The 69,730-nt window shown below is 49.1% G+C and overlaps 6 protein-coding genes across 8 annotated transcripts; 3 read left to right on the forward strand and 3 right to left on the reverse strand.

The window, feature by feature from the left end:
• Positions 1-6,118: 6,118 nt before the first annotated feature.
• Positions 6,119-8,265, reverse strand: LOC133347908 (CDKN2AIP N-terminal-like protein). The gene is made up of 3 exons (XM_061560647.1): positions 7,897-8,265; positions 6,533-6,635; positions 6,119-6,384 (listed from the first exon to the last, which is right to left on the reverse strand). The coding sequence occupies exons 1-3, from the start codon at positions 8,118-8,120 to the stop codon at positions 6,376-6,378; spliced, it is 336 nt and encodes a 111-aa protein (XP_061416631.1). The 5' UTR covers positions 8,121-8,265; the 3' UTR covers positions 6,119-6,375.
• Positions 8,266-9,075: 810 nt separating this feature from the next.
• LOC133347907 (H(+)/Cl(-) exchange transporter 4-like) lies at positions 9,076-28,548 on the reverse strand. Of its 2 annotated transcripts, none has more exons than XM_061560645.1 (16): positions 28,395-28,548; positions 26,715-26,873; positions 22,633-22,757; positions 20,600-20,699; positions 19,475-19,662; positions 18,930-19,052; positions 17,875-18,081; positions 17,668-17,748; positions 16,304-16,576; positions 15,258-15,545; positions 14,436-14,622; positions 13,659-13,843; positions 12,985-13,086; positions 12,598-12,709; positions 11,740-11,992; positions 9,076-10,651 (listed from the first exon to the last, which is right to left on the reverse strand). In XM_061560645.1, exons 2-16 carry the CDS (start codon positions 26,857-26,859, stop codon positions 10,561-10,563), a joined length of 2,460 nt encoding a protein of 819 aa, XP_061416629.1. In that variant the 5' UTR covers positions 26,860-26,873; positions 28,395-28,548; the 3' UTR covers positions 9,076-10,560. The 2 variants fall into 2 exon arrangements, with proteins under 2 accessions (XP_061416629.1, XP_061416630.1); XM_061560646.1 differs by having other exon boundaries at positions 24,505-26,873; positions 28,395-28,535.
• Positions 28,549-31,449: 2,901 nt separating this feature from the next.
• LOC133347909 (high mobility group protein B2-like) lies at positions 31,450-36,297 on the reverse strand. The gene is made up of 5 exons (XM_061560648.1): positions 36,114-36,297; positions 33,651-33,809; positions 33,199-33,356; positions 32,448-32,622; positions 31,450-31,991 (listed from the first exon to the last, which is right to left on the reverse strand). Exons 2-5 carry the CDS (start codon positions 33,798-33,800, stop codon positions 31,797-31,799), a joined length of 678 nt encoding a protein of 225 aa, XP_061416632.1. The 5' UTR covers positions 33,801-33,809; positions 36,114-36,297; the 3' UTR covers positions 31,450-31,796.
• Positions 36,298-41,942: 5,645 nt separating this feature from the next.
• LOC133347910 (uncharacterized) lies at positions 41,943-46,644 on the forward strand. The gene is made up of 2 exons (XM_061560649.1): positions 41,943-42,129; positions 43,315-46,644. The coding sequence occupies exon 2, from the start codon at positions 43,315-43,317 to the stop codon at positions 46,639-46,641; it is 3,327 nt and encodes a 1,108-aa protein (XP_061416633.1). The 5' UTR covers positions 41,943-42,129; the 3' UTR covers positions 46,642-46,644.
• A 100-nt stretch (positions 46,645-46,744) lies between these two features.
• On the forward strand, positions 46,745-54,067 carry LOC133347912 (ankyrin repeat domain-containing protein SOWAHA-like). Of its 2 annotated transcripts, none has more exons than XM_061560651.1 (6): positions 46,745-47,653; positions 48,303-48,383; positions 48,964-49,107; positions 49,815-50,038; positions 50,439-50,536; positions 51,156-54,067. In XM_061560651.1, the coding sequence occupies exons 1-6, from the start codon at positions 46,745-46,747 to the stop codon at positions 51,350-51,352; spliced, it is 1,653 nt and encodes a 550-aa protein (XP_061416635.1). In that variant the 3' UTR covers positions 51,353-54,067. The 2 variants fall into 2 exon arrangements, with proteins under 2 accessions (XP_061416635.1, XP_061416634.1); XM_061560650.1 differs by having other exon boundaries at positions 48,300-48,383; positions 51,156-54,066.
• Positions 54,068-59,625: 5,558 nt separating this feature from the next.
• LOC133347913 (Krueppel-like factor 5) lies at positions 59,626-68,513 on the forward strand. Its single transcript, XM_061560652.1, has 5 exons — positions 59,626-59,984; positions 63,074-63,435; positions 64,876-65,090; positions 65,703-65,762; positions 66,615-68,513. Exons 1-5 carry the CDS (start codon positions 59,928-59,930, stop codon positions 66,791-66,793), a joined length of 873 nt encoding a protein of 290 aa, XP_061416636.1. The 5' UTR covers positions 59,626-59,927; the 3' UTR covers positions 66,794-68,513.
• Positions 68,514-69,730: the final 1,217 nt, after the last annotated feature.

Raw genomic sequence — 69,730 nt, forward strand, 5'->3', positions numbered from 1 at the left:
GGTGTGTGTGTGGGTGGGGGAGGGAGTGTTTAACACAGGTGTGTGGGTGGGTGGGGGAGGGAGTGTTTCACACAAGTGTGAGTGTAGGTGGGTGGGGAAGGGAGTGTGTGAGGAGTGTTTCACACAGGTGTGAGTGTAGTGTGTGAGAGGGAGTGTTTCACACAGGTGTGAGTGTGGGTGGGTGTGAGAGGGAGTGTTTAACACAGGTGTGTGGGTGGGTGAGGGAGGGAGTGTTTCACACAGGTATGAGTGTAGGTGGGTGGGGGAGGGAGTGTGTGAGAGGGAGTGTTTCACACAGATGTGAGTGTGGGTGGGTGTGAGAGGGAGTGTTTCACACAGGTGTGTGGGTGTGGGTGGGGGAGGGAGTGTTTCACGCAGGTGTGTGGGTGTGGGTTGGGGAGGGAGTGCTTCATACAGGTGTGAGTGTAGGTGGGTGGGGGAGGGAGTGTTTCACACAGGTGTGTGGGTGGGGGAGGGAGTGTTTCACACAGGTGTGTGGGTGGGGGAGTGTTTTATACAGGTGTGTGGGTGGGGGGAGTGTTTCCCAGGTGTATGAGTGTGGGTGGGTGTGAGAGGGAGTGTTTCACACAGGTGTGAGTGTAGGTGGGTGAGGGAGTGTTTCACACAGGTGTGTGGGTGGGGGAGGGAGTGTTTCACACGGATGTGGGTGTCAGAGGGAACGGTGGTGTAGTGGTTAGTGCGCTGCGCTATGAACCTGGCGACCCGTGTTCGATTCCCGCTCACGGCCAACACCAGTGACGATTATATAAACAGGTCCCGGGCCTCCCCTAGGTCGACTCATTCTCAAATGAGTACCTGGTGCGGTGTATAAACATCGCCACTGGGGAGACAAAGGCGGTCGGGCGTGGTGCTCGCCACCCACCCCCTCGCGTGCCGTTCCGGCCATCATATGTGCTCGCTAACAGCACTTGCCCCTCCCTACAGTATGTTAAAAACTGCCTAAAATAAAAAATGTTTCACTCCGGATGACCGCTGCAATGTATGATCTCTGTTTTGATTTAGTGTGATCTTAAAGGTGTATTGAAAATGTTTGATACTCCGACTGATACCCCTGCTGTTGTGGCTGCCGGGTTTGGTGGTACATGTTGTTTATGTCGTTTATTGTGAAGATTCGGTCATGGTTCCTATGATCACTGTTACATTGCTTTTATGGCTTTATTTAGGTGATTTCGAAAAGTTTTTTGGTTTGACCATGTTTGTTTGTTGTAGTACGGAGTAAGACTGATGGCCTTAATCTAAGTTGTCTTGTGGTTGTTGTTGTTTGACTTGCATCCCACTGGGATTTTTGCACACAGCGTTGGTGTACGGTGCTTTTTGTGGAATATTTTGCTGTCTTTTCTTGGATTTTCTGTTTGCACAGTCACATAGTCACTTTAAGATATTTTTGTTTCATGTTTTTGTTTGTTGCGGTTGCATCCGATTCCAAGAGCCGAATGGCTCACAGGGCTATACCTAATAAATGAAACTGAAATGAAAGGTTATATGGGGGTTCTGTCTTGTTTCACACACGCGTGTGGGTATAAGAGAGAGTGTTTCACACACACACGCGTGTGAGATGGAGTGTTTCACACATGTATGGATGTGTGAGAGAGTGTTGCACACGTGTGTGGGTGTGAGAAGGAGTGTTTCACACACGTGTGTGCGTGTGAGAGAGAATGTTTCACACAGGTGTGGGTGGGAGAAGGAGTGTTTCACACGTGTGTGGGTGTGAGAGGGAGTGTTTCACACAGGTGTGTGGGTGGAGAGTGTTTCACACAGGTGTGTGGGTGCGAGGAGTGTTTCACACGTGTGTGGGTGTGAGAGGGAGTGTTTCACACAGGTGTTTGTGGGTGTGAGGATTGTTTCACACAGGTATACGTGGGTGGGTGTGAGTGTTTCACACAGTTGTGAGAGGGAGTGTTTCACAGAGGTGTGGGTGTGATAAGGAGTGTTTCACACATGTGGGTGTGAGAGGGAGTGTTTACAGATACAATGGGAGGTTGATCGATGCCCGGGTACGGTCAAGGGATGGCTCCCTATTGCTCAACCATGTTATGTATGCCGATGATCTGGTGATTGCTGCTCACTCAGAGGAGGAGTTGGAGGCGCTGCTGCTGAACCTGGAACTTGCCACTAAGAGGTGGGGCTTTACCATCAGCCCCACCAAAACTAAGCACCTTGTCCTGGGTATTTTGTACCACCGGGCACTCCACTCCCACAACTCCCAATCGGTGATGGGGCAGTAGTGGAGAGTGGAGAGTTTCCCATACCTGGGCAGTGTGCTCATGACCGGCTCCGATTTAACAGCAGAGGTCTCACTCCGAATCAGTCGAGCGGCAATATATTTTCATCGGTTGCGTAACGCTGTGTGGAAGCTACCTGGTCTGTCGCTCCGCACGAAGCTTCAGGTCTTCTCGGCCAGTCATTCCCTCCCTTCTCTACACTTGCGAAACGTGGGCCCCCCGAATGGAGCATCTTCGCCGGTTAGAAACATTTAGGTTGGCCAGCCTACGATCCATCCTGGGTTTAACCAGGCTGGATTGTGAGGAGCTCACAAATCCTTGAAAGATCTGGGCAAAGCTCCTCCGGCAGGCAAGGCTGCGTTGGCTGGGTCATGTAGCCCGCATGCCCAGCCACCGCATGCCCAAACAGCTTTTGTTCGGCCAGATCGAGGGGGCTAAACGGGCGCGGTACGGGCTAGAGAAGAGGTGGAGTGATGTAGTACAGGAGGATGTGGAGCTGAGTGGACTTGCCGATGACTGGTACCAACGGTGTCAAGATCGGCCTCTGTGGAGCAGGCTCGTGAAGGACGCTACTGGGCAGTTGGAGGCAGTTGTCCTCCAACAACGGAGGGCGGAGGAGCGACGCTGACAACAACGAGCAGAGTGCCGGGTGGCTAAAGCACAGCAAGTTGGCACAATAGGGGGCACAGGTGGTGCATCAGCCAGTCATCTTGGTTATCTCAGTCAGTCGACCCGTGGCACCTGCTGGGTCTGCCGTGACCTCCTGCCAGCGGGCGTTCGACACTTCACGTGGCCTCAACGTGCACCTAGCCTGGCACAAGCATCGTGACGTCACCGCCACTTAGTGGCGAATAGCGGTTGTTTCACACAGGTGTTTATGGGTGTGAGGGATTGTTTCACACATGTGGGTGTTTCACACGTGTGAGAGGGAGTGTTTCACACAGGTGTGTATGAGGAAGTGTTTTAATACAGGTGAGTTGGATTTACGAGGGAGTGTTTCACAGAGTTGTGAATGGGTGTGCGCAGGAGTGTTTCACACAGGTATGAGTGGCTGGGTGAGGGAGTGTTTCACACTGGTGTGGGAGGGTATGAGTAGAAGTGCTTCACACTGGCGTGTTGATCTTACACGACTCGTGTGAGCCATGGCCAGAAATCAGCCGGGTTGCCGGATTCATAGCTCAGCGCGTTACCATTGCATCACCATTACACCTGCAGAGAACCATATCTATATATATAAAATCGCAAATCTGTCTGTGTGTGTGTCTGTGTGGCCGGACCATACGCAGTTTCATTGGACGGCGGTTGCCCCTGGCAACGGGTAGCGACGCATTCGCTGCGGGGTGGACGCCATTTTTAATTCCCGTTAAAAATATGCGCACGCATTAACACGCGACTCTAAGGTAAATTCATCAAAGTTTCACGTCCTCTTCACTCCCCCCCCCCCCCACCACAATGTGTGCAATTACTATTATAGGGTCGGTAGATAATAAAATTATAGCGATTAGACAGTATTATTGTAGCGCGGGGGGGGGGGGGGATACCGGACCCAGTACCCAGCCTCAGCTGGTTGGGCAATCTAGGCGAGGCCGGAGGCTCTGCACGGTACTAGGCCTCGACACCCACCACGCGACTCTGAGGTAAATTCATCAAAGTTTCACGTCCTCTTCACTCCCCCCCCCCCCCACCCCAATGTGTGCAATTACTATTATAGGGTCAGTAGATAATAAAATTATAGCGATTAGACAGTATTATTGTAGCGCGGGGGGGGAATGGCACCCGTACCCAGCCTCAGCCGGGTGGGCAATTTAGGCGAGGCCGGAGGCTCTGCACAGTACTAGGCCTCGACACCCCACCACACTATAGGCCGTACATATTACTGCACAGCGGCCGAGGACATCGTGGCTGGGGGGGGTAGCAGCCCATCTGTGTATATATGTAAGGTTATTAAGAAATATATTTTTCACCCGGGCAACGCCGGGTACTTATGCTAGTCGTCTATAAGCATGCATGTTGTGCATGTTTAGCTCTGCTTTGGATATAATTGTTTGGTCATCAGTTGTATGGTCAACATATATTTGGAAGCCACCGAAGCTATGCACTTAAAAATCTAGACCTGTAACGAATTTCTTTACAGCTGCCTTGTTTAGTTTGTCCTTCCCTCGCACCTCCAGATTCGTACGGTTGGCGACGTACGGCGCGAAAGAAGTTAAACATACATATGTATCAAGTACCATTGTGTTATGACTTCGAGATGCTGATGTTGCTAATTTCCATGGCCATTCTGTTTGCCACCACCTGGATAATTACCTCAAAGCAATGCTCGCGAGAACGTCTGAAGCGATGTCTGGTTATTGATTTACCATCACTCAATTTGCTTGCAATTCACAAGAGGTAGCATTGACCGCATCTGTTCAGGGTAGTTACAGTCCAGGTCCTTTATAGTATCAGGTATTACAACATTTCTGGATCTCCAGACCACTGCCAATAATTTATACAGGGTTGTCCAAAGTCAGGGCACAGGGTTTGAATTTATTTTAACACTGGTATTAAAACATTTGAATTGTTCAATATTTAAGTTTGATCACTTTTAAAATATTTTTCTTACTTTTCAGATGACATTTTAAATGAAATTGAGAAAAAAACAGAATTGATGAACGTTCAAAGATTACACTTGTAATCTTAAATGTCCAAAATTCATTTCAAGAGAATTGATGCATGCATTGTTCATGGAAGTCAGTTTTAAATGTTGTTAAATAAATGAAATAACCCCGATTTGTTAAAATAATTGTGCTGATTTGTGGGCCACTCTGTAGTCAGACCATCCTGCAATAATATTTTTTCTAAGTTAAAACTGCCTGTTAGTAACCAATGCCAGCAATCAGCAGCTTCAGTCACTTGCCAGCTGCATTGCCATAAAACATCCAAATGGTTGTGCAATGGGTAGTAAAATACAGTACAGGTAAAAGTTGTGAAAATAATCCTAGAATAGTTTCTGTAAGTTCCACAACCATATCCTTGTGGACCACTGATTGGGAACAATTGTTCAATATGCATCAAATACACATTCATATTAACTCTGCCTTTGCCATTATCCATGGTCAATCCACTGCTGGATAAAGCCCTCAATCTGTCATCTCTCATGAACTTGCAATGTCATAATCCACCCCAACACAAGCCGACTGTATCACTCCATCTCAGCATTATCCTCACAGATGCGTTCCATCCCTTGGCTGCTACTGTCATTATTCTAAACTATCGTCCATCACGACTTCGAGCAACGTGTCCTGCCCATCCAACTTATAGCATTTTTATTTAACAATATGAATCTTTTGTAATCTGCATATGATCTCCAAAAACGTCTTATAACAGATATAACGTTTTGGGCAATGGCTGTGAATCAGTTTCTCACGTCTTGACCTGAAAAGTTGGAAAAATGCTCTAAAGAAGGCCCATTGCTTGAAACGTCAGCTTACTGTATAAGTATTGTTCAAGGCAGTGTTGCCGAATGTGGCGAGTTTTTTTATATTGCACACCACTGTAGCACAAACCCTTATCTTATTGTTTTTGAGCAATGGCTGCCTTGTTTGAAATCTGTGACCGACTTGACACATCCAGCAGCTCTCTATTTTTAACTACAGTGAGTACTCTTCCTAAAGGGGATGCCAAAAAAGGGCTATTTATGTACACACACTCGGCTACCATTAACACCCCGCTAGCAGCGAAGGGGTGGAAACCCAAATGCATGACCTCGGCAGCCCTTGGCAACACCATCGGATGTCAACATTGGGAATGAAATAAATTATATAAGACTTCATGTGTGTGCGGGTGAATATCAAGGTGAAGGCACTCAGTAAGTTTTGTGTAAAACAACTAACAAAATGCAAAACATTTTTATTGCCATTCAACTTCGAAAATGGGAATGTATGTTATCTTATAAATAGACAAAAAAAAGAATAGGGCAATGAAACATCAAAAAGTACATTTAATTACAAAAGGCATACACAACACTCCATTTTATATGCAACCTCGTGTTGAAACTTGAATCCACAGAGCTCAAGTTCACGTGTGTAATGATCGTGCACAGCAACATCTTAGCAGGAGGTGATTGTGGATCACTCGACGCATGAGTTCTTCATTTTTTCTGGAAAAAAAACACAGAAAACAGTTTATGATTCTTGTTAAGTGATAACAACAGTCTTAACTCTGGGGGTGGTCACCGCTTCATACAACGGTCGCACCCCCAACCCCCCAAGTGGCCCTGCGTGCTGCACTCCCTGCTCCGGGCCTACCTGCTTGGCCATGATTTCATCCCTGGTGGTGAAGATGGGGGCATCCTCCACGTGCACGCCGGCCGCCATCTCACCAACGCGCGCCATCAGCTCCGCGCTGTACCTGCACCCATCAACAACCACCACCATGACAAAACATCAACAGCAGCATCATCATACAGTAACTACATTACATTGTTTTGCTTATGAGTTTACAACTCTGTGCGGATACAAACCCAGCCCCAATATCAACCCTTAAATAATCCAAGATGTGTACATAATATTTAATTGTAGAAACAAGACAAAGCTCTGACCATTTCCAGCTGTAATAATACATATAAAGCTTTGACCACAAGAGTATGTGATTAAAACTCGACAGCCACATTTTATCTCTGACTTTTTGCAAAACTTTAGAATTGGCATACATGTTATACTGTATGTCCGTATTTAAAATGTCTAAATCGTTATTAGAATATTTATTTATCTTAAAATAATCCAATGAGCAATACAACTTTGCCAAATATCTCCAAATATAATCAAGTACATATACAGAGAGAGTCCAGTGGCCGGTTGAGCCTTTAAATTGTCATCACCATCACCATAATGTGAAACTGGTGTTTTATGCAAGCCGCCACACAACACACGCTCACCATCGGCTGTTGGTTAAGTGATGTACAGCAGCGCCACTCACAGCTCATTGCCGTCTCATCACAACCACTTATTCACGTCCTTCCTCCCGTGGCTCAATCCTCGTCAGTCCCCTCGTTACCCAGCACCACGAGTGCCGGATTCTCCCAGTAGCACAAGTAGCGACATATGTAGCTACGGGCCCCGCACTTTCAAGGGCCCCGCGCTAAATGCGTTCAAGCTATCAATTCCGGATTCTGCACTTGCTCTGTTGCTATAGTACTATACTGCCTTCAACTTTTATGAATGACTGGGTGTTTAAGGTTATCGATTTGCGTATTATCTGGCTGCTAGCAAATTATACAACTACTTTACTGTGCAAATTAATGTATGTGTTTTAATGTGTTTTGTTTATTTAGGAGCCCCTTTATAACACACGCTACAGGCCCCGCGCTAGCTTAATCCGGCACCGAGCGCCACGGCTTCCTGACCCCAGCCAGCAGCAGGCCACCGCGATCACGCCGCGCACAACGCAGCCCTTGGACCAACATTAGGCCGCCGCCACCAACCACCCTTGCCCAAGAGGAAGACAAAGACGAGCGTGGCGGGATATAATCTGGCAGCGGACCTAGCTCAGACATTGAGCGTCCATCTCCAAAAACTCTCTTGAGATGGCACGAAGCGAGCAGCACAAACACCACCCCGTGTCCTATAATATGCCGTGTGTCCCGTCACCCCAGATCCTGAGGCCATCGCACCTGCATCCCATGAAGACGTTGTTTGCCCAGACCATCGAGAGGGACACGAGGTGGTCGAGCTCCTCTGCCGGGAAGGCGTCCGCGTGCCTCGACAAGAACTCGCGCCTCGCCCGCCACTGCTTGTCCGTCTCGGCGGCGCCGCGCAGCGACTCCAGGTCGGGTCGTGCGGCGCCGGTCGAAGCCTGGCGCTTCTCCCGCAGCATCGTCTCCAGCGACTCCTCCATGTCGGGCTTGGTGGGTGGCGATGTCGATGGATGTCGATGACCTCCCCCGCTCGCTACCCTATCTCGGGCCTCCGGCGCCTAAAGTGAACTCGCAGGCGACGCCATCTTACTACGCCCGGACAGCGGGCGCCGACGATTGGCTGCGAGCGCGCACCACGTGGTGCGCAACGGACGCGCGTGATTGGCCGCATGCTGTGGGCCCTGCGCGCCGCGAGGTTCACGGACCAACAGCGACACCTGCTGGGTGGAATCTGACATCGTTGTTGAATATGAATCCTTGCAGTCACGAAAGCTTCAAATCTAGAATCGTTGTTGTCTGCACACTCCCGTCTCGGGCTGCGAGGTCATATCGCGTTTTGGGGGATGACAGGCAAACATCCTTCCGGGTTTTTTAAAAATTGTATTACGGAACTTATATACTGTGGATAGACTCGCCCCTAGGCACATCAATGGAGATGATTTCCACCCCTGCCTTAGTTCTGTAAAAATAACTATCACCGTGTCAATGTCCTTTTGGGCAGGACATTCATACATTTTAAGTTTCAATCATTCGTGTCAAGTCTGCCTATTATCTTCATGACAAAAAACATTTCACCAGGTAAGGCCCACTGAGCGATGTAGTTCTTTTTCAGAAGCTACCAGGCCACGAATCATTGCCCAATTAAGTGGATTGTGGAAAGTCACAGCAGCCAATACTCTACCAATGTTTCTAAATGTGGAGGGGAAACCAGAGGACCCGGAGAAAAATCCACGCGACCACTGGGAAAACATACAAGTTCTAGATGTCAGGTTCGAGATGAAACCAACGACCTGCATACGGTGCTAATTGGCACCCTAATTAGCACGGTTGGCTACGTATGGTGTAAAATAAGCTTAACATATATACATTTGTTCATAGGTAGGTAGTTTTGCCACGGAAAAGCATTAAGAGAAACACACAAGTGATCGAAACATCAGCAATTCAGGTTTCAATTTTAATGTTTGACAAAACAATGCCATGGTCAGCCTAGACGTGTCCTTAGAAGCACCTCTCAGAAGCGACAACCAGGGTGTGAACGTTTATCTCATTTGTGTGGCGGCCCACATGAATGTCTGAAAGAAGTGTGCGCATGTGCACAGTGAGTTTCACTGTTATGAGTCCCCAGGGATGTGAAAATATTTAGCTATAGAGTGCATCCTTTTGTAGTGGGAATCTGCAGGAACTTTGTGTTTGTCCCTGGAGAACATGGGATTCCCATGAGGACAGTCACAGATGTAGCGGTGTGCACCAACATTCTGCACAAGGCTTCATTTCACGGCAACAATTCCTCTAGGCACCTCTACAGGCACTAGACAAATGTATCCAACCACTCTCCACGTACCATCATTAGATCATTTAATTCCTAAACAAGGATGAGAAGGCCGTAGTGTCATTCTTTGTCTAAGCATTAACTTTATTTTTTCTACTTATACCTACTACTCCCAACGTTCTCCACTGGTCTTTTAAATAATATCAATTAAGCCTTGGTCCCACAGCAGTTCATCCATACTATGCTAGGTTAACCGTACAATACTTAGATTTTATCCATTGCTTCATCGTTTTCAAGCACAAAGGATGGTATATTGTAAGGCAATGCCTTCAATACGTTGTTTCTTATGTTTTCAATGTAATGATAACCCCCCCTATGTGCCACCACTCAGTTGGGTCTAGGCGACGCAATCAAGCCAACTCAAAATCGTAACCTCAATGGGTTAAGTAATTAATTGATTCGCTCCATACGCTTAAGTCAGACAGCCACATGGCAGGAGAAATTTTAAAACGGCAATTAAAATAACAAGTGAAATGCGTCTCTGTATTAGGCATCATGTTTCCGCTTGCTATGCTCCTTCGGAGCCGAGGCAGCCAACTCCAGGGAACTGGGATGCAAAGACACGGCCTCCAAGAAAAACTACAATTTCGACAAAAATCACGCCCTTCACAAATGCTGCACGATCAGAACACGCGAGGTTAAATTAAACGCCGGCATAAATAAACCCGCGGGGAGATTCCCGGCTTGCACTTTTGTACGTAGAAAACACGCACCACGCACACTCACGGCTACTCTCGTCACCATCAGCATTGCACTCGCCATCGGCATTAACAAAGCATACATAAACGTATGCCAAATATAGACATCTAAAAACATCATCACTCCCATCATTAGTCCATCAGTCATATCCCACCATGGCTACTCACAATCAATCATAGCTAACAATGTAAGTAATGCCTGGTATGGCTAGACAGAATTGGTAATATCTAGTCATTTACCAATTATTATTCACAGCTTGGCATGGCCATAAACCACTCAACATTGTCAGTGATAGTTAATAATTGTATTAGTCACAGCAGATTGTGACTAGTCACGGGCTAATGACAGTGAGCAATACAAGTAATGGCTGGTCCCAGCTCAATTGCCAGGCGCTAGTCAAAGAGGCGAGAGGGCGGGTCAATATTGGAAGCGTGCGCCTGGTGGCGCAGGAGGTCCTTCTTCGTGATGATGCCCAGAAGCCGCCTGCAGAATTGCACCGACACATCACAATCACCACGAGCCATAGCTGGAATTAATCATGTTATCACAATGTCATGATTGCCACTTCATTACCATTTCACAAGCAATCATTAATCCCAACTATTGTAGAGTCTACACAACAAAGGCTCATTCCTAACAGCGTGCTTCAGCCTCACAATAATAATATCCAGGCTCCTACCTTGGCTCCTCCCACCCTCAACCAGTATATATACAAGGACTGTTTTCTTGGAATTTCTCTTACTTGATACAGCTATCGTGCTGTGACGGTTCCACCTGAAAACGGAGGTTTGTGTTGCCTCCGAAACGTCGTGATTTTTATTTTATTTTTACATTACTTTTATTAATTTAAAAAATTTTACCTACTTGACTTTACCGAAAAAACCTAAGAATATGAATCCTTGCAATCTAGAATTAAATTGTAGAGTCTGTTCGTAAGGTTGTGTGTTTGCTTTGTGGGTGTGTTGCACGTGTGAGGAGGTGTACGTGGTTAGCAAACTGTATTCTGACCCCAATGTCATTGTGCACAATTTACAGCCCTTGACAAGTATGCCAAGGGATGTGTGTACCTGCCATTAGTTTATCTCAGGGTCAACTTAGCTTGAGTGCCTTATGCATTGTGTGGAAGCCAACCGTGGTGCTACCTCCACCACCACTGTACATGATGTGCTGGCCACAGTAACTACTCTCTGATAGCACTTTACAGCCCCCTTGTCAATTACTGCTGGATGAGGGCCTACCCATGCCATGACGGTCGTGGGGGTTATTTGACCACGCTTCTCCATGCTGGTAGGTGTAGGTTTGTGAAGGTGAAGGTGATGAGGTGTGGAATCATATAAGTATAGTACTGTGGATTTGCTTGGCTGCTCTCTGCTGACCACCACGTGGCCCCTTAGACACCTACAACAACGTGGTTTTGTATGGTCGTCGTCCATCCAAGCTCAATCTAGGTTCAACCATGCAGAGCTTCTTAGACCCGACAAGATTGGATATATTCCGGATGATTTTAGTCAGTGGCGAATGAGGATATGTGTTTTATTTGTTTTGTGTGCGAATGTCAGTGTATCCCTCACCCGTGGTGAGTGATGAGACACTGCCGGAGGCCCATCTTGCGGAAGATGTCTATGACAATCTCCATCGGTGTCTGGTCAGTCAGCGTGAACGGGCTGACGTCCAGAATGGAGCGCAGGCACAGGGTTTCTCCCGTGACGCCATCACCACCAGACCCCTCGGCCACCTCGGTGCTCTCAGAGCCAGACCTCCCACTCCCTCCGAAGCTCACCATGCAGTTATCGGACAATCCGGGCTGCTTCTTGCGCGCAGACTCTGCACACGAGTAAGGATTTTTATTCATTGGCCACCTAAATGCCTCCAACATGTCAAAGCGCCTTCCGTCACACCTCATCGCAAACCTTCCACTGCTCTGCGGCAGTTTGGCCAAGGGGACACCCAATGGCAACTGTCCCTATGTATCACAAGGTGTACACAGCACCGGCCTGCAAATGTGCATAGTCTGCCAGTAGCTTAATAGCATAGAAACTCCCTTTGTGGAGTACGATTATTCAGGTTTCAGTTTGAAAAAAAGGATACATCACGCTGTAAACTTGTAAAATGAAGGGAAATGGTTAACACTAAAGTTTTAATGCAATGACAGCAAATTGTGAATGTTACTGTTATAAAGTACAAGGCTGCAATAGTAATTTAAGATGCTAGAGATGTGTTAACTATTATTGTATTGTTGCCATACCGCTTACAAGTCACTGTCAACCTCTTGTGAAGTTCCCCAAGGGTCATGAATTATTCACAATGTGGTTACAGCAAAAGCCTATAAATAAATCAAACACATTCGAACCATGTGGCTCACAGGCAATCAGGACGTTTGCGGGTTAATATATGCAGAGGTATGTGATTGTTTCCATGGAGCCTCTCACCGATGGCGATCATGATGTCGCAGCGCAGCACCATGCCAACCAAACGTGGCGACTGGGTGCCCGTCATCACGGGAAACGCCGTGTGCCGACACCTCGTCACCACCTCCTCCACCTCGTAACAAAACCACAAGAGCACGTCGCCACTTAATATTCAATAAATCCTATTGCTACCTCTGCAATGTGAATACACAGCATCACCGCTCACCTTCAGTTTGCCCAATCACATCTTAACCAATTACGCAGACCACACCATTGAGGGTGGCCAGATCATCTCGTAAAATCTTGGAAGGCAAGCAGCTGCGAGCCGCACCCTAAGGGCCGTGAGGGTAAGGGTCAGGCCATCAGGGCCACGCTGTAAGGGCCATGCGACCAACGGCAGTGCGGTACCTCGCGGAGGGTCATGCCCTCGGAGCGCAGCGTCACCAGGGTGGCTGAGTCTCCACGCGGACGCATAACGTCACGTGCCCAGCAGGGAGCCCCCGCTGACTCCTGGGGACAAAGACGGGGGAACACAACACAGGGTATTAACTTGATATTCGTCAACATGACATACACAGATATGGCCAGTATTGTACTCTGGCTCATGGTGATTGTTGTGCGGCATGCCAATATCTATGCCAGCACTTCCCACACAATAGCCTATAAAAACTGTAATTTGTCACTAAGTGGCAGTGACGGCACGAGTACTTTGGCAGGAGTGATTGGAAGACATGGGCCAGATAAGCTGAACAATAATGGTCGTCAGACTGCTAGATTTTTTCGCGGTACATGGGCATGTAATTACCAACACACTGCCCATAATTAGTGCCACCACACAACATCTTGGGTGCATGCATGCCGGGTCCAAGCAACAACATCTGCTGGATTACGTAGTGGAAGAACAGCGAATGTGAACCCGTGTCCTTGACACCAGGACCTGCCCTGGAGCTGATTTGACCATTGATCCCCCAGATTGTCATACATAAGATACACCTGCCCTACCTATATGCACACAAGTAATTTTACGTCACGGTTCTCATTGGTTCAGTGTAGCTGCGCTGCATCCCCTGAACAGCACGTGCTTTGGCATCCAGGAAGGGGTATCCGTTGAGGCGGATGTGGGCGCCGTAGATGCCCTCACGTCCAAACGCGTCGCCCACCCACTTGCTGGTCATGACAGCCGCCATGAGGGGCACGATGTACTCCAGCCCACCCGTCAGCTCAAACATGATCACCACCAGTGACACGGTCATGCGCGTCACGCCTCCTGCGCGTCCAAAGAGGAACACAAAGCGTGAGATGCCACCATCGCGACCGGCGATCCAGCCGTGGCACCATCTTTATGGTTTGGGGCAGAGATGAGGGAACCTTTTCCTTAAGAAATAAAATAAACTTAACTCAAACTTACTGAGGGAAAATTAGGACTTTATCAGGCACATAACTTCTATTTATTCAATAACAAAATAATGGGGGCTCATCTTTACTGCACTCATGCGATGTTAGTTAACCATGTGCGCACACGCACAACAACACACAGTGCAGTTTTCATGATGACAACATCGACTTGAATCCGCATGTTGACCGAGTAAAAAGACGCGCTTGCAATGAAAAAAGTGACCGAGTATGATAAAAATGATAAATACCGTCCCCTCTCATACCCAATTAGCGCAGCCAAGATGCTCGCACAGAGGTATTAAATGTTGTTTGCGGGTCGTCAATAGCTGATGGGTTTCACGTGCTTGTGAGCCAAATGAAACAAAGACATCAGCGGTATCCGTATTGGGCCCACGAGCAATAGGCTCCGTCCCCCGCCCCTAGGTTAGGATGCGGCTGTGCGGCTGTGCGGCGGTTGTGGTTACCCAGGCAGGCAGCGGCGCCCACCATGGCGTAGAGTCCGGGCGTGATACAGTCGGCCCCCGCGTGGCACCAGCCGCGGAAGAAGATCCAGTCGCGGTGCTGCACGGCCAGCTGCTCCACGCACACTCCCAGCAGCCGGCCGGCCACTGCGCCCACCGCCATGCTCGGGATGAACAAGCCAGACGGCACCTGTGACACGACGCCCAACGCCCACCACTCGGTGATCACCGCTCCAAGACTCGCCTCTCTCCATAGCTGGGGCGTGACACTCCTTACTGGACATCGGTGAAAAAGAGCTGCATGGCTCATCGGATTCCTTCAGCATAAATATTCTGATTCTTATTCGGCTATTCGATTGTCATGACTGGAGATCACGTAATTTATTTCAAGAATACAAAACGTGGTGGTTGTTTCATTTTCAATATTTATTTTGCACTATCTAGTTTAATGCATTAGCGTTAAGGTAATGTCAGCATATTTAAGTGCGTAAATTAATAGATTTTCACTTGTACAATGTTATACATAAATTGATCTTAATTGATTATAAGTGTCGCTGCGATCCATATAGCCTCCTTGGATTGGATTAAATAAAATCAGCATTCCACCTGCCATACGAAGGTAAAAGCATTGATTAACAACAAAGTGATGGATGTAGGTGGGAACACAAGGAAAAACATTGACAATGAGGATGTAGAGTGGGAGGTAGACAGCAGAAAAGGGATGTAAAGGAGATACCAAATTGAGGGACGATGGAGGTTGGTAAAGGAAGAGATTAGGATGAAGGCGGCAGGATGGGGTTGACATGACAAGAGTCGTGACGGGACCTTCATGCCAAAGGTGAGAACGGTGAGCGGGATCTTGGTGGCGAGTGCCATGGCGAGCTGCCACAGCGCCGTATAGACGTCGGGGCCGGCGGGCCGGTCCGGGACATCGTCCCCGCCGGCGCCCGGTTCCACTGAATCATTGGAAGCCAGTGACACATAGTCGCAGAGCGGCGACGACTTGAGTGGCCCACAATCGGTGAACAGCTCCGAGATGAGCTGGCTGGTGTTCATGCGCGTGTAGGGGTTGGGGTAGGAGATGATGGCCGTCACCGCCGTTACCACCAACACCTGGGCAGCACCGCCACGAAGAAATCACAACGCCGCTTAGAACCTCCGCTACAATTGCAAATGCTGCAACTGAGTTCCATTATGTAAGACACTGTATATGTACTTTTTATTTACATACATGTGTGACGGGATTTTTTGGACATTTTTTTTGATGAGTGTTTAAACACAATTTACAGTTTACCCTCTTTGCAGGAAGTTTTTGGCAACAGTTTCGTGTAAATCATTTTTGTTTTTGCTCATTAGTTTGTACATCCGCACCCTGCAATGTCCTGTAGCTAACTCCACTGCTGAAGGTCTTGGAGATGTGGTCATCCTTGTCCAAGTGTGAATCAGGAGCAACCGTGCTGCATCAAAGTTTGAAAAACCATGTCCTTCTACGAGTAAAAGTATGCCATGGGTCACATCTCTTGCCAGGCAGCTCAAGAAACTCAAGATTTACAATCAGGGCTCCAGATAAATTGCTTACCAGCAACTTTATGTGTCGAAATTATATAGATTGCACTTGAAGGACTGGTTACAATCGCTTATTCTTTGACGATTTTAAGTAATATTCTTCTAGACTGGAGCTTTATTACTGGCACCTCGGGAGAAGTCGATTGTTTAGAGTCACCGTCAGGTGAGCAATCAGGGTTGGTGCCGTAGGTTACGTGCTGAAGTCAGCGCGAGGTATGAACTCGGTGTCAGGAGTCAACATTTTTCGGGTCAAGCGATGACATCGAGAGCATTGGGGTCGGTCGGGGACGAGGGTCGGCGATTACCTCGGCGACAGGATAGCGGCCCAGGCCCGTGGTCTTGCGGCGCCGGCACCAGGCGATGTTGAGTTTGATGAAGGCTGCGCCCCAGAGGCCCCCGAACACGCCGAGCGCAATGAAAGGCACCAGCTCGAACAGGTACCACGGCGTGTGGTATTCCACGTAGAACAGGACCAGGCGGCTGTTCCCAAACGGGTTGATGGCTCGCAGCACGAAGGCTGCCACCAGCGCCGCGAAGAACGAACGCCACAGCGTTTTCATGGGGAAGTAGTAGCTCACCTGGGGACGAGTTAGAACGGCGGTCCACTCATTACAGATTCACCACGTGAACCTTGTCTCAAGACGCACTGCTTTGGCCATGATGTTATATTGACGTCATCGTGGCCAAAGCCGTTGATGCCACCACGCTACCTCAAATGCTTTCTACCCTCTGCCATATCCCACAGTTGCTGCACAGTTGACACGTCACCTCCAAGATCTACCCTAACCATATCTGACCATCAGGTATTCTGTATTCGCTGCGGTCACCAGACTCGTGGAGACTGTAAGTGTGGATACCACCTTGTGGAGACCACTCCTATGGCTCAGTTACAGCAGTTCTTCAACAGTGTGATTCTGGCTTATTGGTTCTTATATAGTAAAAGTATACGTCTGTGTACATGCATAAGTGTAGTCGTTTACAACTGAAGAATAAACGTGGGAACTTATTATTTACGCTCTGTGATCACATGCATATACAGTAAAACCTTAGATTGCGAGCATAATACGTTCCAGAAACGTGTTTGTAATCCAAAGCACTCGTGTATCAAAGCGAATTTCCCCATAAGAAATAATGGAAACTCAGATGATTCGTTCCACAACCCAAAAATATTCATATAAAAATGATTAATACAAAATACCTTTTTATATTTGTATTATTTCAATTTAATATAAAGTAATCAAATTTATTAATTAAATTTAATCATGGCTGGTGTGAGGGAAACGAGAGAGAGGAGAGGAGGGTTATTGTGTAGGACGACTTTCACTGTCACTAACGGATTCACTGCTATCTGTTGGCTCACTGGAATCTTTTTCTTTATGTGCGACTTTAACAATGAACCTATCCAATGACACTTGCTTTTGCCTCCTTTTGAGGATTTCGCGGTAATGTGACATTGCATTGTCGTTAAACAGATTCATCGTTCGCACTGCTACAGCCTTACTACCCGTATTGCAAGACCTCGCTCGTTTATCAAGTTAAAATTTATTTTAAAAATTTGCTCATCTTGCAAAACACTCGCAGACCAAGTTACTCACAATCCAAGGTTATACTTTATATGTTTGTATGGATTTGTGTTGACACACATTCTCATCTGCGTGAGTGCTGTTACCTCCTCCAAGCTGAAGAGGACTCCTCCAATTGGAGCCCCAAATGCCACCGACACCCCGGCTGCAGATGCCGCAGACAGCACCTGAAGCGAGGAGAAGAAAATCACCAACAAGGACGCCGTCACCCAATGGCCCCTGTAATCCTCGCGTGCTGGCATCCACATGTTGCCGGCTCCCGCTCGCCTCACCCGATCTCTGTCCCTCCTCACCTCTCTCTTCTTGGCCTCGTTGGTGCGGTACTTGGGGAACAGGTAGCTAAAGATGTTTCCGCAGCAGCAGGCGACGTGCACCAGGGGACCCTCCTTTCCCAGGTTTAAGCCCGAGGACACCGCCAACACCAGCGTCACCGTCTTCACCAGCAGCGTCCACTTTCCCAGGTACCCGCGGATGATGAAGCCACTCAAGATCGTCTTAATCTGTGACGGCGTAATGCACGTGCGCAATTACGGACATTCGTGGGATACGCTGTGGGTGGCAGAGGGCCGTGCAGCAAAAATCCGTTGTTGGACTGTACTTCAATGCTCCCCGCCTTCACTGACCCCCACTGACCAGCGTGGTAAAGTGGGGTCAAAATAACTTCCACGGCCAGTATAGCATGCGGACGCCCTCATCTAGCAGGAGAAAGACAAAAAGGCTGTACACGTATATGAGCAAGCAGATGGATAGGAGATTATAATCAATATAATGTAGTTTATGTATTTAGAAATGAATCAATCAGTTCCAATACCCCTTTTTCAAGAGGGTCCTGCATTGATATATTTAACCAAGTCCATCGATAAATATTTTGAATGTGAGAGGAAACCAAAGTATCCTAAGGCAACCCACACATACAAGGGGGTAACGCTTAACTCACAACTCATTTCCTGTACTACTTCCTGCTGACAGCCCACTTGGTTTGGGATTCTTACAAAGTATGTAATGTTCCAACCCCTGCCTTAAAGCGATGATAAAGAATTACGTATGACCACCCCTGGATCAGATTTAGCCAGAAGCAGGAAACAATGAACTCACGACTGCAAACATGCACAGGAGTGCCGAGTGTATGGGCAGACATGGTAAAGCTTGATTGGATCAGAGTGTGTAAAACTGAGTGTGCAAAAGTGGAGTGTGAGCACAAGGAAGAAAGTACAAGTGAGTGCACAGCAGAGTATACAGGGACGAGAGTGTGCAGAAGAGAGTACACATTAATGAGTGCACACTAGAGTACACAGGGCTGCGAGTGAGTGGGAGATAGAGAGAGAGAGCTTGCAGGGAGAGCTCTTGCCTCAGGGATGCCAGAGCCGCAGGCGTAGGGGGCGAACTCCCGCACGAGCGTCACGGCTAAGCCTGCAAAGGCCAGAGCCACCAGCGTGAACATGATGTAGTTGAGGATGTAGGAGCCAGGCCCCTGTGGGAAAAACATGAAAAACATAAATTCCTCATCCCCGTACTCTCATCACCTTGTCACCCCACCATCTTCCCACATCAGTACCTTACCATTAATTTATTTCACAACCTTATCAACAAACTACCTCACCACAGGCGGCAGGATGGCACAGAGGTAACAGTTGTGCCGCACGGCAAGAGACCCGAGTTCGATTTTTCCCAACGCCTTTCTGTGTGCAGTCAGTATGTTCTTCTCGTGTTCTGAATGGATTTTATATGGCTCCCTCCCAGAGCTAAAACACACAATGTAATATGGTGCTTACCAAACATTCCAATGGAAGTCCCTCCTGAAAAAGAATCTACACTCAGTGTGGATTTTCTGGGTAAGCAGGTCATTGTTATCATAACTCATCACCCCGGCATTATTCCCCGACTCCTACTCACGTCGGGCTGGCCGATGACGAAGTCGGCCCAGTTCTTCCAGAGCGGGCAGGTGTACCGGTCTTCGAACGTCGTCTCATTGGAGCCCCAGCAGCACTGCTCGCGGTTGAGCCACAGGCCCGTGAGGCACACCCCCTCCTTCAGGTCCGACATCCAGTCGGCTGCGATGTCGATCAGACCCGCAATCGCACCTACACAGTGGTGACAACGCGTGAAATATCAGCGCGGACAGAGCCACACGGATACATACGCCCCCCACCCACTCCCTTCCAGTAGCTAATTCTTTAGTAAGGATTAACTACTGTAAGTTCAATAATGGCTCTCTGCCAGAATTGACAATACGAAGGTTGTGAATTTCAAATCCAAGTCACGGGGCTGACTTGGTCCGTGATCCCACTGGGGTCGATGAAACGAGTACCACTTGTGAGCACTCAGCCACCAGTGTTTTATGGTCCCTGCAATTAAAATTAAACATTTCCAGCATGGGCTCAGAACATCCAATTAAGACGAGTGCCACCCCCAACAACGATTTGGACACGGAGACACGACATCAATTCTAACCAAGCGTTATTCAAAGTTTATTCGAATTTTCCACGTTAAAATTTGACCATAACTAAATAAAACGGAATGTGTCCATTTTTGTTAGATCTCACAAGCTAAGCATCTTAGCACTTGGCTCAATGGCCACAGTGTACAGCAGGTTGTTTATAGGCTGCGTGGCTATATGGTGATCAGTAAAGAACAGTGCTGCCGTATCCATCATTGCACTGTACTTCTATGCTCCCATGTCTACACTCCCCATCTTCACAAAACTGCACCTCGTTTTTTGGTGAAGTAATGCTAAATAACCACCATGACCCGCATGGCGCGAGAAATTCCTCATTAGTTTATTTCTTTACAACTTTGTGTTAAATTTGTTCTTCCCCCGCACCTCCGTATTAGCACTGTTGACTACGTATGGTGCGAAAGAAGTTCTACATATGTACATTCAGCATTGGTTTGACAAAAGGACCGTATCATGTATTACATTTCATTTTACTAATGCTCCAATAATCTTAACACAGACGTGCACAGAAGCCCAGCCGTGTGTGTGTGTGCGTGTGTGCATGCAGGAGCCGCCCACCGTACCAGCGGCGAGCCCCGTGAGCGTCACCACAAGCCACCCCGACCAGGAGTCCAGCACCCACTTCACGTAGTCCCACCGCGAGTCCTTCTTCTTGCTCGAGATCTGCCCCGCAAACCGCAGCGGCGAGCCAGTGCACCACACACCATCACGACACGCACACCACACCCCCGATAGCGATCAATTTACCTCAATCTCGCAAAAACACACTTTATTGGGCGTAGGTGTAGAATATTTATTTTAATAAATTATTAAGTGTGGCTCAGAAATATATTACTAAGAAGTATATGATGCATTCAATAATTCTCAATGATGATAACATTTCTAACACTTTGTTTAACATTCTGGTAACATAATGCTAGTCTACTACATAATAGTATTTACATGAGTGGCTAAAATGAATAATCTATATGTGGTTAATCATTGGCTCAGATAAATTGTATATAACTTAGAATGAATTTGTAATGGTTAATATATAGTTAAAATCTGATTGTCCCTGGGATGTCATGAACCTGTTTAATAAGCTGGCTCTGGTGACATGGTTTTCTGACTTCCTGAAAAAATTTCAGATAATTTTTCTTCAACTTATCAGTGAGCTAAAATAATATCAGGAGGCACGTTAAACGCTTGTACACATGACAATTTCATTTGCTTGGCTGTGTCGGTTAGTGGAGGGTCTGGTGATAGAAATTTGGCCAGATAATTGCGTGGTCATAACCCAAAAACGATTTATGAATCACATGATTTGGCGTACGTGTTAATACATCTAAAACATTATGCAATATTGTTAACTGTATCCTGCAACTTACTTGCTGCTTTTAGTATTACATTACGAACACAATTTAGTAACAAAAATAACCAAACAGCGCACGAATGTGTCTGAAGGCAAGTTTTTATTTTTTTTCACGAAGTATGGTCAGATGCACACTCATGTGCATCAGGGGAAAAGCACACAGTATTATATTGACTGTCAAATAAATGGGCTTCTGAATGATACATCCACAGAATTATGGCCAATGGGCATGACAAGTGATGGAAAGGCAGCCAAATGAGAGAACGCATATGTGAGAATGGCCACCATGGAAACAGAGCGATAAGATAAGATAATGCGCAGTCGATGATCTGCGGTATCACAGAACATCGGGATGGCATCATCACCGGGAGACCTTCTTCCAGCACAACAAAGGTAAAGGATGACGATCTGATGATGAAAACCTTCTGTCTCGTTTAGACACCTTGCGCTCACTATTACTTGTGTAGTGGGTATAAATGGAGAGCGAGGCGTCTCTGGAGGCAACATGTTTATTACAACAATGTACCCTAACACAAAGGGGTAGGAGCTGCCCCTTCCACCAGGTAACCTAGAGAGGTAATCTCTCCGGGCTAACTAGTCCAAACACAACTGGGGAAGGCTGTCAAGCCTGGACCCGACTCGAGTCCGGGTCTTGTCTTCAGCTTCTTCTTCAGGAGGACGTCTTCATGTCTTCAGGTGAGCAACAATCAGCAGACCCGTTCAGGGGTCCGGCTTATATCCTCGGTCCGGGGGCTTCCTCCGCCCCAAGGCACGCCTCCCTTCTCGAACCTTCCCGAGACATCTGGAACCAGTCCCGGGGTCCCCCAGCCCACTCTTTGGGGGCCCCACCCCCGGTACCTCCGGCCACTCGCCCTCCATGGTGGTTCCGGAGTGCCATGGCCCCCTGTCACCCCCTACGCCGCTCCAGGCGCTCTCGCCCCCTAACCTTCAGGGCTGGCCCTACACACGGAGTGCAATGTCGCACAACTGCCGTGCTGTGGGTGGTGTAAGCAGCGTATCCCCCGCTTCACACACAGGTCGGTCTTACGTGTCATGCAGTGGCATCCTCCGATGCCACTACACTTGTGCGTGACCTTGTGCGTTTCCCGTGACCTGTCAGGAGGCAAGCCTTCGACAATTCACACAACCTCAAAGTGCACCTAGCCTGGCACAAGTGTCACGGTGACACCACCGGCCCCCGTCAGTCGCGAATGACGCTTGTTTGGTGATGTCGTGCAAGCGTGCCTTGCGGTGGCGGTGGCGGTCGCGGGCCTTCTCGCGGACCCAATCGATCGTGTGGAAGTCTCCGTAGAGACCGAGGCCAGGTGGAGGGGGATCATCCGAGGGATCTGTCCGGCCATTCCACATCCCTGGTCGCACAAACACAAACATGTATGAGGCATTACCGGTGGCACGGTGTTTTGCACACCACGCTCTCAACCCCGGCAATCTGAGTTGGATTCCTGGCCACAGCTAGCATCGGTAGCGAGTGATACCTGAACTAGTCCTGGGAGCCTTCCCACCACCAACCCGCACTGACCAGCGTGGTGGTGAAGTAGAGTCAAACAATATCCCATGACCGATTGCCAAATATATGTACAAAACCCGGTACACATGCAGGTATGTATACATATACATGCAGGCATACGAGATCATGTATGGAAGTATATCGAGGCATGTACGCAGGAACAGGCAGGTAGATGTAAGTACATAGGATGCAAATACCCACGTTTAACGGTACAAATCGATTGTCTTGCACCAACGAATGAACACAAACACGTACACAGAGCGATGTACACGCATGGTTTCACAAGAGCATACATACGCATTACAAACTGCAGCAGTTCACTATCTGCGTACACACATGGTACAGGAATACAAACATGGCAGTGTTCATATGTTGATGTGGTGTTGCGCACAGGAATGTGCGCTGATGAACATTATTCAGTGCAGTATTTATGTTTGTCTAAATCACAATAGAGGGGGGCGTAGTCATAACTCGGCGACATTTACAATTTTTACCAGAAAAAAAAATCCATGCAAAATACTCTACGCTGTTGTGCACACACACACACGTACGTTGTCACATTATGTACGTTCAAGATTAAATAAATACGTTGTGGCAGGTTCGTTACATTTACGCTGTACACTATCTGTAAACGTAATTGAGTAAATGTAAGCATTTACCAAATTGACAGGACATCCAAGGCAGATGACACGCATGATGGACGATCTAAAGGGGTTATGTGAATGTACTGTACACACGTTAACGTGCGTAAACGGATACACAGACACTCACAGAACACACGAGAGGGTGACGGAAACAAAAAAAACAGACGTGCGCACAGATAACAGACGCCGAGACGCAACATACGGAAACGCATGTGCACAGAAACGTACACGCGGTACAAAACGAACACAAATAGATAAACCAGATGCACAAAAACCCAGATGAGCAACAAAGACAAAGATGTCCCGTGTAGCCATCCGAGACTCGGGGCAAGTGCTGTCAAGGGAGCAGCTGAAAAAAAGGCCGGCATGACGCACAAGGGAATCGTGTAACCAGCACCACGCCCGGCCGCCTTCGTCTCCCTAGTGCTGATGTTTACAGACTGCATCTCATTTAAGGCTGGGTCGACCCAGGGGAGGCCCACGACCGGTAGAGATAAGCATATATATACACAGAGGCTAAACATGAGCAGGTGTAGCGGGGGCGGTACGGACACACGGAGGTCACGTACAGACACGGACAAAATAGTCCACAATGAAGGGGTGAGTACTGTTAGAGAGCACCTATTAAGGCCGAAATCGCAACGGGTGATCGCCTCACCAGCACCACCCACGGCCGCCTTTATCTCTCCAATGACGATGCACGCACATTGCGCAACACGCATTCCATGTTAACACCGAGTCGACCCAGAGGCGGCACAGATCAGCAATGATGCGACAACCACTTGCCGGAAATCCAACCCGAGTTGCACCACAACCGGTTCACCACGACTCATTAAGCGCAGTACGCTACCCACTACGCAGCTGCCCCCCCATCTCCAGCAATACGACCGTGTGACACGAGGCGGATACAGACACGCACACGCAGGGCCACACGCAGGGACACACCGTGCATCCTCACGGGCCCCAGGGGCAAGGCCTCCCCGTCCCCGTACAGCCGCGGGCCCTCGTCCTCGACACCCGGGCTCCCCGAGGAGGACGCCATGCCCGCCGTGCCACGCCGCGTTACCCCGCGGTTTCTCGCTCGCTCTCTCTCCTTGCCTCTCCCTCGATCCCTACTCCCCCCCCACTCTCTCTCTGAAGCTCTCTTCCAATGATCAGGGCTGGTGATGTCATAGAGCAGCACCCAAGACCACCCCCCACCTCCCAGTCTGAGTGATCGGAGCTCTGCCCCCTGTGTAGAAGGACTGTACGCGCTCTGGTTTTGTTCCAGTTACAGCCGCTTTGTGATTCGGGGACCGCGACTGCATTCCTATTCTCGCCAGCGGCAAAGCTGCGATAGCGTTGAGGCGGTGCGACCACGGCAGGAACGACGTCGGGTCGAAGAGGCCCATACGCGTGGAACACTTAAGAAGTTGGACGGGGTTGGGTAGGGGTAGCATTTAATTTCTTCCACCAGGGCCCATGCCAACCACACGACCACACCAATGCTGCCCCACATGTGCCCACTGACTCAAGGCCATCTGTACGAGTCCCTCTCGATCAAGGCGAGCGTCACCAATGCCTCTGCATTGCCACATTGATCTTGCGCATGCAATTCGGAAGTGTCGCCGTTTGTCAAATGCACTGCTGGCTGAAGGCTTCTGCAGCCAGTTACACAAAGCAAGAGTACGCAATGTACCTGTATATCGATATGATTGGAAGTGATACAAATCAGTTTGTTTTTTAATGGAGCTAAGTCTCCCTTGATATGTACAGTAAATTAAGAGAAAATAAACAGGTTACTGATCCTATTTATGCTCACCTATGCCATAGGAAAATTGAATTGTTGGCACCGATTCAGGGATGTACACAGCTGAGTAGCCAAGTGGGAAACCACTTTGAATTGTGAATTATGCACAATTATTGACCATCACAATTTGAAAATGCTCATTTAAGATAACCATTTTAAAGATGTACAGCAGCCACCACATGGGACTAATGCAACTGAGCTTCCCAAGACAGGTAAAGGTGTCGTGCACTGGAGTGGAAATAGCCAACATGTGAATTCTGAAAAGATTACTTTCCCACATACTTCATTTGGACAAAAAACTTTACACAGAGAACACTTCGACATTTAAACGTGTCGGTTGCCATTTCTTTCATTGGCGCAACAATTGCAACGCATAATTGTAACACACCAGGTGTAGAAATGGTTCACATGTACATGGTGTACATGCACACAGACCAACATAGGAAACACACAAACACAGACAGCATATTTGTATAAGAAGAAGAAAAATTCCTAAATTAAATCCGGACCTCCGATGAGCACAGTTGGCTACGTACAGGTGGGAAAGAAGTCAAATATACATAGGTTGTGGAAATAGGGAATACAACGTAACATTCTGTATTCACACAGTTTAGCAGATGTTGCACAATGTTAAGGCAGTTTCTGATCAAGAAGGACGACAGTAATAATGTTGGTGGCAGTGGTTATGTGCACACACAGTTCAAACTTTCGTGGTTGGTAAAGAATGGTCTCTGTAGTGCAGAATGGCAATGGTGATGCCGATGGTAATATCGTACTGGAGATGCAGGCCATCATGATGATGGCAACATGACGCTCATGATGTAGGGACAACATATAAAACATAATAAACTGATGATTCGCGTGATAGCCAATTGCAATTGTTATTAAGCTGTACGATCATTATTTATATTCGTTTCAGCCCTTTGTTAATTCACTGCTGGATGAAGGGTTCCCTACATCATGTCAGTTATGGGGGGTTGTTGTATGGACGTAATTCACCACGTTGGTCAATGCTGGATCGTGTCGTGGGGATCCAAGAACAGTTCAGATAGCACTCGTCACTGATGTTAGCCATGACCAGGAATAGACCACTGTAACCAGGTCCATAGCGCACTACGTTAACAACTGCGCCACTGCTACTCCCTCGAGCTATACAATAGGGGAGGGCTATTACAACAATAGAGGGCTGATCAGGACGCAGGAAAATGAGTTTTGCATATTCCATAGAGGCAGGGGGAGAACAAGACCTACTACATAGAGGGATGAGATGAAAATCAATGTCAGCGATGAGCGGTGTGTGACACTGGTGATGTCAGCATTGACACTAGAGGTGACGAGATGCTGCCGGTGAAATAGTGAAGCCCACGCTGCATGCTGAGCAGTCGGTCGTCCTCGGTGGCACTGCCATCCTCGTCTCCACCTCCTTCCTCATCCTCCGTCTCCTCGTCGCCATGAAGCAGTGACAGCGCGATGTAGGGGGGCCGCGTTCCCCGGGAGGGTGCCGATGCCATCCCACTCCCCCTGCCTGATGCGGGTACAAATTGGGGTAATAAAAACGAGTATCGCTTAGTCCTGTTAAAAAAGTAGGTTTCACGGAAGACGTTGTTTGGTCGGACGAGGGCGGTGAGTGCGGAAACATTCTCTCGGACTTTCCAGCGCATTACATTAACACTGCTAGGTGGGAAAACAGGTTTAGCAAGAGCCCAACTGTAGTAGCGCATTACACTTTGCACCCTGCGTGACAATTAGCGATTAAACCAAATACACGTGTCAGCTGAACTTGAAACCCCTGGGTGAGGACTGTGATTTTTATCTCTCCCACAAATCTAGAGAAGCGTTATCAATGGCTTTTGGCTACATGTATTATTACCTATCGGGTGAAGGTAACAAATCGACGCATTTCATGAGAACCTGCTGTAAGCGAGCACCTATTAAAGTCAGCACAACACAGCAAGGGATGGTGGCCAATATCATGCCCGACTTCTTTTATCTCTCCAGTGATGGTGTTCCTGTCGAGCACCTGATACTCATTTAAGGCCGAGTGGACTTAGGGGAGGCAAAGGTTTGGTTTATATTCCATTTGCCACCGACAGTGCTTTGGAATCGAAATTTTGTAGCCGGCCGTGTTCGTAGTTCAGTGAGCAAACCACTAAGTACAAAGACAAAGATCCCCCGTATAGCCTGAACAGACTGTTGGGGGGAAATGTTGTTGGCAATCACCTATTAAGGGATGCACGGCGCACGCAGGGGTTGTATGGCCAGTTGTGTTGATGTTTACACACCGCACCAGGTACCCAATAACGAGCAGACCATGGGCAGGTCCAAGACTCGCCAATGATGCGAGCAGTGGTCGAAAAAAGATGCGTTAACCACTGCACCACCGCTCCCCGTCACATACAAAATGACTGATATTACAGTCATACAAAGACCCGCCACATAGCCATTGTAGACAGTAGAGGAAAGTATTGTTAGCGAATGCCTCTATTAAGGTTGACACGGATCACGAGGGTGGCTTGTGGCCAGTGTCTACGCACAGACGTCTTGTTCTCCCCCCTCTGCTGATGTTTTCACACTACACCGATGCAGTATACAAAGCCACTCCAGTTCTGGACACAAGTCACATTCAACCACCACACCGAGCACGACGGAGAGGCTCAGGCGATTAACACAGATCGACGCTCATGGAACCAAACTCAGGCATCAGAACGGCGCGAGTTTTTAAAAACGCGCTAACTTTTCTGCCGCGAGAGGCGGCCGTCAATGAAAAGCGATTAAGGCGACCGGCAACGCGATGCGAGCCCGTGCCTAGCGGACACGGTGACGACTCTCTCGTGTTAGTTAGTTAGGTAGCCAACGAGCCCGAGGAACGCCGCCTGAGCCGAGGCGACCCGAGGATATTCAAGGCCTACCCCGGCAAGGAGCCTCGGGCTCGCCTGGCCGACCGGCCGAAAGAGACGCGCCGGGATCCCGAGGCGGCGAGACGCTCGGACCAGGGGGTGGGTGGCGGCGGGAAGAGACCGCGGGAGGCAATTAAAGGTGGCCAAACCTGAGATAAACAGCGGCGGGCGTCGGTCAGGCGGGCGGCGCAGCGGTCATTGACTAACAACCGATTTGGTTGCTTTCAGTAACTTTTTCGCAAGCCCTCGAATGCATCGCGTGTCGAACGCTGCTGACATGGAAGGGGGTGGGGGGGGGGCGCTCGTGACGTCATCACGTAAGGCGGCCGAGCCCCTGCGTGATGACGTCTTTGCCAACAACTCAAGCGCTGATTGGTGCAGGTTGCCTGAGCGTTGCGAGTGACGTCACGCGTCGTCTCGAGTCGACGTCACCACGTGGCTGTATTTAAACCACATGGCAAACATATGCGACGTTTCGGGTAATGGGACGTCTTCATAGAACACAATGTGCCAGCACACACGCGCATTAACTAAAGAGCACATGTGTATGGGTCGACATAGCACACACGCGAGTGAGGTGCTATTAAGGGTCATTGCCCGAAACGTCGCCTATTACATGTTTTTAGGACCAGTGTGTTTGTTGAATGTGTTGAGTTTTGTATTGTCTGTCCACCACTGCCAGCAGCAACAGCAGCGCCACCAAGTGATGTAACCTGTAATGTGTCGAACCAGAACGTAGCGATTAATTGGTTTATCGATTACCGCCAATCGATTCTGTTCGAGTCAAATCGACCGCGAGTAAGAATGGATTAAGATCCACTGAGACACAACGAGGCCGCCTCAGTCAATGTTCTTCCCTAATGTTCAGGGAGGTGTCCACTTTCACCGGAGAGACATCGTCAGTGTGAGGGCCGTCACACATTTGAAACCATTGGGGGCTTGACAGCAGCACGACGATGATGTATTGTCGGGGGCCGCCAGTGGCCCCGCGATGAGGAACGCTGGTGTCAATGATCACGCGAGAAATGCAGTCTATAATCGCACCATGATGATTAGTTGAATCGAGGAGCGGGGGTAACTGCTGACACGCCTCATTATGCACAGAAATGTTGCAACGGCTATCAAATGCTAATTACCCCACAACTAAATACATATTCATCGCTTGCCACGTCGTTTATGTGAATATACAATGCGCCGGCTTCATGGGCGAGTTCATGAATGAGCTCACGATGCATCATCAGCCACGGTCAGTGCACCGCTCGACGAAGGGTTCCCTAAATCGCTGCCACCAACTCCACGATGCAACACTCCTCCCAGGATTCTAGATTTGAAGCTTTCGTGACTGCAAGGATTCATATTCTTAGGTTTTTTCGGTAAAGTCACGTAGGTTAAACATTAAAAAAGTAAAATTAAATAAAAATCACGTTTCGGAGGCAACACAAGCTTCCGTCCTCAGGTGGGACCGTCACAGCCACGACAGCTGTATCAAGTAAATGAGAGATTGCAGGAGCTACCACTCCGTTTATATAATGGTTGGAGGTGGTAGGGCAAGGACCGCATGCTTTTTATTAATATGGTAAGGTGAGGCTTAAGAGGGTGAGCCTTTGTTATGGAGAGGTACGGTTTGTGAATAAACCTGTTACAGGGAGACAACCACTAAACATGGTAAAACTGTAATAGTTATGTCAAATAAGATTGGCAAATAAGTGTAGTTAAATCTTTTTTGTATGGTTAATCACATCTTTCCAATGATTACTGTTTGTAACCGTCATCACGGTTGAAATTATGTGTTTGTATATTTGTATGGCTTCGTGTACAAACCTTTGATGGTAGCCAGGAGGTTTGCAGAGAACTTTGGTCTCGGAAAAGACAATTTCATGAGAGCCCACCGAGTTGTAGCAATGATCGGCAACGACCGAAGAATCAGTTCTGCCGTGTTTCAGATCTGACTTGTGCTCACGGACACAATCAGAAACATGACGTTATGCAGGGGTGTAATACGGCTCTACTTGGATGTTTTGTATGGAACAACTCATGTGCTGGACCTAGTGGCATCATGGGACTGATGGTCATTTGGAGAAGCCTTCTTCCAAGCAGATAGATCATGGCTGACAAAAAAAAACTTCCACGTGCAATTTCTTGGACAATGGAATAATCAGTAGGAAAATCAACACCTCCCATCCCTACAATCATCCAGCGTGAATACATTACAGTACCATGCTTGGGGTTTAACACATTCCTGCAGAGGGAGCTGGTAGGAACGTTGGGTTGCTCAATGGCCAGGGTCAACGGCAGCGTGGTGTATTCCGCAAATATGCCCGACTGAGGGTGGGAACAAGCCGGCGTGAGTAGGTTAAACGTTGAGTTTTATTAGGGCACCACGGGGTGACCAGCCCTTCCCTGCACGACGGACAGACACAATAATCCCCTGTGGGCTGGTGTAACCAGGTTCCTACCAGTAAAATAACTGTCCTGTAGAGAGCTTGGCATCTGCAAAAGGAATTCTGAATACCTACTGGCTCAAGGATGTCAAAAGGAAATGCTTTTTTGCATGCGAATGAGGCAATTGGGGGAGTACACAGGAGTTACAGCAGAGCAGATAACCAGAGGGGCTTGCAAGTGCCGTCCTGCTGGGCCCAGGGACAAGAAACGTCAGCCAGGAGCAAGAGTTGATTTGTCAAAAGATGACACTAATGCTTCCACGATTCTGGGATGACGCTATATTCTGATCACAGGATATGTTAAAAAGTTGGTCATGTACAGCCACACCAAATCAGTGCTGTTACTTTGGAAAATAAAATTCCCCCTGGCAGTCGTTCACCTCATCACTTGAAATTAACCCTCATTGTAGATGTGCCCAACTGCATAGTAATAATGTATCGATTTAAATAACGATGTGCACAAAATTAAACTTCTGAGAAAATACGTGGTTGGTGTATTGTAATGGCGTTTGCGACAGCTACACCGCACCACAATCCTGTCACATCAATGAATCAAAACGCCAAATTAGACAATTCCTAACCTGTGCTGGGCACAAATTGTTAAAAGGCTTGCGCACAAATTGCTTTATCCTTGATTCCACACACCCTTCAAAAGTACATCCCCCTCCACCTTTTGTGTTAACTTCAAAGAAGTCTCGTGCAAGTTTTATAGCGATATTAATGACAATTCCAAATGTAACTTCAACAAAAATGACAGAACAGATAAAATGTACACGTTTTTAATTAATCCAACGTCAAATTGGCATAAAACGGGCTACTTAAACAAAAAAGAGAAAACAACCGTTACAAAATAAACCAGTAGCGCACGGGCACGCGTTGCATGGGGGAGCTGTACATGTGTATATATATAAATTATACATATATACGCACACACACGCACACACAAAACCCTGCTGTTCCTTAACAGGTTAACATTAAAAATGACTGCCCAAGAAAACACGTTACTAACAGCAACCGTTATGCAGTTGCTTCTTGGCAATCGGCCGCCTAGAGGCTTCGCCTCCCCATGCCTCATCAGACCCAGCTGATCGCCGGCGTCTGACGGCGCAATCACTCGTCATCCTCATAGTCGTCGTCATCATCGTCGTCTCCCTCCTCATCCTCCTCGTCATCTTCGTCTTCGTCATCATCGTGACGGGCGGGCGCTGCAGCTGTCGCGGCCGGCTTTCCTCGCTTGGGAGCAGCTGCTGCTGGTTTGTGTGCACCACTCGCACTTGCTCCTGAGCGCTGGTACGCAGCCACATCCTGCGTTGACAACAACACATGCCTGCTTAGATGCGCCCCACCAGCAAGTCACCCAGGCACACGTCCCAATATTTAGATTTCAGGAACTAACCAGAGCAGCATCTGTATGCCAGGTTATCATAAGGCTCTATGGAGCTTGCTTGCGAATGTGGAAAAACGGAGAGAAATCCACTGCGGTACTGCAATTCGACTCAATGCCTTGACGAGCACGATGATGTTTAAATAACCGAGACCCAGACAGCACAGGGGTTATTTTTCCATACGTTCAAAGTTATAATATTTTCATTAAGCACCTACACAAAAGTCCACTCTTGGAAAAAAGGCACGGGATCTTAAATATTTTCGAGCAGTAATTCCCAAATATAATTACATCAGCTTGAGGAATTTAAACAGTCAGGCTTCAAAATCAGCCAGTAACAAGTGTGTTGACTGCTGGAAGAAATGAAAGCATTGTACCTTCTTGTACTTCTCCTTGAGTATGTTGGCCTTGTGCTCGTACGGAGCTTTGTTTTCATTTGTTTGCCGACCCCACATCTCCCCGAGTCGCTTGGCAATGGTGCCAATCACCATGCCAGGGTTGTCCGCCTTGATCTGCGGCCGGAAGTCGGCACAAAAAATAAAAAAGGCGGACCTGGGGCGGGGGAAGCAGTTACATGTGCATCGTGAGCCATGCATGAGAATCCCCGCAAGACAACGGAACCCCCCTCCTCCCTCCTCGCACATCAGAAAGCACAGCCATGGAAGCAATACAGCCAGCAGAGAAGCACAATAGGGCAGCACAGTACCATATGCAAGCTGGGTGCAAATACGTAACAAGCCTATGCAGTGTACACTGTAGTTTTGTGCACAGTATTGGCAGGCATATAATATATACCAAGGGCAGGGAACCCTTTCCAATTGCCATTCCTTACAGAGGGCCAGATCAGTATCCACACATTGAAGTGACACCTCAGTCACTTATCACTGCCTGAGCACACCAAACTTATAAAGTGTTTCCAGTTAAAACACACTAAACTCTAGTATCCATTAGTGCAGCCAAGACGATTGCAGTGACAACTATAATTTGAGAGCCATTCTGAAGTAGACTACAGGCCGTCTTAAATCAAGTGGCGCGGCCAGAATTGAGGTTCCCCACCCCGTATACACGTTCATTTTCACACGATGTGTGTAATGGTGCATGTTGGGTGTAAAAGGCGTGGGAACACACGGGGGCCGCTTGGGGGCGTTGGGGTCCTTCTTCTTGCGCTGCGCAGGGCCGCCGCGTCCACCACGCGCTGGGGCATAGTCCTTCATCTCGGTGTCATAGCGAGTCTTGTCCGCACGCGCCAAGTCCTCGAACCGCAGCTTCTCCTTTGGAGACAACCCCTGGAGCAAATATTTCTCATTAGACGACACTGTGGACCATACAATTGGCTAGACATCTCAATAGTAATATTTAGGCATATAGTGATTCACCCCACAGGCTAAGAGGCGTTGTGACGATTCTGGGATGTGATTTGCAAGATTTGTCTCGATTGTCCAATCTTATCCTTTTACTCTTAGCTCCATTAGCCTACATGCAATATCCTGTAAAAAAATAACGATCTTTTAACAAGCCTCAGGGAATCTTAAAATATATTTGATTCGGCTTGCAGTGTTTATAGAGAAGTGGGAGATTACCTTCCAGCGCTCGCTGCACTTGCGGGAAAAGTCGGTGAAAGCCACGGAGTCGTTGGGGTGCTTCTTCTTGTGCTCCTCGCGACACGTCTGCACAAAGTATGCGTAGGACGACATGCGCCCGCGCGGCTTGCTGGGGTCGCCGCGTCCCATGGCGCTAATCTGCACACCCAGCACGAGTAGTCATGAGCAACATTGCCACAAACTCCTTCGAATTCAATAATACCACGTAACTGAATCAAGTCTCATGTACACAGATCAATGTGCTCATCCCAATAAAGTAGGTTTCAGTCTCCTTTTACTATTAGTACGATCTTGGGTAAAATTTGTCTCCATAAACTAGTTCTCCAAAGACTAGATTTAATCTCCCTGTACATGTTAAATCAAGTTTCAGTGATCCCATGACCAGGTCTCATGTGGCTCAATGGGATTTGCCTCATTGTGTCCATGAATCACATAAGAGGTGTCACTATGGATCAGTTCTGTATTCATATGAACCAAGTCTCTTCATAGATGTAGTCTCATTTTCTCGAAGTGCCAGGTCTCCCTAAATAGGTAAATTCGATGGCGACCCTGATGGTGGGGGCCATAAGTAACTACCCGTTTTGTTTTGCCTATAACTTTCGAAAAATAAAAAACTAACTAAAGGATAGAAAATTATTGAATTCATGGAGATTCGATAGAATTATTTTTACTCAACCCCAGAACCTGCAATTTTGTTTCTTGACGAAGCCAAGGTGAAAATTTGCTTCATCTGACATCATTAAATTTGTAATGAAAGCATCGTCTTGGTCTGCAAGTTCAATAAAAGCCCACGAGTACTCTCGGCGACTATGATGGTCTCTAGGCTGCAATTCTTGCACCAGCTGAATCTTAAATGGAAAAAGATGCAAGTTCTGTACCAATATTCATTGTTCCCGATTCCCGAAACCGGAAAATCAACGCCCGAATACGGTGGAGTTGGAGTCCTTTGAGTTTTAAAATATCTGCGATAGTCTCTGTTGAAATAATTGAATTGTTCCGGAAAAAAATGCTAACTATTTTTGCACGCTGCTCAAGTGTATTATTAACTCCCAGGCTTCTACTTTATTCCTTAAATTTTTTTTTACTAAATAACGCTATTTCAGCCGGTATATTGGAGTTTGTTCTCCACGTGGTCGCATGGATTTTTCTCCGGGTCCTCAGGTTTTTCCCTCCACATTTAGAAACATGCGTTTATAATATTTGGCTGTTATATATTTCCACATAAGCCACTTACTTTGAGCTTACCATTTGTGTACAGGTATTCTATTATTTAATTTAATTTCTTTCTACTTGACTTACCGAAGACAGGTCGTTTATGAAAAATATAAACTGTATAGTTCAGTGGGCCTTACCTGGTCAAATAAAACTAACTTAAGACTGGCAGGTTTAAGGTGCCTTAATGGATTAGATCTACCCGATAAGGTGACATTTTCCCTTTGTGCCAGGTCTCCCTGGTTTTTTTTTGTGTGTGTACTGTACCATGTCCCATAAAGACCATTTCTCCTTTAACCTGTGTACCGGGTCTTCATTAAATACCTCAACTCGTGTTCCTCGTTTTAACAAGCCTCATTTTCCTTGCGAACCAGGTCTCCCCCTACAGGCCTGGTATAATTACCCTTTCGATTTAAACATTTCCCCCCGATGTATCAGAATTTATTTTAACATAAACCAGGTCTTCCAAGTAACAAGGTCTTAAAAAACCATGTCCCGGGTCTCAAGTGCCGCCAACAAAACCTGCGTCTCTCCTTGCACCCAACGAGATAAAGAGACCGCCCGCGGTGAAGGAGGAGAAAGAGAAAAAAACTTAACAAGGAAACCAACAAAAAAAACTATTGTGAAACTGCGTTAAACCGGGTTGGGCCGGCTGCTCAGCACAAACAGCAGTAACAAGTAAATAATGAATTTAACGGAGAGGCGGTGGGGGAGGGAAGAAGAAGAAATAATGAATGAATGAGGGCGGGATGATGATGATGATGTAAATAATTAAATAAAAGGCGCAACGGCGGCGCGGGCAGAAGGGCGGCCATGTCACTGCGAACAAAGGAGGCCCTCTCTGTGGTGGGAAGCGCTTCCCCCTTCCCGGCACGGGGTTTACAAGCAAATTCGCTCGCGACGGATTAAAAATCGCCACAGAATTTATTAAATCGTGGCGGCGTTTGTTTCCCCTCCGCTCGGGTCGAGGGGAAAAACACGCGGCGGGGCAAAGCGAAAAAAAATAAAATCATGGCCACGATTCCTTATCCGCAACCACGGCGGAGCCACAATCGGCGGGCCCAAAAACGACGACGAATTTTCACTTGTAAAGAAACGCTCTTCCCAACCGCTAACCGAGCGCGAGTTAAGAGTTAAAGGCGAGAAAAAAATCCGCGTTGTAATTGGATTCGATATCGGCTTCAATAAAAAAATAAGAAAATTAAATGTTTAACGTTGGTCCCCACTCACCGTGAGTTGGCTGTAAGGCGCTGCGTGTAGCTCCGATGGGGCATGAACAGGCGGTGCCACCCGCTTATATTGCCTACAGCGGATAGGCGCCGTTTGCCCCTCCGAGCCACCCGATTGGATGGACTGTCACCGACGGCAGTAGCCGACGCGACCCCATTGGTTGGTGCGTAGGCGGTGACGTAAACGCAACCAATCAAGATCCGAACGAGGCGGGGCTTCGTTTATCCGTGGTGGGAAATGTATCGTCGGGGCGGCACTACGGCCGACCGCCGTACGATTTAAATGAAACCGACTGCGCACGCGCGGAATTTATTAACATAATTTATGCTCTAGAGGTAAACTAATCTGTATTTTCTTTAAAAACACGTAGGCATTCTTTTTCTTTCATACACAGGTTCATTAACAAAAGATACATCCACGATTACATTATACACAAAAACGTGTATGTAACGTCAGACGACGTAGCGTAGAAAATCACAATACTATAAATACCAAAGGACACCTTTTAAATGTTAATCGTATTCTATGGTTCTTTCGGTCGCGTAGATAAAAAAAATAACAATAAAATAATAAAAGTGAATACAAAAATAATAAAAATATCACAACGCTTTTATCGCAACACAAGCAGTCATCAGGAACAGGGTGGTTAGCCTCTGAGGACAAGCTGTTTATAAAGGTTCAGAGATGGGCGGGGCAACTTATGTTAATGAGGGAGAGGTCTCCGACACCGGCAGGAGGTCTCCACCAATCAAAGAGCTGTCTATAAAGGTTTAGAGATGGGCGGGGCAACTTATGTTAATGAGGGAGAGGTCTCCGACACCGGCAGGAGGTCTACACCAATCAAAGAGCTGTCTATAAAGGTTTAGAGATGGGCGGGGCAACTTATGTTAATGAGGGAAAGGTCTCCGACACCGGCAGGAGGTCTCCACCAATCAAAGAGCTGTCTATAAAGGTTTAGAGATGGGCGGGGCAACTTATGTTAATGAGGGAGAGGTCTCCGACACCGGCAGGAGGTCTACACCAATCAAAGAGCTGTCTATAAAGGTTTAGAGATGGGCGGGGCATCTTATGTTAATGAGGGAGAGGTCTCCGACACCGGCAGGAGGTCTCCACCAATCAATGGTAATCGCACAACAAACCTTCACACAATGCATTATGCCAGCAACTTGTAATTTAAATACCTTTATTTAGTAATGTCTTCGAGTGCAAATCTGACTTTTTTATAATCCAAAAAACGAGAACAAAAATTATCGCTGTAGTTGTGTATTCGATGGTCCTCAAAAAAGAAATAATGTAATATTCCATTGGTGCAAGAACAAGCAACTCGCTTAGATTACCTACAGCGGATAGGCGGTTGTTTGAAATGAAGCACCGCACGGTGTCCCCATTGGCTGGCGCGCAGGCGATCAGGCGCCTTCCCACCAATCAGGCGCCGATTAAGGCGGTGCCTCGCTTATCCTAGGTGGGGAATCTAACTGCCCAACTATTTTAAATGCACGTGAGAGCTATTAACATAATCTATGCTGCCGAGGGGAAACGAAGCTGTTTTTATTCATTGTAAATAAATTATGCGTGTTTTCACGTTTAGTTAATGTAAACCTCTTTTATGAATCAACTTATATAAAACATATTTAACGTGTGATTGCATACGACGCGCGATAAAAAAAAGTGTCCCTATAGCGTAGAGGCAGTCAATGTTTGAACAGCACATTCACTGTTGTTCTCAATGATGGCGCGTAGGCGATGACGATCGATCCTAATTAACATAATATATGGTGCCGTGGTAAACTTATGTTTTTATTTTAAAAAAGGTACCCATTCTGCTTTCGTTGAAAACAAATACCTTCATTGCCGTATATGAATGTTTTTTTTCCTATATAAAGAGAAAGCATTTAGCTCGCTGCGAGCATAAAAAAGGACAGAGTATCCCCATGGCGTAGATGTACCGCTAACTGCCATGCTATAAATATGGGTCGAGACACCCTGCTTGTCGTGGTTAGCATCCTGAAGACTCGCCATCTAGGCCCCACGTGGGCCTAGGGGAAAGTCCCCGGACCTCGCACAGCTTTGCCGCAGTGAGTGCAGGCGCTGGAACAGCGTCTCGAGCCCCGCTCGCCTCCCGGGCCCAACGGGCAGAGAAGCCCCCCAAGGGCCGAGCCCCCCGCGGCATGCGAGCGGGGCCTCCCGGTCTCAGTGCAGAGATATGGCGGGTAGCGGCCCGGCCGCCAACCCAACGGGGCTCACTCTCGAGATGCTAGCCATTACATTTTTTTCTTATTAAATAAAATAATTTTTTTAATATTTATATTATTTCCCTTCTACGTGGCTTTACCGAAAAAACCAAGAATATGAATCCCTGCAGTCTTTATTTTTTTTTACTTATTTCAGTTTCTATTTATGTTTTTTACTAACAAAAACGTCAGGTCACAGAGAAAAAAAACAACTCAAATTTACCTAAACTTAAAATCATCCCTCATTTCAACGATACACAATTTGCTCTACTGTAAATAATAACACTTGTGTAAACAATTTACCCTGGTTAGTGCTTGAATGTGACACTGTCGTCGGAAGCTATTCTGGCAAATCGCCCGATGATGCTGGATGTAATTACCAGCGAAACGTCGTACTCAGATTGTAAATGTTGTGGATTCACTCTTCAACGTGACAAATCCCTTACTGATTGGTCGTGTCGGGTGGTGGAGGGTTTCGACACATTTATACTTAGGCAATCTACCCCAAAAACCATTATAATGAACTAGCTTCTTTGCTCGTCCTAGGACAGAAGCTGTAATATTTACTAAAATTTAGCAGAGTATAATTGTATCTTGTGTAAATTTAATGGCAGTAAATCTTGCACAAAAGTAAGTCATCAAACACTTCAATGCATTTCACTGCAGCACTGTATTAATGGCAGTGATTCTTGCACTAAACTATGTTATAAAACACCTCACTTCATGTCACTGTAGCACTGTATATAAATGACCTTCAATTTGTTCAAATTCGCTGCTCTGACACTGGTGTTAAAGTAAATTGGAATTCGATACAATATCTGGAAAATCACCGAGAAATGTCTATTTTACCATAAAGTAGAATCATAAATTAGACTTACCTTTTGTCTCAAGTGCTGAAGAAATAAAGACACCAAATCCACTTTGTTGCTGCGTAGAATTATTTATTAGATTCGCTTTCAATAAAGAAACGTCAAACTTAAAGCGAATTTGCGAAAAAAAATATTTCTGCTCCATCTTCTGCGTGAGTGTAAAAATCCACCCGCTCATGAATATTAATGACGGGGGGTGCGGCATGTGGAGTGACATCACACGCGTTACACACAAACATTCTTGGCTCATTATAGTAGTAAATATAATATTGGTCGCAAAAGCCGACGTGTTAAATTGGCTGCGAGGTGTCCACGAGATGACAATACAGAAATTTATTACTAAATCCATCTGTACGGAACTTTGAGTGACATCTTTGGTGGGATTTCTCCACGTTCTCTGGTGTTTTTTTCCCACGAGAAGCCAAACTCTCACGAATGGGACTGGCCAACCGTCCCAATGTTGCAGGAACCTGCAACATTGGGACGTACTATTATTCTTATAACAATGTATTATGTACATCGACTGTAACTTATAGAGTTTTATCATGTGGACTTCGATAGGCACGTTACGAGCCATAGCGAGAGATATACTGGATACAGTGTGGCATGATAATAAACTAAGACAATCTTAATTTTAGAGCTTTCGTGACTGCAGGAATTAATCTTTGGTTCTTTCGGTAAAGTCACGTATAAAGATAAAATAATAAATTAAATAATAGCATACGACGTTTCGCATCTTTATACGTGACTTTACCGAAAGAACCAAATATTAATTCCTGCAGTCACGAAAGCTCTAAAATTAAGATTGAACCACTTCTACGGGGAAGTTCCAAGTTTATCTTTTTCTCTCTCTCTGCCTGTGTATTTAGTGTACTTTTTTCTGTAAACACTCGTTTTTTTGTCGTGCTTATGGTCTGCTCTGCCTGTGTGTCTCCGTTCCTTTTGTTTTATGTTTTGTCTTTCTTTGGAATTTTCACACTTAAATTCTAACTTAGCAATCTTTGAAATACGTAATCGACCAGGCTATGCGTTAATTGTGTGTTGACCGACTCTCTGTGTTGTATTACATATCATTTCGATATTTTGCTAGGTTATTTAATTTAGTGTGTTCTTTCTCCTAATGTTCAAGCTTGCGTACATTACTACGCCTCTTTTCCGTACTCATTGACATGTACATTTTTTCTCTAACCCCCCTCCATCTCTCTGCTCCCGCCCCCTCTGCCTATTTGAGGCCACCCCATAGATACGATCCCCCTCTCTGTACCTGTGTTTCTCTCTCTATGTATCTTGATGATATCTGTCTACTTATATGTCTGTCTATAGTTTTCTGGTTAGATTTTTTGTTGCTATTTCATTTACACCTGATGATGATTGCTTGTGTTGCAATCGAAACGTCGTATGCTATTATTTAATTTATTATTTTATCTTTATACGTGACTTTACCGAAATAACCAAAGATTAAACTAAGCCACTTTTTTTAGTGTGTTTTCTCTCTCTGTGTGTGTCTCTGTGTTGTCTCTCTCTCTCTGTGTGTGTCTCTGTGTTGTCTCTCTCTGCTTGTGTGTCTGTCTTTGTGTTTCCGTGTCTGTGTCTTGTCTCTCTCCCAAAATGTCACACTTAACTTCTAATTCAGCAATCTTTGAAAGAACGTAATCAACCAGGCTATGCGCTAATTGTGTGTTGATCGACTCTCTGTGTTGCATTGCATTACATTTCCAAATTGTACTAAGTTTGTTTGATGCAGTGAGTTTTCTCTCTCTCTGTGTCCTCGTGTTGTCTCTCGAGTATTTCCTGCAGTCTCTGTGTGCCTATGTGTGTGTATCTCTCTGTGTGTCTCTGTGTTATCGCTCTCTGCTTATGTGTTTGTCTATGTGTCTCGTGTCTGTGTTTTCTCTCTCTCTCAAATTTAGCAATCCTTGGAAGAACGTAATCAACCAGGTAGGGTGTTGACTTATGTTAGCCGACTCTCTGTGTTGTATTGCATACATTTTCTAAGTTTACTAGGTTTGTTTTCTCTTTCATTCGTACCTGATGATGATTGCTTGTGTTGCAATCGAAACGTCGTACGCTATTATTTAATTATTTTTTCTTTCTACGTGACTTTACCGAAAGAACCAAATAGTCATTCCTGCAGTCACAAAAGCTCCCAATCAAGTTTTAAGCCCTGCGTGTTTTACTCTGCTATAACACTCGCCGCACACATTCCACAAACACCCCACTTTTATAGAAGCAGGGGTTGGTCGGTCCCACCTGATGGGCAAATACCTATGCAGTATTCACCACTGGCTTACAAAAATACTGGCTTACAAAATGTCAAACTTTAGAGACACACCTCATTTATTTATTTTCAAATTCCGGGGGATGTTTCATGTCACATGTGTTGTACTGTCTTTCCAAAACAATATACTGTATTATGGTATTCTATAATCGACATATTTCTCATTAAAAGCTATCACCCTGACCTTGCTATCTAAAACATTAGTGGTACATAGATAAAATACAGCCAGAATATAATTATAAGCAATTTTCACAGTGGGTGGTACCGAACACCCATTTTCGGTCTCGTGGGTGGGAAGCCGTAGCCGAGACAGTCGCGCGCTTACCCGGGCTACGAGAAACAAAGCGAGACCCCCTCCCCCGTGCGCGAGCGGACTAAGGAATCTAAATCAACATCGCGTGACGTCAGGCGCATCACGTCACCTCGGGCACCTTGGCTCCGGAAGTGACACCTGGGCGCGAATGGCGATGCGACGTTGGTGGTGGTGTCCGCGCGTCTGAAGCTGCCGCTTGCTGCTGCTGTTGTTGCTGTTGTCGCGTCGGTTGTTGTGCTCGAGTTCGTGGTCGTCGTGATGTGCTGAATTGTACGGCCCGCTTCGTGGAGATTCCCCGACTCGACCTCCCGCCTATCGCGGCAAGGTGAGCAGATGACCCCACTTCAGGGGTTTACTTCGGGAGTCGGGGGGTGTGGAGTCCCAGGTGAAGGGGTTCACGCGATGAGGGTGTGGAGTCCCAGGTGAAGGGGTTCACGCGGTGAGGGCGGTGGAGTCCCAGGTGAAGGGGTTCACGCGATGAGGGTGTGGAGTCCCAGGTGAAGGGGTTCACGCGATGAGGGTGTGGAGTCCCAGGTGAAGGGGTTCACGCGGTGAGGGTGTGGAGTCCCAGGTGAAGGGGTTCACGCGGTGAGGGTGTGGAGTCCCAGGTGAAGGGGTTCACGCGATGAGGGTGTGGAGTCTCAGGTGAAGGGGTTCACGCGATGAGGGTGTGGAGTCCCAGGTGAAGGGGTTCACGCGATGAGGGTGTGGAGTCTCAGGTGAAGGGGTTCACGCGGTGAGGGCGGTGGAGTCCCAGGTGAAGGGGTTCACGCGATGAGGGTGTGGAGTCCCAGGTGAAGGGGTTCACGCGATGAGGGTGTGGAGTCCCAGGTGAAGGGGTTCACGCGGTGAGGGTGTGGAGTCCCAGGTGAAGGGGTTCACGCGATGAGGGTGTGGAGTCCCAGGTGAAGGGGTTCACGCGATGAGGGTGTGGAGTCCCAGGTGAAGGGGTTCACGCGATGAGGGTGTGGAGTCCCAGGTGAAGGGGTTCACGCGGTGAGGGTGTGAAGTCTCAGGTGAAGGGGTTCACGCGATGAGAGTGTGGAGTCTCAGGTGAAGGGGTTCACGCGGTGAGGGTGTGGAGTCTCAGGTGAAGGGGTTCACGTGATGAGGGTGTGGAGGTCGAAGTGATGAGGGTTCACGCGATGAGGGGCCTGATGATGGTGATTTTGGGATCCAGATATCCTGCTGTAGAGGTAATAATGCTTCCAGTGATGAAAGGCCCCGTTTTCGTTGTAAGGATCTGAAGTTTTAGATGCTAATGGTTTTGAGGTCCAGGTGAATCAGGTCTTGCTGATTGGTGTGTGGCATCGTGAATCTGGTGATGAAGGTGTCCTGGGTTCAGATGACGAGGGTTTCTAAGTTTCTGGTGGTGATCCCGGAGTCTTAGTAATGAGGGTCTTAAAGTCCAGGTGATGGTGCTAAGGAACTTAGTAATATTATGTTTACTGCATGTGTGTGAACTGTTGGTGAATGCGTGCAAGTTTTGTTTGTGTGTGCGTACGAACAGATGGCTGCATTAGGACTGAGCGAGGATGATGTCCTGAACTTCCTTGTTTCGCGCGGTGGGGAAGTGCCGAATGCTGATCTGCGCAAGCACTTCCGCGACTTCTTAGAGTCGGGGGATGCGGAGATGAGAGAGCGCTCTCGTCAATGCTTCAAGCAATGCGTGAACGCCGTTGCGACTGTGACCAAGACTAATGGAGCTACGTGCGTGCGCCTGCGCAAGCGCTTTGCTGCACTCTTGAAGGGAGGAACGAGCGGCGCTGGCGGGCAGCGGCGGAGCGACCGGAGGAGCAGCCAGGAGCAGATGAACTTGCAGAGGCAAGGGCAGGGAGACAGGATGGGCTCGCGAGAAGGTCAAGGAGATGATTGCTATCTGGAAGACAGGAGGAGTGATGAACATTATTTTATTCCAGGAGAAGAGCAAAGTCACCACCTAAATGATTCCATGGGAGCGGGGTCGGCATCATCGTGGGCGTCATCGCCTCCCGGGTTCTTGATGTCGGCGCAAGTGGGAAGTTACGGTGAGGAGGAGCGACGAGGCTACTACTGCGCCGTAGGGGAAGGGCAAGTGGCTGGACCCGAGCCAGGACCTGTCCCATCTGACGCCAAGCCTCTTGACTTCTCAAAAGGGTTTGGAATAGTCCTGGTTGGGTCGAGTCTCGCTGAGGCAGCTCAGCAAGTGGGCGAGTGGCGCATTGGCGATGAGCAGGGTGGCGTTTCGAGCCACCGCGTACAAGCGGGCAGCAGCACTGGAGCATCGCAATTTCTGCGTGGCGACGAATGCAGGGAGAGTGCAGGTTTGGTCTCTGATGAGAGGACAGGAGGTTTCGCACCAGATACAGTGTCAGGACTAACTGACGGATGGGAACCTGCGGTGGCTGCATGGGAAGCACAATCCAAGTACTCTAACTCCTCCGATGCGAGGCCTGTTCATGGTGAGCATTGGCAAGTGATTCCAGATGCAATTGGCCAATCAGAAAGCAACACAGATGACATCCAATCAGAACGGGTTTCACTATCCGACCAATGGGCAATGCCATCACACGCACTTGAACCACATGTTCACGTTGATCAGTGGCATGAGATTCATGGAGCAACTGGGCAAATGGAGAGCAGCACTGAGCAAACTAGCCAATGGAGCAGGAACACTGCCATTGAAGACAGGCATCAAAGAGAAGTTCTGCCATTTGAGTACAGCCATGGGGATTCTGTCACACACCCACATTCAGATGGACACAGAGATCAGATGCAATTAGAGCAACCCTACTGGGAAGGTCAGTCTCTTCCTGAACATATTCATAGGGATGGAAATATAACCCTGGAACGTCCAGATACTCACATGTACATATCACCAGGCGCAAATTACAACAGCAGCTATGGCAGGGAAGAGCAGTCGATTTCTGAAAGACAATGCTCTGACTGTTGGTCAACCTCTGGATATTATGGACCGGCAGTTGGTGTTTATGATTCAGGCGTAGAACCCGGAACTCAGTTCGAGAGCCATGAGAGGGAATGGAGTGATAACCATGACCATGTCCGTGAACGCACCAGGCCCTATGTAGAGGCAGCTGTTGGCAGACTCAGAACTGACGTACCGCGTGGCGGTTGGCAAGCAGCACAAGACCTTTATCTAAATGAACCAAACCCCCAAGGCAGCCAGCCGAGCGAAGAGAACATGTATATGACTTTAGAAACGCGGGGAGGAGGTGGCAGTGTTGGGCAAGGAGCTGAATACTGGCACAGGGCGCATGACCCTCCACTACACGGTGCTGGGTGGCATCATTTGCAGAGGGATGGCGAGCGAGCTACCATACCCGATTGGTCACGTGAACGTGCAGATGATTATCTGGAATTGGAAAGAACTGATCGGTGGAACAAGCAATACCCGCAACCTGGAAGTGAAATCCCTTCCATTATGTTCACTCGAGATAACGATCCTCAGAGAGGTGTAGCAATGACGAAGGTAAACGCGCCCGCATTTGTTCGTGTCGAGCCATTGCCGCAGTCCACATCACAATTCTCACGGCGATCAGACAGTAGCCAGGAATGGAGGGAGTCCGAGTTGGACGTGCGCCTGAGCACACCGGCAGAGTCGGAAATGAGGAGGAGCTCGGCCCAGCACTCTCAGCACGACTTGAACCGCAACGACTATGAGGAGAAAATGGAAGTCGAAAAAAAGCACGCCGTTACTCGCCGCGTGGACATACTTCCCGAGACTCTGGCAGATGCACAACATTCCAGACGTCCAGATGTGAATGCACCCCAGGGTAAGCTGCTGCCGCCGCCGCCACTCTATGCGATGATGAGTCGCTACCTGAGCTCCTCCGAGCTGCGTTCTCGTGGGGATCCTCGCTTGGCCACAAGAGAAAATCAGCCCTTGCCGATCGCGACGTCCAGCCGCAGCCGCTCTTTCCCCTCACTACGTTTTGACATTCCCCCAGATGCCACCGAAGATGATTTGGCGGAAAAGGAGAAGAGGTCAATGAGAGAATCTCAGAACGTGACAGCGGCAGGTGAGCAACGTCCCTGGTTCCAGCACAGTAGCCAATCTCCGCGCATGCACCAGGACCAGTTCAAGCAACACGATTATGATCATCGTCAGGAAGGGTCACTTCAATCTTACGCAAGTTCAGACAGACGGCAGCCGTCAACAACTGAGGTGGCCGGACGCGGTATCCCGATGTTTATAAAACACGCCTTGACGCAAGGGAGACGACCCCGGCAGCGAGCCAAGGCTCTCATGGAGAAGAGCCACTCTTTGGTCAACCTCCAACATGGAAATCAGTGGGAATCAGTGGCCTCATATCAGCAGCCTGCTAACTTCCTCGGTGCTACTGCTGAGTATCCAGAATTGTTCTCAGAGAAGAGCAAATCTTTAAGGGATCTCTATGAATACAGCGTTGAGATTGGGCGTGAAGGTCATCCCAGAGACTGGAATGTTGTTCACGTAAACGCACGTGAGCCACTCCGAGAGACCGGGAGGAGAGCTGTTCTAGAAAAAAGCAAATCATTGCGTGATTTCCAGAGTACTGATCAGCCGTACTCGTTTCAAAATCAATATAGGCCAGATGATCACAGATTCAGCCTTACAGATCAAACTTTAGTTAACAGAAGTGAGGACAGAGGCAGGCTAGTATTAGAAAAGAGCAGATCTTTGAAGGATGTCTATCAGAGTGACCAAGATTTCAAATTTCAGGATAATCATCATTATGCAGGAGATCCAGAATTAAAACCTGCTCGTGAACATTCCCTCGGTTCCGCCAACTCATTACATCTTACCGGAAAAGAGTTCGTCTCTGAAGGACCTCCATCAAAACGACAACCATTTTGAACATCATCGTGAGGTACGTCGCAATGAAAGAGATTTTCACAACCCTGCGGTACGGACGCAGAGTTTAGGCAGGGATAGCCATATTTTAGAGGAAAGCAAAGCAATGGGAGATATTCAGAGTCACCACATGGAAAGGCATCAAGATGAGTTTCATAAACGTCCAGATCTGGGCTACACAGACACACGCCCAAAAGTCTGGACCTACCCACCACTGGAAGACTCTGAATCCAGTCTGGAAGGACAAGACATGTTCGTGCCAAATTTGTTACCGGACAGAGACGAAGTACACCCAGGGCACGTGTCTACGCTCGTCAGCTGTGACGATGGAGCCATCCTGGACAAACCTCATCCTCGCCGCTCTACACAATCAGATGTGGATAACATTCCTCCTCTGTTTGCCAAAACCATGGAGACGGTCCCCACGGAGCCGCGGGCCCCATCACCAGTGCTGTTAACGGCACTGCCGGTAACTTCTGAACAGCTGAGTGGCGATGACCAGACTTTAATTGAACGGCAACAAGGCCACTACGACTCTGAGGATGACAATGCTTTGGCGGACAACCTGCGTCGCGTCGCAGCTGAAATCGTCCACTCTCCATTGCGGACTCGGGCGCAGGTCACCCGCGCGGCGTGGAAACAACAACAACAGCAGCAGCAGTCGGCACAGCCGCTGGGGGAGCACTCCTTGGCTCCTTCCTCGTCGTCATCCTCTGCCGCGCCAGGCTCACAGGACAACAATGACGACGACCCCTCCTACGGAAGCGCCGACGAGGCTTTCGCCTCTAACGTCCGACGCGTGGCCAAGGGCCTGCTGACGGCGCAGACGGGGGGAGGTGGGCAGAGCCACCTGAGCCGACAGGGCTCGCGCATGTGGAAGAAGCCCGTGGTGCCCGTCGACTGGGGTGTATGCGTTCCGCAGGAGGTCAGCAGGATCAACGAGCTCCTGACGCACAGCACCTCCCGCAACAATCTCCGCAAGCAGCAGCAGCAGCAGCAGCTGGTGGAGCCAAAGGTACCCTACGCTTGCACAGACAAGACATAACCTTGTCATAGGCGTTGGGTGTATACACAAAACGCACAAGTCCAGTATTGGCCTGTGCGTATGTTGAACTTCGTAGCCAACCGTGCTGATCGAAGGTGCGGGAGGTGTGTGTGTCCACACATCATTGACATCTGCCCAAACACAAGCATACTTGTGCTGGTTTGTGTGTGTGCTTGTTTATGTACGTGTACAGCCATTTGTCAATCCACTGCTGGGTGAGGGCCTTCCCACACCGTGCAGGATGTGGGGGTTGGCCGTACTTCACGCTGGTCAATGTGAATTGATGAAGGTTGGAAGCATAGTATATTACAACATTTGATTTGGCGACACTACCCTCTACAGCGCAAGACAAAAGCCCCGCGTGTTTTACGTACTAATTATACACAACCGTTGGTGCGCACATTGAACCAAATATGGCTGATGGACATCGATGTGGAGGTTTGTTGCATTTTTGTTCATGCAGACATCGGGACATCTTCACCCACAGTATTAGACGATAAGGAATCTTTGCCAGGTTCCTTGTTGTCGCGCGGTACTGGACATCTGTGAAAATCGAGCTTCGTAGCTCATCGGATTCCTCCAGGATGACTAAAGATTATATTTCTGTCGTGTGCAGCAGCAGGACAAGGTGAAGAAGGTGGTGCCGGTTCACCTGGACACGGCGCCGGCGGGGATCGAGCGCGGGGGACCGGCGAGAGAGGTGCCGCTGCCTCGGCCGCATTGACCAGTGATCGCGTTGTATGCTGGGGCAGCGTCAAAACCCATCGCAAATTATTTATAGATGGTTCTTGCATGACTCAAGAATTAATATGTTTAAAGTACCAGAATATTTGGCTCCGTGTGTGGGGCGCGGTGTCCGTGTGTGTCAGGTTGTTGTGTTTGGATGTGTGCGTGTGCCTCCAAGGGATGTATTTGCCTGTGTTATGTGGGTGTGAGAGCTTGAACATGCGCGTGTCCATGCGTGTATACAGACGCATGTGGGGAGCAGTGGCGCAGCGGTAACTCGTTGCGCTACGAACCCTGCGAACCCAGTTCGATGTCCACTTATGGCTAACACCAGTGACGATTACCTGAACCGGTCCTGGGCCTCCCCTAGGTCGACTCAGGCTCAAATGAGTACCTGGTACGATCTGTAAACATCGCTACGAGGGAGACAAGGGCAGCCCGGCGTGGTGCTGTCACCTACCTCGTGTGCCATGCCGGCCATCGTAGGTGCCCGCTAACAGCACTTTCCCCAACAGTCTGTTAAGGCTATACGGGGGATCTTTGTCTCTTGCCAGACACGTGTGCGGGAACGTTCTAGAGACCGCCTACAACCAGAGACCTTGAGCAGAGTCCAACGTGTCTGGATGCTTTCTGCAGTCCGGGGCGACTTCCGCTCTCTCTTCCGGGTCATGAAAACCAACCCTGACCTGCTGCTCACGGTATGTTGTTGTTCATACGCACAAACACAAACAACGATCCCCCTTATACCCTCGTAATAGGTTGTTGGGGCAAGTGCCATTCCCAAGCACCTATGAAGGCCAGAACTACACTCGAGGGGGTGTTTGACGAGCACCATACCCGGCCACCTTTGTCTCCCCAGCGCTGATGTTTACTCACCACACCAAGTACTAGTTTTTAAGGCCGAGTCGATCTCGGGGAGGCTGATTTTTAATACTCACATATATAACTGGTGCTCACATGCACATACATACACATACGACATGTATGTAGCCATACAGATTTTGAGGCAAGTTCTGTTAAAGTCAGCACAGGGCCCTGCCCAGCCGCTTTTCGCCTCCCTGGTGTTCATGTCTACACACCGTGCTATGCACGCGTTTAAGGCTGAGTCAACCCAGCTGAGGCTCAAAACTGGTTCCGATGATCTGAACGGCTTTTTACCGAGAAGCGAACTCTGGCCACTGCGTAATCGCCACGCCCCCGTTTTATAATATGACGGTGCATAATTTTACATTTTAATGCCTTTAGTCACAAAAGCCAAATACGTGCGCCATCGAAAAGAAATATTTCTCCCACGCACAATTTGACGTGTAAGAATAGATGTTAGCTTGTAAAATCATTATCTCTTTCGCTGACAATTCCCTCCCTGGTTTGTGCATGCGTGTGTCCCATCTGTGCGTGTCGACAGAAGGACTTGGTGTCGGGCTTCACGGCCCTGCACTGGGCGGCGAAGCACGGAGACACCAACGCTCTCATCGTGCTCTACCAGCAACTGAACAAAACGCGTCCACCACACGCGCTGGGTGCCACAGGCCCTGGGGTGGAGGAGCCGCGGTCGCGCGTGGGCCACACGCCCCTACACGTGGCGGCCATGTGTGGCCACAAGGAGGTCATGAGGCTGCTGGTGAACAGGTGAGGCTGCCACGAGTAGGTGGCTGTGATGAAATGTTGTCTCTTTGAATGTTGTTTTCACCTTTAAGGCCGTGGTGTTATTGACGAATGTGTCGAGTGGTTTTTGTGTTCTGTGTGCGCTGCTGCCGACGCAGCGGCGTCATCACCATCAAATAACCCACATGAAGGTGTGGAGGGGCTGACATTCGTAGGGCAGGCTTGCGAGGGTAATATGAAAATGCGGAGTGGGTAATGTTGACGGGAGAGGTGAATTGTGAATGATGTTCTTTTTGCTTGATGATTAAGCACATGATTAATCGATTAATTTAAATAGATTATGCTCAAGATACCTAATTAAGAGATGTGGCGATGAGAGTTGGATGATGTATGGTGAGATAAGTGACGGAGGATTCTGTGCCAGATTTGGGGCGTTTGTGGGAGCACGAGATGCTGCCGGCCGGCGACCGGGACAGTACCTCCCAGCGTCGTCCTCGTCAGCTGACATCATTACCTTGCTGGGTACGCCTCCCCCTGCACCATTGCTACCACCACCACATTTTCTTAATACCATATATTTAGAATGGCCATGAAAAACGTCTGTCTGGCATCGTAGGTCATGCTAAAAAAGTAACAATGCCTGACAATGACGGCCCACGTAACGTGAGCCGACCCAGTCGGCAAACTAGGCGAGGTGCAGGCTATGCCTTGATGGTCGGCCTCACCTACTGTCAAGGCTTGATCCTCCTTGATAATAAGTTTTTAAAAATCCTATTCGAGCTGTCAGCAACACTCGACTAGGCTAAAAAGTTCCATAACCCTTTCTGGGTACATATATATATCTAGCGTGTGTGGAGCGCCGAGCCACTCGACTGTTTGACATATACGACGCCGATAACAGAAGCCGATGCCGACTATTGCACTGTGAAAAAAGAGCAGTCCTCGGCTTGGCGGAGTGAACGGCCAGTCTTGGTTTCGTTTGAACCTCGCGCGACCTCACAGACGCAACAAGAACAGCAAGCTTGTCCAATGATGCCCAGTTACAGCGTGTCGTGAACATGTCGCTGCTGTCGTTCTATTTTGTGCCTGTGCTGCATGTGCTGCGATCCTGCGTGCCACTGTTGTGGAATCCGCCGTACAGACTACCGCCCGGGCCTTGCTCGCCCCGTTGCCGCACCATCGCCCGGCCCTCTTCGCGCGGCAAAGAAAACCGGGGTCAGCCTGGCCTCCTCACAGTCTATGAGCCGCAAGAGCGTCATGTCCGTCATGTTTGGACACGGCTCTGAAGATGGCCACTTTGTGAAACCGGGGCGGCCAAAATCATCCTACCTGTCGTGAGCACACTAATGTGCGTCTGCATGCGTTTCCAGGAAACCCTCGGGCTGTATAAAAAACCACGTTTCCTTCAATGGTTCATGCAGAATGTGGTTAGATGCTTGATTCTTTATTAATTTATGGTTGGGTAATGTACTGTAAATATAACCATCGAGCCCTGGGGTCATGGAGGTTATTTGACCATACTTCCAACACGCTGGTCAGTGTGGGGTTGCTGATGGCTGGGAGCATGGATGCGTGAGTATAGTGTTACAGTACAGGACAACAGTGGATTTTTCTGCACTGCCTTCTGGTGCTCCACAACCTATGACCTCTATTATGCTTGATGGTCGCCTATCCAAGCACTATCCAGGCTTAATATTGCTTAGCTTGTGAGATCTGACGAGGGTGGGTGTGTTCCGCGTGATTTTGTCAAATACTGTCCTGGTTTTTTGTTGTATTGCTCCCAGGTATGCAGAACGTCATTTATATGCTGCTGAACCTGGGCCCTTCTGGCTTGATATTGAATGCGGTTTATAATTGCAGAGCAATGCAGAGAACTGAAACATACAGTTGCAGTAATGGACTTTGTGATGCCTTGCGTAAAGTGCGTGTGCCACCTGGGGCAGTGTTGGCGATGCAGACTGCACTTGAGTGTTTATCGCGAGCGTTATGCCAATGGTACTGAAAATAAGTAGCTGATGAAGTCGTCAGCACGCCCATCGTAAAGCTAATTACACTGGATCAGTGATGCGATCCCTTGTCTTCCCATTAATACGGCAAGGAATTACCACAGCGTGGCTTCTGTAAAGCAATAAGACACTGCAGTCATTGATTGAGCGTGTGGGCAATTGTGTGCCAGTGTAGTAGCAGTGTTCCAAAATTAGAAAATTAGTCTCAAAATGATAACTGGTTATTGTATGCCTAACAATATTCATTTAGAAAATAAGAGATGTGTGTACATGAGCTTTGCTTGTGTTACGAATTCAATTGAAAGGAAAAACATGTTTGTGACAAGAAATATGTTACTGCTCAGATGTTTTTTTATTTGATTTTCCAAAGGATTTAACTTTCCTGTGAAGTTGGTAAATAACTTGTTTTGCTCCACTAATTTCGAGGTGGGTTTGTAAATCAAATAGCAGGCATCGTGCTGCAGTGCCCAGGCCAGGGTATGTGTGGAAGTGGAACTTCCTTCGCACCATACGTAGCCAATCGTGCTAATTGGAGGTGGTGCAGTCGCATGTACTGGGACATTGCTCATCATTTAGGCCAGTGGAAAAATATGCTGTTTCTATTATTACCACTATTCAGAGGTGTGGACTCGAGTCATGTGACTTGGACTCGAGTCAGACTCGAGTCATGAATTTGATGACTTCAGACTCGACTTGGACTTGCATAACAATGACTTTGTCCCACCTCTGCCACTATTATTACTTGCCTGATGGGTGCACTTGGTTTAGGGACTGCGGTAAAATTAACATTGGCTTGGTTCTGCTTGGCACTACTTGGGTCATGGTCGTCTTGTAAATATCCTGTCAATAAAGCTTTCACTCTGTGCCTTGGTAAGACATGTCAGACGAACAATTCAAGTGCACCTCGATGATGCGGCATCAAAATACCACGGTACCTCTGCACGTTTTAAATGCTGTAGATTTTTAAATAAGATTCGTATTGAACGTAGAATGTAAAAAAAACTACGCAGATGTAAAGATGCCGTAAGTACAGTGGTGCAAATATGAGGATATACGCCGTTACGCCATGCCGGCACTTGTCACAAGACCAAACTTGTGTACCGACACTTTTCAGAATGGTTCCTTTTCCTATGCCACGTTGATTCCATAGAGAGGAAACAGCAGTGACCATGGGCTGCAGGACGAATAGGTTTCATACCGGCACATGTCCTTTGACAACTGTGTAAGTGCTCGCATTTAGGAACGAGATACATCTTGATGGAGAAGAATGCTCGTCTTGATTGGATAGTTCTGGGTTTACACAGTGGGAGGAAAGTGGGAAGTTGATGGAAGGACGTGTCAGACAGTGGAGCCCGCTATTGTGCGGAGATGGATGGTGGGGAATTGCGAAACAATGTGTGCAGTGAAGTGACGAGAAATATGTATTTATCATGTGCAGTACAATGTTCACTTTCCACAAACTCGCAAATACCAACACGACTTGGGAGCACACGTTTGGTGCCATATACGAATAAATTTCGATTTAAAGCTTTCGTGACTGCAGGGATTCATCTTCTTGGTTCTTTCGGTAAAGTCACGTAGAAGGGAAGTAATAAAATAATAAAAATATTATTTTATTACTTCCCTTCTACATGACTTTACCGAAAGAACCAAGAAGATATACGAATAAATTTAGAGTTATACAGTCACAGGCTTGTTTTCTTTTTTAAGTGACTTGTTACGATGCATGGGGAATGCAGTGCTTTGTTATACACGGAGATGACTGCCTTAAAACTGCGTGATGATAGATTTTTCTTAGGTTTTCACGCATTGTGAGGGTCTATTTTAACTTAAATTTGTTGTCTTGAGTCTTGAATTACAATTGTAATGTACAAATCTTATCAGTCCGCTGCTGCATGAAGGGCTGATAGTCTTATTTGCAAGTAACGACTCATCAAGATGGCAAACGCAATACTTAACAGCATTAAATAATTTGCGTCATTGTGGAGAATGTAAGTACAGAAACAATAAATAGAGAATAAGCCTCCTTCCCATGTTCCTGCACATAAAATACAAGCGTGTGTTACACATCCCATCAACCATGCATCCTCTTCGGAGTTCCATTGCGTTTAACCAACGCTGCTTAAGTTATGCACTTCCAAAAGGACTTGTGCCTGATTTGATCTGTAAAAACTTTGGTTTATGCGGAGGGACGGATGTGAACCAGGCCCATTTGCGTATTATTTACACCAGTACAGTACAACAAGTAAACAAATAGGGACTCGTGGACAGCCTCTGACATAACTTCCCACCAATGTCCGTGGCCGGGAATGGAACTCTGGTGACGAAGTCCATCGTGCGAGTGGGTGGGTGCCGACACCGCATATGCGGTCACAACGTCTCGGGTACACGGGGCGGCCTGTGTGTGTGTCTTGTGTGTGTGTTCCTGTGTGTGTGTTCCTGCGTGTGTCTCTTGTGTGTGTGTCTCCGTGTGTCTCTTGTGTGTGTGTGTCTGTGTGTATCACTCCTGTGTTGTTCCTGCGTGTGTCTCTCTGGTGTGTGTGTCTCTGCGTGTGTCTCTTGTGTGTGTCTCACTCCTGTGTTGTTCCTGCGTGTCTCTCTTGTGTGTCTCTCTCTGGTGTGTGTGTCTCTGCGTGTGTCTCTTGTGTGTGTCTCACTCCTGTGTTGTTCCTGCGTGTGTCTCTCTTGTGTGTGTGTGTCTCTGGTGTGTGTGTCTCTGCGTGTCTCTCTGGTGTGTGTGTCTCTGCGTGTCTCTCTGGTGTGTGTGTCTCTCTTGTGTGTCTCTTGTGTGTCTCTGCGTGTGTCTCTCTGGTGTGTGTCTCTCTGGTGTGTGTGTGTCTCTGCGTGTCTCTCTGGTGTGTGTCTCACTCCTGTGTTGTTCCTGCATGTGTGAGCGAGTGGGGTGTGCCGTGGGTGCGGCCCAACCATCTCGTCCAGCCACATTCCCCGGGACACTGAGGAGGAGGGGGGAGGGTTGGGGACGTGCGTGGTTTGTGGTGTACGTGGTGCGTGGTGGTGTTTGTTTGTCTTTTGTTTTGGTGGAGTTGTGGCGCAGTGGTGAGCGCTCTGCGCCATCACAAACACGAAGGCCCGAGTTCGAATCGATACCCAGCCACGAGTAACATCAGTGGTGATTAACTGAACCGGTTCTGGACTTCGCCTAGGTCGACTCGAACGTAAACGAGCGCAGTGTGTAACCATCATCGATGGGAAGACTTAAGACGGCGTGGCGCTGGCCACATTCACCCCCCTTCGTGTGCCGTGCCGACCTTCATAGATGCTCGCTAACAGCACTTGCCCCAAAAGTCTGAATCGGCTACACGGGGCATCTTTGTCTGCGCGTGTGAAGCGGATGGAGATGGGGAGTCTGGATTTAGCGAGGGGCTGTGGAGATGGGGCAGACGGAGAGACGCAGGCTCTGTGGAACATCCCGTGAAGTGAGAGGGAGAGACGGGGTTGGAGTGTCGGGACATCCTGGACTAGGAGAGGTGTGAATCGTGCATGGAGAGAGAGACTCGGGTGCAATAACCAGAGCGATGTGTGGGGATGAATTGGATTAGGAGTCCGGAGAGGTTATATAATGGGATGGAGTGAGACTGAACTTGCGTGGTTGTGTGTGAAGTGTCCTCACAGAGAGATCTGACCTCGAGCGGTGGTGGGGGTGGTGCAACTACACTGGGGGGCAACTACACTGGGGGGGCAACTACACTGGGGGGGCAACTACACTGGGGGGGCAACTACACTGGGGGGCAACTACAATGGAGGGCAACTACAATGGAGGGCAACTACACTGGGGGGGCAACTACACTGGGGGCAACTACAATGGGGGGCAACAACACTGGGGGCAACTACAATGGGGGGCAACTACAATGGGGGCAACTACACTGGGGGGCAACTACAATGGAGGGCAACTACAATGGGGGGCAACAACACTGGGGGCAACTACAATGGGGGGCAACTACAATGGGGGCAACTACAATGGGGGGCAACTACAATGGAGGGCAACTACACTGGGGGGCAACAACACTGGGGGCAACTACAATGGGGGGCAACTACAATGGGGGCAACTACACTGGGGGGCAACTACAATGGAGGGCAACTACACTGGGGGGGCAACTACACTGGGGGGGCAACTACACTGGGGGGGCAACTACAATGGAGGGCAACTACAATGGAGGGCAACTACACTGGGGGGGCAACTACACTGGGGGCAACTACAATGGGGGGCAACAACACTGGGGGCAACTACAATGGGGGGCAACTACACTGGGGGCAACTACACTGGGGGGGGGCAACTACACTGGGGGCAACTACAATGGGGGGCAACTACACTGGGGGCAACTACACTGGGGGGGGCAACTACACTGGGGGCAACTACACTGGGGGGCAACTACACTGGGGGCAACTACACTGGGGGGCAACTACAATGGGGGGCAACTACACTGGGGGGCAACTACAATGGGGGGCAACTACACTGGGGGGCAACTACACTGGGGGGCAACTACACTGGGGGGCAACTACAATGGGGGGCAACTACACTGGGGGGGCAACTACACTGGGGGCAACTACAATGGGGGGCAACTACACTGGGGGGGCAACTACACTGGGGGCAACTACAATGGGGGGCAACTACACTGGGGGGGCAACTACACTGGGGGCAACTACAATGGGGGGGCAACTACAATGGGGGGCAACTACACTGGGGGCAACTACACTGGGGGGCAACTACAATGGGGGGCAACTACAATGGGGGGGCAACTACACTGGGGGCAACTACAATGGAGGGCAACTACACTGGGGGGGCAACTACACTGGGGGCAACTACAATGGGGGGCAACTACACTGGGGGCAACTACACTGGGGGGCAACTACAATGGGGGGCAACTACACTGGGGGCCCAGGCGTGGGACGACGAGGGGGGCCCTTGCCGCCCCTGGGAGCGAGGGGGTTGTGTGGGGAGCGAGGGGGGGCGAGGGGGTTGAGTGGGGAGCGAGGGGGGGCGAGGGGGTTGAGTGGGGAGCGAGGGGGGGGCGAGGGGTTGTGTGGGGAGCGAGGGGGGGGGGCGAGGGGGTTGTGTGGGGAGCGAGGGGGGGGGGCGAGGGGGTTGTGTGGGGAGCGAGGGGGGGGGCGAGGGGGTTGTGTGGGGAGCGAGGGGGGGGCGAGGGGGTTGTGTGGGGAGCGAGGGGGGGTGGGGCGAGGGGGTTGTGTGGGGAGCGAGGGGGGGGGCGAGGGGTTGTGTGGGGAGCGAGGGGGGGGGCGAGGGGGTTGTGTGGGGAGCGAGGGGGGGGGGGGGCGAGGGGGTTGTGTGGGGAGCGAGGGGGGGAGCGAGGGGGTTGGGTGGGGAGCGAGGGGGGGGGGCGAGGGGGTTGTGTGGGGAGCGAGGGGGGGGAGCGAGGGGGGGGGGGGCGAGGGGGGGGGGCGAGGGGTTGTGTGGGGAGCGAGGGGGGGGGCGAGGGGGTTGTGTGGGGAGCGAGGGGGGGGGCGAGGGGGTTGTGTGGGGAGCGAGGGGGGGGCGAGGGGGTTGTGTGGGGAGCGAGGGGGTTGTGTGGGGAGCGAGGGGGGGGGCGAGGGGTTGTGTGGGGAGCGAGGGGGGGGAGCGAGGGGGGGGGGGGCGAGGGGTTGTGTGGGGAGCGAGGGGGGGGGCGAGGGGGTTGTGTGGGGAGCGAGGGGGGGGCGAGGGGGTTGTGTGGGGAGCGAGGGGGGGGGGCGAGGGGTTGTGTGGGGAGCGAGGGGGTTGTGTGGGGAGCGAGGGGGGGGCGAGGGGTTGTGTGGGGAGCGAGGGGGGGAGCGAGGGGGGGGGGCGAGGGGGTTGTGTGGGGAGCGAGGGGGGGGGGCGAGGGGTTGTGTGGGGAGCGAGGGGGGGGGCGAGGGGGTTGTGTGGGGAGCGAGGGGGGGAGCGAGGGGGGGGGCGAGGGGTTGTGTGGGGAGCGAGGGGGTTGTGTGGGGAGCGAGGGGGGGGCGAGGGGTTGTGTGGGGAGCGAGGGGGGGAGCGAGGGGGGGGGGGCGAGGGGGTTGTGTGGGGAGCGAGGGGGGGGGGGCGAGGGGTTGTGTGGGGAGCGAGGGGGGGGGCGAGGGGGTTGTGTGGGGAGCGAGGGGGGGAGCGAGGGGGGGGGGCGAGGGGGTTGTGTGGGGAGCGAGGGGGGGGGGCGAGGGGGGGGGGCGAGGGGTTGTGTGGGGAGCGAGGGGGGGGGCGAGGGGGTTGTGTGGGGAGCGAGGGGGGGGGGCGAGGGGGTTGTGTGGGGAGCGAGGGGGGGGCGAGGGGGTTGTGTGGGGAGCGAGGGGGGGGCGAGGGGGGGGCGAGTGGATGTGGACACGGGATGTGGAAGGGGGCTATGGAGAGTGCGAGACGCTGCGGTGTTTAAAGGAGTTGGGCTCCCAGGGCCCCGGGGCTTTCCATTCTCTACCAGAACACAAAAGGAATCATAATCTGTGGCGGTGGGGTGGGGGTGATCGTGGGGGAGTGGGAGGGGCTGAGTGTGTGGGCGGAGTTTGCGGAAGGGGGAGGGGCTTAGACATTTGAGTGGCGTGCGAGCGGAGCGGCAATTGCTCGTTGAAGTACAGTCCAGTACTGTCGTTTCGCTATACAGTACAATGCTTATGCCTTTGTTATTCCACTGCTGGATGATGGCCTACACGCCCTGTCGGTTGTGAGGGTTGTTTGACCATACTTCACCACGCCGGTGTCGCCGTCGACAGCATCAGAACGTCACCAGGCCGATGCGAGCATCTCGTTAAAGCCACAATAACCGCAGTTGTCGTGCGATTGCGGACAATGCAACGCGAACTCCGGAGCTTGGGAGTTGAGCCAAGTCGTCTGCGCTCCTTCATCGGAGCAGGAAGGGAAAAAACAAGACAACTACACGAACTCTAAAAGGCTGAAGCCCTCTCGTGGCCAGTAGACCTCGCGACATGTTTAGCATTTACCTCCTGAACATACTACACAGTCCTGCAGTCACGCGCAAGATGAGAACCAGGTTGGGAACTCCGGCTCGCGAGTCGCCGCTGATGGCAGCCGTGGTCTCTGCGGAAAGCAGCTTCGCGTGTCCAGCTGCAAAGCGTCGCGCGCTACCCACTGCGCCATCGGCGCTCCATAATCCCGATGAAAATGCCTCTCCAATCGTCAATAGCTCCAACACAGGAAAGTGCATAATCGTCGACGTTTCGGCCGATGGCCCTTTTTAAAAAAGAAAAATCAACACGTTCACGAAGAGGCGGGGCTAGAAGAGGGGCGGGTGTGATGTATATGTGGGCGGGGCTCGGGTCTGAGAGGGGCGGGGTTAGGGGCGGAAGGGGGTGTGGCTCTAGAGAATAGGGGGCGGGGCTTGGCGCGGGGGCGGGGCTCTAGAGCATAGGGGGCGCGGCTCTAGAGAATAAGGGGCGGGGCTTGTCGCGGGGGGGCGGGGCTCTAGAGAATAGGGGGCGGGGCCTTGGCGCGGAGGGGCGTGGCTCTAGAGAATAGGGGGCGTGGCTCTAGAGAATAGTGGGCGGGGCCTGGCGCGGGGGGCGGGGCTCTGGCGAGGTGGGGGAGGGGCGTGGCCTTGGCGCGGGGGGGCGGGGCTCTGGCGAGGTGGGGGGAGGGGCGGTGCGCGGGCCTCGTTGCTCCTCGACTCTGAAGTTTGGGGCCCGTGGAGTTTGGGGCGAAGCGAGAGACGGAGACGGCGCGGGGAGGGTGTCGGCGGTGTCGGGGAAGCAGCGACACGGGGCACAGCGGAGGCGAGAGACGGCGGCGAGCGGCAGAGAGACAACGCGAGCGAGAGTTACATGTTAAGGGAGCAGAGCGCGTGGGACACACACAGAGGGCGGAGATACGGGAGGGAAAGAACAACAGAGAAGGGGCAGAGGGAGGGAGGGAGACAAAGTGATCAAGGGACGCGAGTGTGAACTGCAGGGAACAGATCGACACGGGGATGGATGCGGAAGAGGCCCCGGTGTTCGCGGAGCTCACACCTGTGCGACCCGGCGAGGTGAGGAGGAGGAGGAGGACACGGGACCGCGTCTCCCTCGCACATCGCGCTCTTCTCTGTCCGGTGTCCGCGGCTTGTGTTTTCATCATCACATTTCTTGTCGCTTTGACCCCTTTACGCCCGGTGTCGCTTCTGCTCAAGGCATTGTATCGTCACCTCCTCCCCAGTGCCCATGGCTCTGTCTCGCCTCTCATTGTGCAAGGCCTCTTCATCTCTCCACGGGGCCCCCCGTCCTCGTCTACATCTGCGTGGGCATGTCTACTCGTGTCTCCATTGTCCAAGTCTCGCATCCCATGTCTGGCGAATTCTCGACTCTCGCGTCTCCTGCTTGGCAAGCTCTTGCCTGGCGAGTCGGTGTTTGGTTTCGTGTAACACACAACACCCTCAAGTGCAACTTTCTCTACGATATTTAAAGTAGGACTCGTACAGCCCTTTAGTCAATCCACTGCTGCCCTGCCCGCTCGGCGTGGGTAGTGAGGGTTAATTGACTTCACTGCACTGCTCGGTGCGGGCTGGTGAAGGAGAGGAACATCGAAGTGCTGTCCAACTATTTACTTTTCTGCACCGCCCTCTGATGCCCAAGCACGCAGCCTGCCAGCAGCCCAAGCACTATCCAGGCTCTTGTAACTTGCCATAAGTGACGAGATTGAGTGCATTCAGGTGATTTGGCCATAGGCTTAAATTAGAAAACAGTGGAAAAAGTCACCCCTATGTATTTTTCTCCGGCTGGCCACATGTCTCGCCTTTTTAATATCTTGTCCGTGGCCAGACCTCATCTGTCTCGTCGCCAAGGCTGGAGGCTGGTGCGTCTTGTGGCTGCTTAGCCAAGTCTCGTTTCTCTCTGCCCATGTTTCAAGTCCTTACCTCCTGTCTCATCTCTGCGCTCAGGTCTAACACATTTTCCTTTCGTGGCCAGGTCTAGATGAGAACTTTGCTTGAACTATGATGACCCGAGCGAGGTGTGGTTTGTTGGGTTTCCTGGCCACTGAGTGAGCATAATGGACGGCTTGAAATTTTTGAGAAATGGGGCCGTTTGGTGGTGGCCCAGGGTGGCTTTATGGCAGCATCTCGGTGCACTTCTCACCCTGGTCACCCACGCAAGGAATGGTTTGTCAAGGTGAAGCTGTGAACGTGAATCTGCAAGATTAATTCCCCACATGGGCGCATTGGACATTTGAATGATGGAAGTGACATCCCTTGCGAGCACTGAATGGGGTTGGTGCCATGGAATAGCCTCAAATAATGTGTTGTTATATACTTCATAAATATGCCACAAGTCAACATCCATCACGGTAGACAAGGAATGCAGTACATTTTACGAAGTGCTGTATAAATATAGTCACAGAAGAGTCATGAAAAAAGTGTTAAGCTTGTTTTACTTGTGAAATTTGTCTTGGAGGATTTTTATTTAGAAATATCCGAACGCGCGTTTAGGGTCATAATATCTAGGTGTGACGTGTGTGCGTGCGGCAACATGACAACTGCAAACAGGTTTCCCACCGCTCGCCTCGCAAGTGAAGAATAATTGTAAAACATGTACAAACTGTGAGACTACTTGTTTCTGACTTTCAACACTGAAAACATTAAAAAGTATTTAAAAGGCATGACATTTTTACATCAAAACGTGCATCTTTGCGCGTACATTCTTCTACAGAAACCTAGTTTGCGATCAAGCTCAGCCTCGCGTTCCCACGCTGGTCATGCGCATCCTCTGCAGTGGATTGAGCCGAGCTCTTTAAGTCCGTTTTTTAAAACAAAAGAACATTTTGGAACATGCGTGTGTAAAGCGGTTTCAGGAAATGTTGTGAGAAGAACCACTTAGGAGCTGGTTGACTTGTGTTTGTTATTATTATGCGTGTTTACCCTGAAAAGCCTCGCTGAATGTCGAGACTTTTCCAGGAGGGTCCAGCAAGGTTGTCGCCGTAGGAGGTGATGTTTCTGTGTGAATCCCAATTGAGTAATTTTCAGGTACATTTTCAGTATTCGGATGTTTAACCAATAACAGTTACATTGGATGTTTTTTTTCCCAATGTGGGTCTTTGGATATTACCTAGACGCAGATATAGTGACAGCCTTGCTGCCCATGTGTATCTCCATGTGTATCAGTTGTTTACTGATGTGTCTGTGTGTATATTTGCTTTCGCATCTATGTATGCGCATACGTACATAGCCAACCGTGCTAATTGGAGGTGCGGGGGAAGGACAACAAACTAAACACAAAAAAGCAGTTCTATAATGCAATTTATTTAGCCAAAACATGTGTACTAAATATCAAGACTCTTCTAATGTGGGGCCCTGCACTGGGCCATTCACTTAATTCACTTAGGAGTTTCGATTTAAAGCTTTCGTGACTGCAGGGATTCATCTTCTTGGTTCTTTCGGTAAAGTCACGTAGAAGGGAAGTAATAAAATAATAAAAATAAAACATAATAAAATAATTCTCAGGACGTTTCGGCCACAACGCAAGCAGCCGTCCTCAGGTGAAGAATGAAACACCACCAAGCTTGGAGCGTATATTTAAGCTGGGTTGGAGGGGGGGAGGTGGGAAGAAGAGCGCCTTGACAAAATAATTTGCATATCAAGAGGAATTTGGCATATGGAAAATGCGTAGGAGGTGGGCGGGGGGTTTCAAATTGATATTATGCCCGTGCACTTAGGAGTGTTTGGCAAGTGGGAGGAAACCAAAGATTTCCTGGACAAAATACAACACGTACAAGGGGGTAATGCATACATATATCCACAGATAGAATCAATAATCCATTGCTGTACTATCTTATGTAATAAGTATAACTTTTTGGGCAAGTCCTCTTGGGGCTGTAAACAGAAGGTGATCACTGCCTCAATTTTGCTTTTGAGCATGAAATCACTCAACTATCTTCTGTCATGACACTTGTACAAGTTTGCAACACTTAGTGTTCCCATGTAGTGTATACTCCCTTGTAAGTATCAACCATGCTTTACCATACTGATCTTCTGATATCTGACTAGATCAGTGCACATGCAGGATGCAGTTGTATAAATGTCTATTGCCTTGCCTTGTGCCAAAGTAGCCATGCAAGTCTGCATGCGTGTCCGCTGTGTTTGCGTAGCGGGCCGATATGTACGTGTACCTGCCCGTGGATGTCCTGGTGATGGATGCGGGATCCAACTCGCCGATGATAATGATGGACCCGGGTTCCACCGGTGCCCAGCGACACATAGAGGCAGCGCCCAGCCTGCTGAGCCGACTGCTGCCACCGCCGCCGCCACCACCGCAGCCCGGGAGGGACTCGCTCATGGCGGCACCGCTCAGCACCATCAGCGACTTAACGGCCGAAGTGCTGGGCCTCGTTTCGCTGGGAGGGACCTACGGCTCGCCTAGCCTGCAGGCCCAGCGCGACGCGGTGCCGGCGGTGCGGCCTGCGAGGAGGGGCCGGGGCCGAGGTCGTGGTCGTGGACGTGGGAGAGGCCGGTGGGTCGATTTTCCTGCAGTTTTTGCTGCCTGTGATTGGTCGCAAGGCGGCCTGTGCCGTTAATGAATTTGCAGTGGCTGAAGCGGCACAATACGCTGACATTTGGGAACAGCAGGGCCTCCCAGGCTTGAATAACTCTTGTGGATATGACTGTTGATGTCCAATTAATTACCAACAAAGAAATGCAATTTATAATTGACATAGGTCACACAGAGTTCACCAACACTGGGAACAAATTCAAGTGCATAAAATACTACCACCTGTTCTGACAACTGTTGAACGATAATCATGCCCTTTATTTATCCAGGGAAGCCTCAGCATCTTACGATTGTTTTTCAGGAGGGGTCCTCTCTTTGGGATGTTCCATTCGTGAGTTTTTAGCTTAAATGGGGAGGAAACCAATTCACCCGGAGAAATCTTATGCACAAGAGTGGATGACACTGAAAGGTCCTTACAGACATTACAATTTACAACGAGACATAATCCAGCAAGTGAACCAAATCTATCCCTACACCACAGTACTCCCATCCACTGGCAAGTCGCAGCCCTCATCGCAGTACACCGACAACACCGGCTACGCACCTGTCCCAGTACTTGCCAGCCTTTACGCTCCTTAACATGAGACGTCTGATGAGATCAGACACATTCAGAGTCATTTGGTGATAGGTTGGATGTTGCTCTCATGTAAGAGCGATGCCAAGGAAAATGATTCCATCTTTGTAAAAATACTTTGAATGAAAACACACTTTGATAAAGGGCTGGCCTTGTTAAAATTCAATAGCATCACCATAGGCTAGATTTGTGAACGTTAAATGTCATGGTTCTTGAACTATATTTTCGAGTGGGGCACTTTCTAAAAATGTAACGTTTGCTGATGGACAGCATGACAAAATGTCACGTGTACAGATGTTATGACTTCATATGTGACGTGATAACATTTGTGAACGTCACGACTAATCTGCACCACTTGTCTTCAGGTTTGTCATCTCTTGCGTGTATCTCATTTTCGTCTCACGAATCTCTATCTTTCAGCGAGCCATATATCCCATCACCCTACTACGAGGGCCGTCACGGGGCAAACAGCCTGCGGGCCAGTTGACATTCTGTTCTCTTTGATACGGCGAGGCCGAACTTGATGACATTTTAACTTTTAAAGGGCTAGGCTTGCCAATGTGCATTTAAATTCTGGTTATCATGGTGCCAAATAGCCTCATGTTCCCATACCGTGAGGTCTGCACAGGGGACTCGTGCCAGCTCACGTGCAGCTCTGTGGCTCTTGTGCACTATTGGACTGTAACCTTTACAGAGTTCGGTGTGTTCAACGGCTAAACACAAAAAAAAACACATCGGGACAATATTTACGTGAGCAACGGACCCCAACTGGCGCGCGCGAGTGGCGGGGCAGACGGCGACATTGTGCCGTTTTGTTCGGGACGCAGATGGACCGAGGCGGCCGCCTACCTCCCCCCGTCGCCCCCCAGCTCTGAGCGCGGCAGCCCCGACGTCCCGCCCGCGGCGGCGGCGGCAGCGACGTCGTCGCGCATCGCCACGGCGACCGCGGCGGGGGTGGGCGGCTCCCTGGAGGCGGGGCCGAGCGCCGAGGAGACTTTGAAACTGGAGGAGGGGAAGCGCGTGCACACGTGTCCGCACGAGGGTGAGCGCTGCAAAGTCACTTTCGTAGTCGTCATCAGCGGCCGTGATCAATCCACTGCTGGATGAGGGACCCTCCCAAGCCATCGCCACCTCTCCGCAGTTCGACGATGTAATAATCCCATGCCTGTCAACCCATAGTACGGATTACCCCGGATTATATTGTCCAGGGAAATTTAGTTTGCAGGTCCATACGACGCACAGCCGTTTAAATACGGGCAAAACATTTTTTTGTTATTGTGTGTCTCTTGTGATGGGACTTTGTAAGGTGAACGTTGAGATTTATAAGGGCACGGGGTGACCAATAAGGTCTGAATTGGTCTGTAATAAGGTAGCCACTGATAAGGGGTTGACCGGGCTGTAATCCACCTGTTGCTCCATCTCCAAGGGGGACAACCTCCGGGGAGTGTTCTATCCTTTGGCTGCCTCCATTGTTATTCCCCACCCGTCAGCCACCATCCCATCCAGCGACGTCTCCTGCCCACTTTTATTCACGGTCAATAAAATGTCTTTTCACCTGCATATGTTCGCACTTTTCATCGGTCATTGTAAGAAGTGTTCATTGTGAATGTTGTGGCTTTTTAATGAGGCCAATGACCGTTGTGCCGCTTTGCAGGTTGCAATAAAGCGTACACCAAGAGTTCGCACCTGAAGGCACACGTGCGCAGCCACACAGGTACTGCACGCACTCTCACACGCACACACTCTCACTCGCACGCACGCTCACTCGCACGCACGCTCACTCGCACGCTCACTCGCATGCTCACTCGCACGCTCACTCGCACGCACGCTTACTCGCACGCACGCTCACTCGCATGCTCTGTGGATGAAAAAAATCTATATCGTATTCGTACTTTTCGACAACGGTACAAAGACCAAGTGTACGGATAGTGGCAAATCTAAGCGCGTAAACTTACTCTGCTGGATTCCACGGTTGTGATCTAGAAAAATAAAGCAAAGCTCGCGATGGTTAGGGGCGCAGAGGGGAGGACAGAAGACGGCAGAAGGAGAGGAACGGGAAAAGGATACAAGCTGAAATTGCGCAATGGGGACGAGGATTAGATCAGAGACAGATGAACAACGTTTGTTAAACAATTGCGTTGTCAGTCTCCTGATTCTTAAAATGTTCACATATCATCATGTAGCTCGTTTCTTTCAAGCAATTGTTTTGTTATATTCAACACTAAACTCGCATTCTGATGTATTTATTTCTTAATGTCCTGATATCTGTTGAATACAGCAGCAGCGACAATTATCTGAACCAGACCTGGGTCTCCCCTAGGTCGACTCAGCCTCAAATGAGTACCTGGTACTATGTGTTAACATCACCACAAGGGAGATAATGGCTTCTGGGCATGGTATGGGCCACCCACCCCCTCGTGTGCAGTGCCTTTATAGGCGCTTGTTAATAGCACCCAGCAAGTTTATTAAAGGCTAATATATTGGGGATATTTGTCTTTGGTGCATGGCACGGTGGTACTTTGAAGCCTATATACATGGGATACCTGTTGTGTGTGTGTGTGTGAAGGGGACAGACCGTACGCGTGCGCGTGGACGGGCTGCTCATGGAGATTTTCCCGTTCCGACGAGCTGACTCGGCACGCACGCAAGCACACGGGCGCGCGCCCCTTCTCCTGTCGCGCGTGCGCCCGCACGTTTGCGCGCTCCGACCACTTGGCGCTGCACGCGAAGCGCCACCTCACCTAAGAAGCGGCCTGCACGCGCCCCCCCTTACCCATGCCGGGCAGTGCCCCATCGCTCCTTGTACATATACACACGGCATTTTCTCAGCGGCCATGAACGGCGCGTCTACTGTCACTGTACCTCCTCCTCCGCGGCGTCGTGCTGCCTGTGTGCGTGCGTCGGTGTGTGCGTGTGCGCGCACGCACGAATGCTCGAGTATGTAAACGCGTATGCACTGGATAATCTCATGCTCAGAAACGTAAAAGTCTGCACGGGCTCAGAAGCGAGTTCTCTCTTTTTTTTCCAGATGGAGTTTAAATGTGGGGTGCTCTTGCGTCAGGGTTGACGTTTCAATGCATGTTGTGGACTTTAACTTTTTTTTTTACTCGCTGATAAAAACCTAGCCAATGTATACACTATCCCCTAGGCTTAAATAAAACCCTTAACCGTTAAACCTCAACACTAACCCTTAAGCTTGTTACATTCCCAATGACAAACCTGTAACACTAATGCCGACTTAACACTAAATCGTCACCTTTGAGATATTTTATCCCTTGATTCTTACATACTCTAATCATGCTGAAACCTTAGCCCTCAGGGAACATGCACACTGGTACATGATTGGGACACAATGACTCGTGATATAACTGTACTCATTTGCAAACATGTTAAATGCAAATCAGGGATTAGTAAAACAAAAGTTTGCGTTTTGATCATCGATATTATTTCTCAGTCCCAGAAAGTGAGAATTTATTAATTGACAGACGTTCCAACATTTCATCCAACATTGCAGCAAGCAACGTTCCCAGCCTATTGGATGGTGTCAACGGAATTTAAAGGGTCTCCCTCGTTCGAGTCATCCAAGTGGACGAGCAGCCCATCCCAGTAAATATGCAGTGCTGGGCCAACGTTAGCATTTGGTTCGAACCGTTTGATAAACATTGGCCCCAACGTTCCACATTTACTGGGATGACGTCTCGGAACATCTAGCCCTGGTGGTTCCAAACCTTCCTAGATGTGTCGACCACTCTCAACTCTCATCTAATGTTCGCTGTCCACTACCATAAAGAAGTACATGTTTGGAAAAAAAAAAGATTGCATCTGCAACAGCTCCGCAGACCACTTGTGATGGTTCACGGGTTTAGAATCGCTGTTCTAGTCTCCACCATTATTAAACGTTAGCCTGCGGGTTAAACCTGGGGTCAAGGAAGCTGCATCCATGAAGTGTGGTTAAGGTTCTGTTTGCACGCATTTGTTAACACATTTTGCACGTTGCGGGTGGTGGGAGGAAACTAGTGGCCGCCCTGGTTAACACTGGTGGTGTGGTATACATTTAAAGTACGTGCCGTCTGCGTCTCAGTGGATGCTAGAGATCCCGTGACATAAAATCACATTTTCCAATTTTAAAAAAATTACCCATAATTTACTCAATTGGAATCTACAGAGCGACCGTTGCCTATGACTGCAAAAAAAAACTTGTCAGAACCCTCCTGAAAAAGTCATGTGACTCGCTGGGGATTTCTGGGTAAACACACGTGTAATAACAAGAGTTAACGGTCAACGCAGGTTTGCGAATGCATTGCAATGGGTTAATGGTGTTTGTGTTTCTGAATGTCTTTCATTATTTGTAATTCGATATAGTCTCCAGGCTTTTTTATTTGTCATATACATTTTTTATTTCAGGTTGCGTTACTTTTTGGTCTAAAACTGGGTTTCTGTCGAATAGAGAATTTTCAATTTTGAAGTATCTCCTGTCCATTATTTGCTGTGCACAGAACATGGGTATGTTTGCTGATCGAGGGTCAAAGGTGGGAGCTGCTTTCACAATGCGCGATACGTTTATCACTTTTAAGATTAGAACAACACCTCTGGCATGCCCTGCATGCTTGGAGCCCACGGAAGTTTCACACAACTCGGGTGAGTTCGAGTGGCAGAAATAATTGGGGAATATGGGTGCCCTGAAGGCAACAACCGGAAGATACAATCCAAACTTAGGACTTCATGGGTTACACGGAACAACGGACGAAAGCAAATGATGTATAAGGGCGATTTGTTAATGTGGACCTAGAATGAAATGATGCTCGGGGTTTAACGTTCACGCATGGCTGTGTATTGCCTTCGGGAGATCCACACAAGTTACAGTTTAAGGATTTAACAACCTTCGTAGCGTTGTCATCGGTCTAAGTATAACCGCAAAGCCGGGCTGGGCAAGTCCGCTTGTGGGGTGGCCGGCGATCCATTCTCTCCTCCGCAGCGAGGCCGGAGGCTCGCTCTCACTGGTCTCGGGTTGAGCCGTCACAAACGGCTCTGGCAAATGCGGTGCGTACAAGACTTACATAATTACATTTGATAACGTCCATCCGTTTTTTATACATGTTTTGTCCGTGTTTTTAAACACGGGGATTTGAAAAAAAGGTTTGTAGTATACACTAGTGTAAACGCCTATTTTTGAATAATGTTAAATACACTGTGTAAACACTACTTTCAGCACTGGACTGGTGTGAGCCTGCAGTGGTGATAATTCCAATTACAGAAGAAATTAAGAGACATTTAGACTGTTAAGTAGTCTTGGGCGGGATAAGTAGCTCGGAGGGAAAACAGCCGGTGGTTTAGACTAATGGCAGAATGACAGCCAATGTATGGAAATCCAGAGAGAATGTACACTGCGGAGATGGAGCTGTGAGTTCGGCTCGTGCGGGTGCATTGTTAGATCGCAGGACCGTGGGATATCTTCATTCAGCACGATATTGGCCATGGCTCTCAATTGGGATTACACCGCAGGCATTGCCCCCGACTGGCAAACGAAGGCCGATTTCAGGCTGGGTGGTGCGTCAGCTTGTGCCCACGGGGCCCGCTGCCAGTGCGCCTACCCTTTGGAATGTTTGACGTGAGATGCGATGTACAGCGCTCTGAGACGCCGTTCGGCTGGTGGTGGGGTCTGCCAATCAACGACATTCTTAA

Source organism: Lethenteron reissneri, chromosome 26, assembly GCF_015708825.2.
Source record: "Lethenteron reissneri isolate LAM-NWPU_2019-01 chromosome 26, ASM1570882v1, whole genome shotgun sequence".
Lineage (NCBI taxonomy): Eukaryota > Metazoa > Chordata > Hyperoartia > Petromyzontiformes > Petromyzontidae > Lethenteron > Lethenteron reissneri.

Bases quoted from the DNA above. Each gene is read 5' to 3' on its own strand.
- LOC133347908 (XM_061560647.1), bottom strand. From the start codon at position 8,120: ATGGAGGAGTCGCTGGAGACGATGCTGCGGGAGAAGCGCCAGGCTTCG. The intron at 6,636-7,896 runs GTGCGATGGCCT...TGATGGGTGCAG, and splicing joins AACGTCTTCATGGGATGCAG to GTACAGCGCGGAGCTGATGG.
- LOC133347907 (XM_061560645.1), bottom strand. From the start codon at position 26,859: ATGGCATCGGCACCCTCCCGGGGAACGCGGCCCCCCTACATCGCGCTG. The intron at 22,758-26,714 runs GTGGGCTTCACT...TTGTGCGACCAG, and splicing joins CCGACTGCTCAGCATGCAGC to GGATGTGGAATGGCCGGACA. The intron at 20,700-22,632 runs GCACGCTTGCAC...TTTGCGGGGCAG, and splicing joins ACCGCCACCGCCACCGCAAG to ATCTCGAGCAAGAAGAAGGA.
- LOC133347909 (XM_061560648.1), bottom strand. From the start codon at position 33,800: ATGGGACGCGGCGACCCCAGCAAGCCGCGCGGGCGCATGTCGTCCTAC. The intron at 32,623-33,198 runs GTGTGTTCCCAC...CCCCCGCCCCAG, and splicing joins AACGCCCCCAAGCGGCCCCC to GTCCGCCTTTTTTATTTTTT. The intron at 31,992-32,447 runs GTACAATGCTTT...TTGTCAACGCAG, and splicing joins TCAAGGAGAAGTACAAGAAG to GATGTGGCTGCGTACCAGCG.
- LOC133347910 (XM_061560649.1), top strand. From the start codon at position 43,315: ATGGCTGCATTAGGACTGAGCGAGGATGATGTCCTGAACTTCCTTGTT.
- LOC133347912 (XM_061560650.1), top strand. From the start codon at position 46,745: ATGGGAGATATTCAGAGTCACCACATGGAAAGGCATCAAGATGAGTTT. The intron at 47,654-48,299 runs GTACCCTACGCT...TGTCGTGTGCAG, and splicing joins AGCAGCTGGTGGAGCCAAAG to CAGCAGGACAAGGTGAAGAA. The intron at 48,384-48,963 runs GTGCCGCTGCCT...GTCTCTTGCCAG, and splicing joins GCGGGGGACCGGCGAGAGAG to ACACGTGTGCGGGAACGTTC.
- LOC133347913 (XM_061560652.1), top strand. From the start codon at position 59,928: ATGGATGCGGAAGAGGCCCCGGTGTTCGCGGAGCTCACACCTGTGCGA. The intron at 59,985-63,073 runs GTGAGGAGGAGG...GTGTTTGCGTAG, and splicing joins CACCTGTGCGACCCGGCGAG to CGGGCCGATATGTACGTGTA. The intron at 65,091-65,702 runs GTGAGCGCTGCA...GCCGCTTTGCAG, and splicing joins GCACACGTGTCCGCACGAGG to GTTGCAATAAAGCGTACACC.